The sequence below is a fragment of the Lolium perenne genome, chromosome 4, assembly GCF_019359855.2.
Source record: "Lolium perenne isolate Kyuss_39 chromosome 4, Kyuss_2.0, whole genome shotgun sequence".
Classification (NCBI taxonomy): Eukaryota; Viridiplantae; Streptophyta; class Magnoliopsida; order Poales; family Poaceae; genus Lolium; species Lolium perenne.
In genome coordinates, this window is record NC_067247.2 from 78,040,925 (window position 1) to 78,112,741 (window position 71,817).

General features: G+C 44.3%; 4 protein-coding genes and 1 pseudogene across 5 annotated transcripts; 2 read left to right on the top strand and 3 right to left on the bottom strand.

Annotated features, from left to right (window-relative positions):
* Nucleotides 1-21,323: 21,323 nt before the first annotated feature.
* Nucleotides 21,324-22,577, top strand: LOC139839001 (uncharacterized; annotated as a pseudogene).
* A 3,645-nt stretch (nt 22,578-26,222) lies between these two features.
* Nucleotides 26,223-29,225, bottom strand: LOC127293052 (putative pentatricopeptide repeat-containing protein At5g65820). Its single transcript, XM_051322603.2, has 2 exons — nt 26,978-29,225; nt 26,223-26,647 (listed from the first exon to the last, which is right to left on the bottom strand). Exon 1 carries the CDS (start codon nt 29,189-29,191, stop codon nt 27,401-27,403), a length of 1,791 nt encoding a protein of 596 aa, XP_051178563.1. The 5' UTR covers nt 29,192-29,225; the 3' UTR covers nt 26,223-26,647; nt 26,978-27,400.
* A 497-nt stretch (nt 29,226-29,722) lies between these two features.
* Nucleotides 29,723-35,089, bottom strand: LOC127293053 (uncharacterized). Its single transcript, XM_051322604.2, has 7 exons — nt 34,710-35,089; nt 34,287-34,328; nt 33,329-33,460; nt 32,818-33,053; nt 31,172-31,208; nt 30,313-30,370; nt 29,723-30,210 (listed from the first exon to the last, which is right to left on the bottom strand). The coding sequence occupies exons 1-7, from the start codon at nt 34,830-34,832 to the stop codon at nt 30,131-30,133; spliced, it is 708 nt and encodes a 235-aa protein (XP_051178564.1). The 5' UTR covers nt 34,833-35,089; the 3' UTR covers nt 29,723-30,130.
* Nucleotides 35,090-36,487: 1,398 nt separating this feature from the next.
* LOC127293056 (GTP-binding protein At3g49725, chloroplastic) lies at nt 36,488-44,344 on the top strand. Of its 2 annotated transcripts, none has more exons than XM_051322608.2 (14): nt 36,488-37,077; nt 37,975-38,039; nt 38,283-38,345; nt 38,455-38,544; nt 38,699-38,811; nt 39,784-39,852; nt 39,929-40,073; nt 40,236-40,291; nt 40,368-40,418; nt 40,519-40,573; nt 41,253-41,309; nt 41,408-41,527; nt 41,637-42,137; nt 43,946-44,344. In XM_051322608.2, exons 1-13 carry the CDS (start codon nt 36,696-36,698, stop codon nt 42,135-42,137), a joined length of 1,767 nt encoding a protein of 588 aa, XP_051178568.1. In that variant the 5' UTR covers nt 36,488-36,695; the 3' UTR covers nt 43,946-44,344. The 2 variants fall into 2 exon arrangements, with proteins under 2 accessions (XP_051178568.1, XP_051178567.1); XM_051322607.2 differs by having other exon boundaries at nt 36,491-37,077; nt 43,891-44,344.
* Nucleotides 44,345-44,754: 410 nt separating this feature from the next.
* Nucleotides 44,755-46,444, bottom strand: LOC127293057 (uncharacterized). Its single transcript, XM_051322609.2, has one exon. The coding sequence runs from the start codon at nt 46,191-46,193 to the stop codon at nt 44,940-44,942; it is 1,254 nt and encodes a 417-aa protein (XP_051178569.1). The 5' UTR covers nt 46,194-46,444; the 3' UTR covers nt 44,755-44,939.
* Nucleotides 46,445-71,817: the final 25,373 nt, after the last annotated feature.

A 71,817-nucleotide genomic window follows, 5' to 3' on the forward strand; every position in this document is an offset into this window, starting at 1 on the left:
TTACCATCTTCTCTTGGTCATATTCACATTCAAAAATCATTCAATGGAATGCTTCATCATTCCAAGGTTTCAAATTCATTTTAATTCACATTGTTCCCATCTAGAGTAGTCAAGTTTTAATTCATTAGCACTAGCTCTAAATCATGAGGGGTGCTATCTTGCTTGCTTGAGTGAGACTACTTCACTACTCTAGTAACCACCTTTACTTTGACCAACGTTAACTATAAAAGTAACTCTTGGGAAAACAACAAGTAAAACTTGTAAAGTAAAAACTTGGGATAGGCTTATGTAAGAAAATGTAAGATTCATGGTGCCTTGCCCCAAGGGCTTTGCACTTTGCAAGAATATTAGCTTGCCTTGGTAGTTCTTAAACTGTTCCTCCTCCTCCTCTTGGTAGCAACCTTCTTCTTCGGTGTACTCTCCGGTGCTAGCGTCTAAATTTGAATACGAGTATAATTACTCACTAATTCAATGGCGATTCCATGTATCACATATAAACACACAAACTATTCTATGCACACAAATAATTTAACTAGGGTGCATGGGTTGTGTTATTTAAATAGAATTCACTTCTTTGTATTTAATATGTAAATGATAGTTTCCATAGGGTTCTTGAGAAATAATTTCCTCTCATTGAAATCTTCTTAAGATTTAATTTCTCAAACAATCATAGATGAACTTATCTTGACCTAAGTCAAATGTTCATCTTCATCATTTGAGAAAATGATTTAATTGAGGTAGATCACCTTATATCATTTAATAATACTACATATGATTTAAATCTCAAATAATTCATATAAGAGAATTTGGACCAGGGGTACAAACATCCCATGAATTCATGTGAGACAAGTTTAAATAAAGTATAAGACTCCACATAATTTACTTTAATAGTTTTGGACAATATCAACTAGTTAAACCAGCCATATTATCCATTAATTAAACTAAGGCATGATCATGCAAAGTGACCACACCATTTTATTGCATAAACAATTAGTGTAAGTCAAATGTGAGCTATTAGAGTTGGAATTAACTTAATATCTATTTTGGTTGATTTTTAATAATTATTTGAATAGGGAAAAGTCCCTGCCTTGTTATTTTTATCAAATTAATTCTACAAGGAATCTGGTCATGGGACCACTGGCATTTGATAGATATTTTTATTAGCTTTCCAACAACATAAAGTTCATTAAATTTGGTTGAGCCAATTTGAATCTATTGAATTTCAAATTGGAGGCAGTATTGAAATTATTTAAGATTGTTTAAATCCAGTTTGAAATAAAAAGGCCGGCGGGAAAACTAAACGGGCCAGATTCAAATTAAACGGCCCAAGGCCAGCCCAGCCACGGTCCAGTGACGCGCGGGCTGCCTGACAGCGGGTCCCGCATGTCAGCGGCTCTTAAACGCCGAAGCGGTAAGTTTCAATGTGAGGCGTTGGATTAGATGGCAGATCAACGGCGCAGGTTCATCGTCGTCTCCGACGAGAACCCGACGCTCTGGCGGCGGTGGTAGGGGGTCGGAGGGCTAACCAGAGCTCCAGCGAGGGATGGCAGTGTGCTTGGGGTAGATGTGGACGACGGCGAAGCTCCAGGTATAGGTGGCGTCGCCTGAGGTGGACTGGTTCGCCGGCGATTGCTGCAGAGCTTCCGTGGCGGCGAGCTCTCGATTGGCCTTGCTCCGGCGTGAATCAGGTGGGTGGTGAGGTGGTTGAGAAGCTGTGAGAGGTGGGGAGTGCGGTGTGTGCTTGGATCATCCAGGGGAGGTCTCCTTTTATAGCAGCGCATGGGTGCTGCGGGGCAGGGTGGTGGTCGACCGTGGCACGGCGATTCCGGCGAGTGGTCGAGCTAGGCGAGGTGGCGGCAGTGCTCTACGTGTCCAGGCGAGTCTAATGGCAGCGACAGCTTGGTCGGGGGAGGCTTGGTTGGGTCGCGTTGCTTCCAGGCAGGTCGCGGCAGTGGCGGGATCTTCTTCTCCGTCCACGGCGGCGGCGGTCCAGGGTTTGGTCATGGCCATGTCTGGCGGCGTCCAGGTGGCGAGGTGATGCTCAACGGCTCTCGAGCGGGGCCAGGGCGAGTGCGAGGTGGTGGCGCGAGAGGTGGCCAGAGCGCGTCCATGCACGTGCAGGCGCGACGTCATCGGCATGGTGAGCGCGTTCTGGGCGCGCGTCGTCCGGCCAGTGTCGTCGTCCTCCTCGACAACGGCGGTGCTAGGCGGTGTTAGGCGATGCGTTGGCGTGCTGTGGCGCAGTGGCCAGGGCAGAGAAGCAAGGGGAGAGAGGGGAGAGTGTCGGGTTGGGCGACATGGCCGGCATGGCCATGTCTAGCCTTGCTCTCTCTCTCCCTAGTGTTCTATTTGGCATTGAATGGTATTAAGGGGACCAGGGGACCATTTGGTATAGGTTTGAGGTAGATTAGGTGGAGTAGAATCACTATTTGCAATAGTGTGTAATAGTGCCATATTTGGAAATTGATGAATTTGTCCAAATTTGATTTTATTCAAATGGTTGAACAATTTGAAATGTGTGTGTTTAGATAAGTTGTAATTGACCAGAGATGATTAGAAGTGGTGGTGGAATTGTTGAATTCGAAAATTTGCAAATTTGGGCTAAGTGGAGATTGTTGAATATGTTAAAAAGTTGAATCTTTGGATGAGCATAGCTCTTGATCAAGAATGATTTTGGCATGGTGATCTTTACAGAAGTTGTTCACCTTGATGTTGACTTTGAAATGGTGCAAAGAGTTAGCAAGATTTGGTTTGAGAAAATTGAATGGCAATGGCTCAAAGTAGTGATCAGGCTATAAATTTCAGTTTTGACCATTATCATATGTGAGCTAGTTTTGGTATTTGAAAATTATTTGAATTGTGAACCTTTGATTCCAAAAGTGGTAATAAGTGTTTAAATACATTATTCAACTAATGGTGAAGACCAAATTGGTCTAGGGTCAAAATTTATAAAAAATGCCATAGGGCATATGTTAGGGTTTTTAGGGTTTTTCAATTATTGGATTTTCTTCCTCTTTGATTTATTTGGTTGGTGATCTTCATATGATCACATTAGGGTTTTAGGGTATAGCACAAACAAATAATAACACTCATCATGGCATAACACTCAAATGCACAAGTCCTATGCAGGGTACTATATGCAATTTAAAAAGTTTTTGTTTGTTTGAAATTTTGCTCTCTGGAATTCTCTAACTTTCTTTTTATTGAAATTTGGGATGTTACAAACCCTTCCCCCTTACAAAAGATCTCGTCCCGAGATCGAAAAGAAAGTTAGGTACTAAAGAGATCTGGGTACTCCTTCTTCATGAATTCTTCGCGTTCCCATGTGGCTTCATCCTCGGTATGATTGCTCCATTGGATCTTCAGAAACTTGATGCTTCGGGTGCGGGTGGTTCGGTAAGCTTCCTCCAGGATGCTAATCGGCACTTCGCGGTAAGTCAGATCCTTGTTGATATCCACCGATCGGTGATCGATGTTCTTGAACACTTCGGTCTTCTCCGGGACTTCAAGGCACTTCCGGAGGAGTGAGATGTGAAACACGTCGTGTACAGCCGACATCTCTTCGGGCAACTCCAATTGATAAGATACTTCGCCTCGGCGGCTGAGGACTTTGAAAGGTCCGACATATCGGGGTGCGAGCTTTCCTTTCAGTTGGAATCTCTGCATTCCTTTCAAGGGAGATACTTTGAGATAGACGAAGTCTCCGATCTCGAAGGTCATCTCCCGACGTCTTTTGTCGGCGTAGCTCTTCTGTCAGGATTGCGCAGTCTTGAGATACTCTCGAATCTTGTGGACTTTCTCTTCGGCTTCACGAAGAACATCTGGGCCAAAAACTTGGCTCTCTCCGACTTCCGACCAGTTCAGGGGGGTACGGCATTTCCTTCCGTACAAGGCTTCAAAGGAGGCCATCTGTAGGCTGGCTTGATAGCTATTGTTGTAAGAGAATTCTGCGTAAGGTAAGCAGTCTTCCCACTTGGATCCGTATTCCAGTACGCATGCTCTCATCATGTCTTCCAGTATCTGGTTGACTCTCTCAGTCTGTCTGTCGGTCTGAGGGTGATAGGCGGTGCTGAAATTCAGACGGGTGCCTAGTCCTTCGTGCACTTTCTGCCAGAATCTTGAGGTGAACTGTGATCCTCTATCTGACACTATTGATTTGGGGGTTCCGTGCAGGGCGATTATTCTGGAGATGTATAGTTCAGCTAACTTTGGGCCTTGGTAAGTGGTTTTGACGGCGATGAAATGGGCGACTTTGGTCAATCTATCGACAACTACCCATATTGAATCATTGCCTTTGCTGGATTTGGGCAGTCCGGTGATAAAGTCCATTCCTACGGAGTCCCATTTCCATTCTGGAATCTGGAGGGGTTGTAACAGTCCGGCGGGTCGTTGATGTTCTGCCTTGACTCTCTGACAGATGTCACACTTGGCGATGTAGCTACCGATTTCTCTCTTCATTCCGTGCCACCAGAATTGTTCTTTCAGGTCTTGGTACATCTTGGTACCTCCGGGGTGGATTGAATAAAGGGTGTCATGGGCTTCTTGCAGGATGACTTGTTTCAAGTCTGAGTCCGATGGTACGCAGAGACGTTCTTTGTACCAAAGAACTCCGGCTTCGTCTACGGTGAATCCGGGGGCTTTTCCTACGGCTATCTGTTTCTTGATTCCGTCAATGCTAGCGTTGTCTTTCTGGGCTTCCTTGATCTGGCTAACCAAGGTGGGTTGCAGTTCTATGCTGGCTAGGAATCCTTCACTAACAAGTTCAAGTCTGAACTGTTCAAACTCTTGATGCAAGCTGGGCTGTTCAGTTGCGAGCATGGAGTTCAACTGACATGGCAGTCGACTCAAAGCATCCGCTACCACATTGGCCTTGCCGGGATGGTAGTGAATCTCCATGTCGTAATCCTTGATCAATTCGATCCATCGGCGTTGTCTCATGTTCAGCTCCTTCTGGGTGAATATGTATTTGAGGCTTTTGTGGTCGGAGTAGATTTCGCATCGATTACCCATGAGGTAATGACGCCAAACTTTCAAGGCTAAGACCACGGCTGCAAGCTCGAGGTCATGGGTTGGGTAGTTCTGTTCATGTTGCTTTAGCTGTCTTGAAAGGTAGGATACAACCTTGCCTTCTTGCATAAGCACGCATCCAAGTCCAGTCTTGGAGGCGTCGCAATATACGTCAAAGGGCTTTGCGATATCTCGCATGATCAGGATTGGGGCTGTTGTCAGTCTACTCTTGAGCTGTTGAAAGCTCTCTTCGCATTTGTCGGTCCACTCAAACTTCCTGTCCTTCTTCAGTAATTGGGTCATTGGTCGAGCGATGCTCGAAAAACCTTCTACAAATCTGCGGTAGTATCTGGCTAATCCAAGAAAAGCGCGGACCTCGGTTTGTGTGGTTGGGGCTTGCCATTCCATAACAGTTTTGATCTTGGCGGGATCTACGGCAATTCCTCCTGCAGACAAGATGTGTCCCAGGAATCCAACTTCTTCCAGCCAAAACTCACACTTGCTGAACTTGGCATACAACTTGTGCTGTCTAAGGGTTTCTAGGACAGTCTCCAGATGCTGTTCATGTTCCTCTTCGGACTTGGAGTAGACGAGAATGTCGTCGATGAAGACAACGACAAACTTGTCCAAAAAGTTCATGAAGATCTTATTCATGAGATTCATGAAATAAGCGGGGGCATTGGTCAGTCCAAATGACATGACGTTGTACTCATACAACCCATATCTGGTGGTAAAGGCAGTTTTTGGAATGTCGGTGGCTCGGATCTTCAGTTGATGGTATCCAGTTCTAAGATCGATCTTGGAGAAAACTTTGGCTCCGGTGAGTTGATCAAACAAGTCTTCTATCTTGGGTAGGGGGTATTTGTTTTTGATGGTGACATCGTTAAGCTTACGATAGTCCATACATAAACGATTTGCACCATCCTTCTTGTCCACAAACAAGACGGGTGATCTCCAGGGGGATGCACTCGGTCTAATCAGACCTTTAGCCAACATATCATCTATTTGCTTCTTCAGCTCCACAAGCTCGGTTGCGTTCATGCTGTAGGCTCTCTGGGCTATGGGTCCAGTTCCGGTGATTAACTCGATGATAAACTCGATATCCCTATCCGGGGGCATACCGGGTAGATCATTCGGAAACACATCAGGGTAGCGACAAACGACCCTGATTTGATCCAGAGTTGGCTTGGATACACTTTGGTTGCAGGTGAACTTTCTGGGTAATTTTTCAGAGACGTGCTCTACTACGATACCGGTGCTGCTAGTCATGGTTATGGCTTTCTTGGCACAGTCTATCAATCCATTGTGTTTTGACATCCAGTCCATTCCTAGGACAACTTCCAAACCTTTGGTTCCAAGTATGATTAGATTGGCATAGAAATCTACATCATGGATTTTGATTGGTACATTTTTGCAAAATTTTCTGGCTTTGGTGGTTGATCCGGGGATTTGAACTATCATAACATGCTTCAAACTGAGGGGTTGAATTTTACTTGTTGATGCAAAGTCTTCGGTGACAAAAGAATGAGATGCTCCGGAATCAAACAACACTCTGGCAGGGATGTGGTTGACAGAAAACATACCCAGTACAACATCTGGTGCGTCCTGGGCTTCTTCGGCATTCATGTGGTAGAGGCGGCCGTTGCGGTTATTGGGGTTGTTGGGGGCGAACTTCTTGCCGGTGGAGACACGGCGTTGCTGCTGAGCAGGTGCAGCGGTGTTGCCGGCGAGCTTGGCAAGACGCTTGGGACACTCGTTGGAGTAGTGCCCCACTACACCACACTCATAACAAGTGATGGTGGTCTTGTCCTGCTTGTTCGCAACGGGGACGGCGTTGCTTCCGGTTCGGGGAGCGGTGTTGGTGTTGTTGTTATTGTTGTTGGGGGCTCGGGGCGGAGCGCGGTTGTAGTTGTTGTTGTTGTTGTAGCCTCCTGGCTTGGAGTTTCCTCCACCCCGGTTCTGATAACCGGGGCGCGAGTTCTGCATCGGTGGCTTGTTGTTTCTCGGAGTGAAACCTCTGCTTGAGCTAGGGCGATACTTTTGGGGGTGGCTTGATCCACTCTGATTCGCCATGCGGCGCTTGCGGTTCTCATTGGCTTGGTTCAACTTGCCCTCCATCTGGATGGCGGAGTCGACAAGGGCTTCAAGGTCGGCGAAGGGGATGTTGACGAGGACAGTCTGCATCTCATCATGCAGTCCGTTCAGGAATCTCTCCTTCCTCTTCTCAACGGTGTCGGTCTCATCAGGGGCATACCTCGACAGTGTGAGAAACTTGTCGCGGTATTCAACCACCGTCATGCGACCTTGTTTCAGTTCACGGAACGCATCCCTCATCTTTTTGATAAGACCCGGGGGTACATGGTACTTGCTGAACTTTAGCTTGAAATCCTCCCAAGTCATGAACTGACCTCCGTTCATGGCACGGGTGCTTGTCCACCAAGCGCGGGCTGGTCCAGCGAGATAGTGGGTTGCAAACAAGACTTTCTCGTTGGCTTCCACTCCGGCTACCTCCAGATTGTTCTCCATAGTCTGGAGCCAATCGTCGGCGTCGAGGGGCTCCTCGGTCTTGCTAAACACCGGGGGATTGGTGTTTTGGAAGTTCTTGAGCTTGGATCCTGGGTGATCATGATTTCCATGGCCTTGGTTGGCAATGTTCTGCAAGGCGATGAGGTTGGCTTGGCGTTCGGCTCTTTCTGTTTCCCTGTCGGCAAGCATGGTTTGCAGCAGTTGCAACATCGCGTCATTGGTGTGATTGGGAGGGGCCATCTGAAGATATAGAAGATCATGAGATAAGAGGGAACATTCTATGGTTCATTTTGGTTAAGTTTGAAAAACATTTGAAAACTTGTAATCTTTTCATGACAAACATAACATTCATTCATTCATTCAACACATAGTACAAACTACACACACATACTCCAATGGTTTTAAGAACCATTCTCATGCTACGATACAAGGGACGGGATACAACTCACACCTACATAAGTGAACTAGTGCAACTACTCCTCATCCTCGACATCGATCGGGACGTAGTCATCGGGTCCTGCCTCCAGGAACTCGTAGTCCTCCTCCTCGGTGTTCTCGTCCTCCTCAAAGTCGTTGTCGTCGCTCAGGAAGGCGTCTCCTCCCTGAATGTCGATGCCTCCGTCGTCATCCTCCAGCTCACGAATCTGATCCTCCTGGGCCTTGACAGTGGCCTCGAGTGATGCTATCTTGGCGCGAAGGCGCCGAATCGTAGCGTCCTTCTTGGCACGCTGCTGGCGAAGGCTCTTGCGGTCATTGTTGAGTAGCTTGATCGCCTCACCCTGCTCGGTGATGTGAGCATGGGTCTGGTTCGCGTAAGCGCGAGTGGCGTCAAGGTCCCTCTGAGTCTGATAGAGCATGAAGTCCAGGTGCTCAGCATGGTGCCTCAACTCCGGGTGCGGCTGCAGCTCCATGGGCACTCCCGCAGCATCACGCCTCACAAGGTGTGCGTAGCGTGACGCAAGGATGCGCACCACGTTCTGTCCACAGAGGCGCGCAAGTGCCTCCTGAAGGCCACGTGCGAGTCCGTCGAGCCAGTTGCTCTCGCGGAAGGAGAAGAGGATCCTCTCCGAGGTGGGAGGCTCCATCTTGCCCCTCAAGTCGGCAGTGATCACCCACTGCAACTCTCCTCTGGGCGTGTCGTCCAGCTGAACCCCGTGGAACTCGGGGTGTGGGCGCCCAAGGAAGTCAGAGACGGCGTTGAGGTCGTGCTCGAAGATCAAGCTCCCTCCGTTCCCAAGCTGGTAAAACTTGGTGTTGATGGGTTCATTCGGCTCCATCTGAAAGAGAATTGGATGAGTAAGTTAGAGAGTGCAAAGTGTGGCAAAATTTTAAGTTGATTCAAATAAGATAGAACATGATTCATCAAATTTTGGCAAAGTCTCAAAGACAAGAGTGTAGTAAATTTTCACAAATATTTTCTTTCATTTGATTTCAAAGTTAAGTTTTTTTCAGAACGCCCATTCTAACTAAGGTCTTCTAAGGTCAAACAATGGCTCTGATACCAACTTGTCAACACCCGGATTTTTAAGTCCGGATGCCTATTATGTCATACATCGCAATCCCAGGAATATTGTTGTTGCGAGGCATAATAGTTAAGTATCACAGTCATCATTCATTACAAACCATAAGTCTTACAAATTGGAATCACATGATCCATATTACATGAATAGTTGATCTATTGATCAACGAACAAACACAAGTTCATAGTTCATAGCGGAAGCGTAAGATACAAGGACTCTCTAGTCCACAGGCCAACGCTTGACGTCGGAAGACTCCTAGTTGTCGTAGGCGTCCTGCTGGTCATCTCCTTGTTCATCTTCATACTCTGGCCATTTGAATAGCCAGGGACAAAGCCGTGAGTACTTTAAGTACTCGCAAACTAATACTCATCTAAGTGCTAGACATTTCTAGTATGGTGTGCTAAGCTCTAGTTTATTTGCAGAAAGCCAGTTTTAGTTCACAAGTATTTGAGAAAAGCTTTATTCAAGTGCTAACTAACTCAAGTGGGAACATTAGTGTCATTCCCACCATTCAAGTGGTGATTTCAATTCACCACAAGTCATTTCACCATCACCTTTCAACATCATTTTCAAAGATATGACATCGGAAACTGTATGGCCTTTCCAACCGTCCGTAACCGTGGACGCGGCTATTCGAATAGGTTTACACTCTGCAGAGGTTGCACACTTGTGCCACAACATTTGATTTCATCCGTCGGGATTACCCCGAATCATCGTAACACAGTACGCGGATCATCAACCATAACCTTTCACTTACAAATCCTAGTATGAGCACCTCTCCCCATGAGCTTGGCCTCCCAGTGAAGACCAACTGTCAACCTGGGAACTGCACAGGGCTTGGCCGTACAATTCACCTCAATTTCACATCATTTCTCAACAACGGAGGCAGCCTCAAGCGTAACCCCTATGATGTGTGTTCAGAGGGAACCCATACTAAGATGTATAAACTTCCAGTTAAGCCCTACCCATAATCAGGTATTGTGGGGGTACTTAATAATTGGAAAGGTATCGCATTCAAACCAACATCATGTTTTATCAAAAATCACCATCTTCTCTTGGTCATATTCACCTTCAAAAATCATTCAATGGAATGTGATACGTCTCCGACGTATCGATAATTTCTTATGTTCCATGCCACATTATTGATGATATCTACATGTTTTATGCATACTTTATGTCATAATTATGCGTTTTCCGGAACTAACCTATTGACGAGATGCCGAAGGGCCAGTTGTTGTTTTCTGCTGTTTTTGGTTTCAGAAATCCTAGTAAGGAAATATTCTCGGAATCGGACGAAATCAACGCCCAGCATCTTAGAATCCCCGGAAGCATCCAGAACACCCGAGAGCCGCCAGAGAGGGGACACAGGCCCCCCAGATGATAGGCCGGCGCGGCCCAGGGGTGGCCCGCGCCGCCTTATGGTGTCACCGCCTCTTCGACCCTCTGACGCCGCCTCTTCACCTATTTAAGCCCCCTCGACCTAAAACCTCGATACGGAAAAACCACGGAACGAGAAACCTTCCAGAGCCGCCGCCATCACGAAGCCAAGATCTGGGGGACAGGAGTCTCTGTTCCGGCACGCCGCCGGGACGGGGAAGTGCCCCCGGAAGGCTTCTCCATCGACATCACCGCCATCCCCATCAACGCTGTTGTCTCCCATGAGGAGGGAGTAGTTCTCCATCGAGGCTCGGGGCTGTACCGGTAGCTATGTGGTTCATCTCTCTCCTATGTACTTCAATACAATAATCTCATGAGCTGCCTTACATGATTGAGATTCATATGATGATGCTTGTAATCTAGATGTCATTATGCTAGTCAAGTGAATTTTACTTATGTGATCTCCGGAGACTCCTTGTCCCACGTGTGTAAAGGTGACAGTGTGTGCACCGTGTGGGTCTCTTAGGCTATATTTCACAGAATACTTATTCACTATTATGAATGGCATAGTGAAGTGCTTATTTATATCTCTTTATGATTGCAATGTGTTTTGTATCACAATTTATCTGTGTGCTACTCTAGTGATGTTATTAAAGTAGTTTATTCCTCCTGCACGGTGTAATGGTGACAGTGTGTGCATCGTGTTAGTACTTGGCGTAGGCTATCATTGTGATCTCTTGTAGATTATGAAGTTAACTATTGCTATGATGGTATTGAAGTGATCTATGCCTCCTTTCGTAGCGTGAAGGTGACAGTGTGCATGCTATGTTAGTACTTGGTTTGGTTATGTTGATCTGTCATGCACTCTAAGGTTATTTAAATATGAACATCGAATATTGTGGAGCTTGTTAACTCCGGCATTGAGGGTTCGTGTAATCCTACGATTAGTGGTGTTCATCATCCAACAAGAGAGTGTAGAGTCTAGCATCTATCTATTTATTCTGTTATGTGATCAATGTTGAGAGTGTCCACTAGTGAAAGTATGATCCCTAGGCCTTGTTCCTAAATACTGCTATCGCTGCTTGTTTACTGTTTTACTGCATCTGTATTGTCCGCAATATTACCACCATCAACTACACACCAGCAAGCACTTTTCCGGTGCCGTTACTACTGCTCATATTTATTCATACCACCTGTATTTCACTATCTCTTCGCCGAACTAGTGCACCTATTAGGTGTGTTGGGGACACAAGAGACTTCTTGCTTTGTGGTTGCAGGGTTGCATGAGAGGGATATCTTTGACCTCTTCCTCCCTTAGATCGATAAACCTTGGGTGATCCACTTAAGGGAAACTTGCTGCTGTTCTACAAACCTCTGCTCTTGGAGGCCCAACACTGTCTACAAGAATAGAAGCTCCCGTAGACATCAAGTACTTTTCTGGCGCCGTTGCCGGGGAGGAAAGGTAAAAGGCACTCATACTTCGGTTCCGTGTAACAGTACTTTTCTGGCGCCATTGTGTGTGTGCTCGAAGCTATTTCCTTTAGATCCTGCAATTGCATCTTTTTGTTTCTTGTTTACACTAGTAAGGCATAATGGAAAACAACAAAAATATGAGAGATCTTTATGAACTTTATCTTGAATTAGGACATGATGTGTTTGAAGAGAGAATTAAAAAACCCATGGAACTATATATGCATGCTAATGGGAATGTTATTAATATGAATGCTTTGAACACTATTGTTGCTAATGCTATGGAAAATTCTAAGCTTGGGGAAGCTGGTTTTGATGAGCATGACATTTTTAGTCCCCCAAGCATTGAGGAGAAAATTTACTTTGATGATACTTTACCTCCTATTTATGATGATTATAATGATAGTGGTCTTTTGGTGCCGCCTGTTATGGAGGATAAATTTGATTATGATTACAATATGCCTCCTATATTTGATGATGAGAATAATAATGATAGCTACTTTGTTGAATTTGCTCCCACTACAACTACTAAAATTGATTATGATTATGTGGAGAGTAATAATTTTATGCATGAGACTCATGATAAGAATGCTTTATGTGATAGTTATATTGTTGAGTTTGTTCATGTTGCTACTGAAAGTTATTATGAGAGAGGAAAATATGGTTGTAGAAATTTTCATGTTACTAAAACACCTCTCTATGTGCTGAAATTTTTGAAGCTACACTTGTTTTATCTTCCTATGCTTGTCGCTTTACTCTTCATGAACTTGTTTATTTACAAGATTCCTATGCATAGGAAGCATGTTAGGCTTAAATTTGTTTTGAATTTGCCTCTTGATGCTCTCTTTTGCTTCAAATACTATTTCTTGCGAGTGCATCATTAAAACTGCTGAGCCCATCTTAATGGCTATAAAGAAAGAACTTCTTGGGAGATAACCCATGTGTTATTTTGCTACAGTACTTTGTTTTATATTTGTGTCTTGGAAGTTGTTACTACTGTAGCAACCTCTTCTTATCTTATTTTATTGCATTGTTGTGCCAAGTAAAGTCTTTGATAGCAAGGTTGATACTAGATTTGGATTACTGCGCAGAAACAGATTTCTTTGCTGTCACGAATCTGGGCAAAATTCTCTGTAGGTAACTCAGAAAATTATGCCAATTTACGTGAGTGATCCTCAGATATGTATGCAACTTTCACTAAATTTAAGCATTTTCATTTGAGCAAGTCTGGTGCCTCGATAAAATTCGTCTTTACGGACTGTTCTGTTTTGACAGATTCTGCCTTTTATTTCGCATTGCTTCTTTTGCTATGTGGGATGGATTTCTTTGTTCCATTGACTTCCAGTAGCTTTGAGCAATGTCCAGAAGTGTTAAGAATGATTGTGTCACCTCTGAACATGTGGGTTTTTGATTATGCACTAACCCTCTAATGAGTTTGTTTCGAGTTTAGTGTGGAGGAAGTTTTCAAGGGTCAACAGAGGAGGATGATATACTATGATCAAGGAGAGTGAAAGCTCTAAGCTTGGGGATGCCCCGGTGGTTCATCCCTGCATATTTCAAGAAGACTCAAGCATCTAAGCTTGGGGATGCCCAAGGCATCCCCTTCTTCATCGACAAATTATCAGGTTCCTTCTCTTGAAACTATATTTTTATTCGGCCACATCTTATGTACTTTACTTGGAGCGTCTGTGTGCTTTTGTTTTTGTTTTTGTTTGAATAAATGCTTGTGTGGGAGAGAGACACGCTCCGCTGGTTCGTATGAACACATGTGTTCTTAGCTTTTAATGTTCATGGCGAAGGTTGAAACTGCTTCGTTAATTGTTATATGGTTGGAAACGGGAAATGCTACATGTAGTAATTGGTAAAATGTCTTGGATAATGTGATACTTGGCAATTGTTGTGCTCATGTTTAAGCTCTTGCATCATATACTTTGCACCTATTAATGAAGAAATGCATAGAGCTTGCTAAAATTTGGTTTGCATAATTGGTCTCTCTAAGGTCTAGATAATTTCTAGTATTGGGTTGAACAACAAGGAAGACGGTGTAGAGTCTTATAATGTTTACAATATGTCTTTTATGTGAGTTTTTCTGCACCGCTTCATCCTTGTGTTTGTTTCAAATAAACCTTGCTAGCCTAAACCTTGTATCGAGAGGGAATACTTCTCATGCATCCAAATACTTGAGCCAACCACTATGCCATTTGTGTCCACCATACCTACCTACTACATGGTATTTCTTCGCCATTCCAAAGTAAATTGCTTGAGTGCTACCTTTAAACAATTCAAAATATATCACCTCTGATTTGTGTCAATGTTTTATAGCTCATGAGGAAGTATGTGGTGTTTATATTTCAATCTTGTTGGGCAACTTTCACCAATGGACTAGTGGCTTCATCCGCTTATCCAATAATTTTGCAAAAAGAGCTGGCAATGGGATTCCTAGTCCCAAATTAATTAACAAAAATAGACACTCCTCCATGGTATGTGATTGTTGGACGGCACCCGAAGGATTCGGTTAGCCATGGCTTGAGAAAGCAAAGGTGGGGAGGAGTGTCATCATAATAAAACTAAAATAAAAAGGCACTCCTTCATGGTATGAGATTGTTGGCAGGCACCCGAGGATTCGGTTAGCCATGGTTTGTGAAAGAAAGGTTGGAAGGAGTGCCACACAAAAATAAAAAATGGGAGCCGCTCTTTGAAGGTTTGTCTGGCAAGGGGGTTAGAGTGCCCACTACCATTCGTTGACAACAACAAACACCTCTCAAAACTTTACTTTTATTGCTCTCTTGATGTTTTCAAAATCAAAGCTCTAGCACAAATATAGCAATCGATGCTTCCCTCTGCGAAGGGCCATTCTTTTACTTTTATTGTTGAGTCAGTCCACCTATCTCTCTCCACCTCAAGAAGCAAACACTTGTGTGAACTGTGCATTAATTCCTACATACTTGCATATTGCACTTGTTATATTACTTTACATTGACAAATATCCATGAGATGTACATGTTACAAGTTGAAAGCAACCGCTGAAACTTAATCTTCCATTGTGTTGCTTCAATGCCTTTACTATGAATTTATTGCTTTATGAGTTAACTCTTATGCAAGACTTATTGATGCTTGTCTTGAAAGTACTATTCATGAAAAGTCTTTGCTTTATGATTCAGTTGTTTACTCATGTCATTACCATTGTCTTGGATCGCTGCATTCATTACATATGCTTACAATAGTATGATCAAGGTTATGATGGCATGTCACTTCAGAAATTATCTTTGTTATCATTTACCTGCTCGGGACGAGCAGAAACTAAGCTTGGGGATGCTGATACGTCTCCGACGTATCGATAATTTCTTATGTTCCATGCCACATTATTGATGATATCTACATGTTTTATGCACACTTTATGTCATAATTATGCGTTTTCCGGAACTAACCTATTGATGAGATGCCGAAGGGCCAGTTGTTGTTTTCTGCTGTTTTTGGTTTCAGAAATCCTAGTAAGGAAATATTCTCGGAATCGGACGAAATCAACGCCCAGCATCTTAGAATCCCCGGAAGCATCCAGAACACCCGAGAGCCGCCAGAGAGGGGACACAGGCCCCCCAGATGATAGGCCGGCGTGGCCCAGGGGTGGCCCGCGCCGCCTTATGGTGTCACCGCCTCTTCGACCCTCTGACGCCGCCTCTTCGCCTATTTAAGCCCCCTCGACCTAAAACCTCGATACGGAAAAACCACGGTACGAGAAACCTTCCAGAGCCGCCGCCATCGCGAAGCCAAGATCTGGGGGACAGGAGTCTATGTTCTGGCACGCCGCCGGGACGGGGAAGTGCCCCCGGAAGGCTTCTCCATCGACATCACCGCCATCTCCATCAACGCTGCTGTCTCCCATGAGGAGGGAGTAGTTCTCCATCGAGGCTCGGGGCTGTACCGGTAGCTATGTGGTTCATCTCTCTCCTATGTACTTCAATACAATAATCTCATGAGCTGCCTTACATGATTGAGATTCATATGATGATGCTTGTAATCTAGATGTCATTACGCTAGTCAAGTGAATTTTACTTATGTGATCTCCGGAGACTCCTTGTCCCACGTGTGTAAAGGTGACAGTGTGTGCACCGTGTGGGTCTCTTAGGCTATATTTCACAGAATACTTATTCACTGTTATGAATGGCATAGTGAAGTGCTTATTTATATCTCTTTATGATTGCAGTGTGTTTTGTATCACAATTTATCTGTGTGCTACTCTAGTGATGTTATTAAATTAGTTTATTCCTCCTGCACGGTGTAATGGTGACAGTGTGTGCATCGTGTTAGTACTTGGCGTAGGCTATGATTGTGATCTCTTGTAGATTATGAAGTTAACTATTGCTATGATGGTATTGAAGTGATCTATGCCTCCTTTCGTAGCGTGAAGGTGACAGTGTGCATGCTATGTTAGTACTTCGTTTGGTTATGTTGATCTGTCATGCACTCTAAGGTTATTTAAATATGAACATCGAATATTGTGGAGCTTGTTAACTCCGGCATTGAGGGTTCGTGTAATCCTACACAGTTAGTGGTGTTCATCATCCAACAAGAGAGTGTAGAGTCTAGCATCTATCTATTTATTCTGTTATGTGATCAATGTTGAGAGTGTCCACTAGTATAAGTATGATCCCTAGGCCTTGTTCCTAAATACTGCTATCGCTGCTTGTTTACTGTTTTACTGCATCTGTACTGTCCGCAATATTACCACCATCAACTACACGCCAGCAAGCACTTTTCTGGTGCCGTTACTACTGCTCATATTTATTCATACCACATGTATTTCACTATCTCTTCGCCGAACTAGTGCACCTATTAGGTGTGTTGGGGACACAAGAGACTTCTTGCTTTGTGGTTGCAGGGTTGCATGAGAGGGATATCTTTGACCTCTTCCTCCCTGAGATCGATAAACCTTGGGTGATCCACTTAAGGAAAACTTGCTGCTGTTTTACAAACCTCTGCTCTTGGAGGCCCAACACTGTCTACAAGAATAGAAGCTCCCGTAGACATCAGAATGCTTCATCATTCCAAGGTTTCAAATTCATTTCAATTCACATTGTTCCCATCTAGAGTAGTCAAGTTTTAATTCATTAGCACTAGCTCTAAATCATGAGGGGTGCTATCTTGCTTGCTTGAGTGAGACTACTTCACTACTCTAGTAACCACCTTTACTTTGACCAACGTTAACTATAAAAGTAACTCTTGGGAAAACAACAAGTAAAACTTGTAAAGTAAAAAACTTGGGATAGGCTTATGTAAGAAAAGGTAAGATTCATGGTGCCTTGCCCCAAGGGCTTTGCACTTTGCAAGAATATTAGCTTGCCTTGGTAGTTCTCAAACTGTTCCTCCTCCTCCTCTTGGTAGCAACCTTCTTCTTCGGTGTACTCTCCGGTGCTAGCGTCTAAATTTGAATACGAGTATAATTACTCACTAATTCAATGGCGATTCCATGTATCACATATAAACACACAAACTATTCTATGCACACAAATAATTTAACTAGGGTGCATGGGTTGTGTTATTTAAATAGAATTCACTTCTTTGTATTTAATATGTAAATGATAGTTTCCATAGGGTTCTTGAGAAATAATTTCCTCTCATTGAAATCTTCTTAAGATTTAATTTCTCAAACAATCATAGATGAACTTATCTTGACCTAAGTCAAATGTTCATCTTCATCATTTGAGAAAATGATTTAATTGAGGTAGATCACCTCATATCATTTAATAATACTACATATGATTTAAATCTCAAATAATTCATATAAGAGAGTTTGGACCAGGGGTACAAACATCCCATGAATTCATGTGAGACAAGTTTAAATGAAGTATAAGACTCCACATAATTTACTTTAATAGTTTTGGACAATATCAACTAGTTAAACTAGCCATATTATCCATTAATTAAACTAAGGCATGATCATGCAAAGTGACCACACCATTTTATTGCATAAACAATTAGTGTAAGTCAAATGTGAGCTATTAGAGTTGGAATTAACTTAATATCTATTTTGGTTGATTTTTAATAATTATTTGAATAGGGAAAAGTCCCTGCCTTGTTATTTTTATCAAATTAATTCTACAAGGAATCTGGTCATGGGACCACTGGCATTTGATAGATATTTTTATTAGCTTTCCAACAACATAAAGTTCATTAAATTTGGTTGAGCCAATTTGAATCTATTGAATTTCAAATTGGAGGCAGTATTGAAATTATTTAAGATTGTTTAAATCCAGTTTGAAATAAAAAGGCCGGCGGGAAAACTAAACGGGCCAGATTCAAATTAAACGGCCCAAGGCCAGCCCAGCCACGGTCCAGTGACGCGCGGGCTGCCTGACAGCGGGTCCCGCATGTCAGCGGCTCTTAAACGCCGAAGCGGTATGTTTCAATGTGAGGCGTTGGATTAGATGGCAGATCAACGGCGCAGGTTCATCGTCGTCTTTGACGAGAACCCGACGCTCTGATGGTGGCGGTAGGGGGTCGGAGGGCTAACCAGAGCTCCAGCGAGGGATGGCAGTGTGCTTGGGGTAGATGTGGACGACGGCGAAGCTCCAGGTACAGGTGGCGTCGCCTGAGGTGGACTGGTTCGCCGGCGATTGCTGCAGAGCTTCCGCGGCGGCGAGCTCTCGATTGGCCTTGCTCCGGCGTGAATCAGGTGGGTGGTGAGGTGGTTGAGAAGCTGTGAGAGGTGGGGAGTGCGGTGTGTGCTTGGATCATCCAGGGGAGGTCTCCTTTTATAGCAGCGCATGGGTGCTGCGGGGCAGGGTGGTGGTCGACCGTGGCACGGCGATTCCGGCGAGTGGTCGAGCTAGGCGAGGTGGCGGCAGTGCTCTACGTGTCCAGGCGAGTCTAATGGCAGCGACAGCTTGGTCGGGGGAGGCTTGGTTGGGTCGCGTTGCTTCCAGGCAGGTCGCGGCAGTGGCGGGATCTTCTTCTCCGTCCACGGCGGCGGCGGTCCAGGGTCTGGTCGTGGCCATGTCTGGCGGCGTCCAGGTGGCGAGGTGATGCTCAACGGCTCTCGAGCGGGGCCAGGGCGAGTGCGAGGTGGTGGCGCGAGAGGTGGCCAGAGCGCGTCCATGCACGTGCAGGCGCGACGTCATCGGCATGGTGAGCGCGTTCTGGGCGCGCGTCGTCCGGCCAGTGTCGTCGTCCTCCTCGACAACGGCGGTGCTAGGCGGTGTTAGGCGATGCGTTGGCGTGCTGTGGCGCAGTGGCCAGGGCAGAGAAGCAAGGGGAGAGAGGGGAGAGTGTCGGGTTGGGCGACATGGCCGGCATGGCCATGTCTAGCCTTGCTCTCTCTCTCCCTAGTGTTCTATTTGGCATTGAATGGTATTAAGGGGACCAGGGGACCATTTGGTTTAGGTTTGAGGTAGATTAGGTGGAGTAGAATCACTATTTGCAATAGTGTGTAATAGTGCCATATTTGGAAATTGATGAATTTGTCCAAATTTGATTTTATTCAAATGGTTGAACAATTTGAAATGTGTGTGTTTAGATAAGTTGTAATTGACCCGAGATGATTAAAAGTGGTGGTGGAATTGTTGAATTCGAAAATTTGCAAATTTGGGCTAAGTGGAGATTGTTGAATATGTTAAAAAGTTGAATCTTTGGATGAGCATAGCTCTTGATCAAGAATGATTTTGGCATGGTGATCTTTACAGAAGTTGTTCACCTTGATGTTGACTTTGAAATGGTGCAAAGAGTTAGCAAGATTTGGTTTGATAAAATTGAATGGCAATGGCTCAAAGTAGTGATCAGGCTATAAATTTCAGTTTTGACCATTATCATATGTGAGCTAGTTTTGGTATTTGAAAATTATTTGAATTGTGAACCTTTGATTCCAAAAGTTGTAATAAGTGTTTAAATACATTATTCAACTAATGGTGAAGACCAAATTGGTTTAGGGTCAAAATTTATAAAAAATGCCATAGGGCATATGTTAGGGTTTTTAGGGTTTTTCAATTATTGGATTTTCTTCCTCTTTGATTTATTTGGTTGATGATCTTCATATGATCACATTAGGGTTTTAGGGTATAGCACAAACAAATAATAACACTCATCATGGCATAACACTCAAATGCATAAGTCCTATGCAGGGTACTATATGCAATTTAAAAAGTTTTTGTTTGTTTGAAATTTTGCTCTCTGGAATTCTCTAACTTTTTTTTATTAAAATTTGGGATGTTACATGGAGATAACAGGACATCGAGCTGTACAACTTCCGTCCTTGAAAACTGGAGTGAAACGAAGCATTTCAATCAAACTGGAGCCGCCCGTTCAAGTCCCAACGCCTTTTAATTCCTACGCTGCCATTCCAAACGACGCACCTACAGTCACCGCCCTGTTCTTTCGCCTACCAGAATTTAAAAGGCATCCTGTTCTTTCGCCTGCCAGATTATAAACAGATCCAGGTTCTCAACTCAAGGCAGCTCAACCCTCCCAAACCTGAACCATTCCATCTCCTTCACCATGGCAGCAGCCCCAGACTGGTCCTTGCTCCCGTCCGACCTTGTCCACAGCATCGCCGACTGCTTCCTCGCCACCAACGACATCGACTACTACATGGACTTGCGCGCCGTCTGCAGCAACTGGCGCTCCGCCACCGACGACCCCAAGCGCAACCCAGACCACCCTCGCTTCCGTCCCCTGCAGTGGATCGTGCTTGACGACTACGACTACAGGAAAATCAGCACGCTCATCTTGGTGAACACCGGCACCGGCCGCTTCCTCCGCAAGGAGCTCCCGCTGCTCGACAACTACTATGTCATCGCCACCACGGTCGGCGGATTCTTCGTGCTGGCGGACGGCTATCACACCCCTCATGCCGCTCACGTCCTCAACCCTTTCACGGGCCACATGATCCACTTCAAGGCGGCCATGCCCTCCGACTTGGTACATGCTGCCGCTGTCTTCGGATCCTCGCCCACCCTTGTCCTGCTCTGTGACTCAGAGCATAAGCAGTACGTGGCTGATCCTGACAGCAAGTGTTTCATTGAGTACAAGGATGAGCACACTTAGGCTGGTGCCAATGGGGGCGGGAGGCGGGGCGCTATCACCCAGGGCGGGGCGGGAGGCGGGCGGGACGAGAGCGAGGGGCGACGGCGGGGGCGCCTGGCGGTATCGCCCGCTCCCGCCTGGCTACAGCCCGCGTTGGGGGCGAGAGCGAGGCGGGAGCGAGGCGAGAGGCGGGGCGGCGCGCTGGCAGAGGGGGGCGAGAGGGGGGCGAGAGGGAAGGGCTGAGGTGGCGCGTTCTGATTGGTCGTTGGGTAGCCGTTGCTGGTTCAAAAAATCCGAAAAAAACCCCAAAAATTCATCCCCACCCCCTATAAATACCCCCATATGGTTTCACTTATTCCACACCTCACTTCATCTCCTCCACTCTCCATTTCCACTCCTCTCAACGCCATGTCTTCGTCTAGCAGCAGTTCGAGCGAGGGAATGGAGGGTGATATGATCGAGCAGTTCCAGGAGGAGTATGAGGAGGAGATGCTCAACGAGGAGGTGGTGCCAAGACGTCGACGCTGCCGAGAGTTCATCAGGCGTGATCGTCTGGGTGCCCACGATCGGCTCTTCGAGGACTACTTCGTCGACGACTGCAACTATCCTCCGAGCTACTTTCGACGAAGGTATCGGATGAGGCGCTCCCTTTTTCTGAGCATTGTGGATAGATTGGGTGAATACTCTCCGTATTTCACCCAAAGAGTTGATGCTCTCAACCGTGCTGGTTTTTCTCCCCTACAAAAGTGTACTGCGGCTTTGCGTCTGTTAGCTTATGGAGCCGCTGCAGATACGATAGATGAGTGGCTTAAGTTAGCTAGACAAACTTCATCAGATTGTCTAGATAGATTCTGTGAAGGCATCATTGAGTGTTACGGGGAGACGTTTTGCCGTCGCCCAACTGTGGAGGATACTCAGCGGCTGTTAGCGAAAGCCGAGGAGCGTGGCTTTCCGGGCATGTTAGGGAACATCGATTGCATGCATTGGCAGTGGAGGAACTGCCCAGTGGCTCATGCTGGTCAATTCACAAGGGGAGACATCAAACACCCTACCATAATCTTAGAAGCCGTGGCGTCGTATGATCGTTGGATCTGGCATGCCTTTTTTGGAGTGGCCGGGTCCAACAACGACATCAATGTACTCAACCAGTCGCCGTTGTTCACTGATGTGCTTAGGGGAGAAGCACCCGTAGTGAACTTCACGGTGAATGGACACGAGTACCATTATGGTTACTACCTTGCCGACGGCATCTACCCCTCCTGGCCGGTGTTCATGAAAGGTGTTACTTTTCCATAAAGTGAAAAGCATCGAGTGTTCACTTCTGCTCAATCAGCACATCGCAAAGATGTCGAGTGTGCCTTTGGAGTGTTGAAGGCTAGATTCAACATTCTAGCAGTTCCGGGACGCTCCTACTCGAGGCGTACTCTTGGATTGATCATGCGTGCATGTGTCATTCTGCACAACATGATCATCGACGATGAGCGTGGTACAAATTTGGACAACATCTATGAGACAGTTGCTTCAAATGTCGGCCCTGCAATACACCACCATGCACCACCAAGCCTAGCAGCCAGGATTCAGATAGACACCGAAATGAGGGAGTCACCGATGTATACACAGCTCCAGCATGATTTGATTGAGCATGTGTGGGCTCATTCCTAGATTATGTAATTTTTTAAATTTTTTATGTAATCTTTTCAAATTTTTATGTAATTTTTTTATGATGTAATCGGTAACAATTTTAGTTCAATAAAATAATTTCGTTGCATTATTTATATTGTTGTAATGTAAAAAAGAAATGCTGATGTTGAAGAGAGAGAAAAACTGACGTGGAGGAGAGAGAAGTAAAGCTGGCACTATAGCCTGTGCATTGGTACCGTGGGATGAGAGTGGGGTGAGAGTGAGGAAAAAAACTGACGTGGCGGGTGAGAGTGTAGTGGTGCATTGGCACCAGCCTTATCCCCTGATCCGGCTGGCCGTCGTAGGTGGCATGTACGCTGACGGCGAGCAGAGACCGGTGCCACCACTCCCAGCCGCTGCGACAGACAAGATCTTTGATCTGATGAGGCAGTTCTCCATCGATCCTTCTCAGATGTTCACGGATGACATTATCGATCATTTTGCGGTTGATGATGCTCCGGAGATCGGGAGCCGCTGTTTCCTAGTGCAATCTGAGGGAGAAATGTTTATCATCATCAAGCTGTGGCAGCAGCAGCAGGGTATGAAGGTTTTCAAGATGGACGCCAGCAGAGCTGTGCTCGAGCCTGTGAAGGGCATAGGCAGCCGTGCGATCTTCATCGGTTACCGTAGGTGCCTGGCTGTTGTCAATGCTGATAAGTTCCCATCTGTTGAGGCCAACTGCATTTACCACATTAGAGGTATGAATCCCGCCTCTGGCGTCTACATGTATGACGTCTACAAGTATGCCCTCAGGGACAAGGAAGAGGAGATGATCTCTGATGCCATATGTTGGTCACATCACGTTCCCGGCATATGGGATCACGACCGTACTCCCTTCACAGCCGTTCAACTCCTCTCCAGTTACACCAGCAACGTCCGGGAATCTCAACTTGCGCTTGCACAGACGTGGGTAATGGATGTTGATTTCTGTGATTGAGTCGTCCTCCATACTAGTAGGGTTTTCATGAACTAGCAGGATTACGTTTCCTCTGCAGTTATATGGATTTCACTATGCCAGTGTTCTGGGCAAGAGGCAAGTCTAGTTACTCTAGGGAGGTATTGCATACCGTGCAGCAGGTATCCAATGTTTATATCTGGTTTTCAATGCATTCTGGCGTTAAACTCCCTAAGCAATGAAATGTACTTTTGGTTCAAATTTGTTTCCACTTCTTGATTCGAAAATGCTTCACACACGACAATCTTTGTCCGATCTGCGTACGATACTTCTTTATGTGCTAATTATTTCTGTCCCCAGTGCACAAGTCTAACTCAGACCCGAACCGCAGTAAGGCCATCTCCAAGGTGGCTACTCATCCCGCGTCAGCGCGTTCGGATGGGTCGTGGCGGACAAAAACACGGTCCAATGACACATCCCAAATGCGGACGTGGATGACCCAAACCTGGCCCAAATCTGAGCTAGGTTTGCGTGGGCGCGGATGACACGCGGCGTTCTCGCGCGTTCGCCTGGTCCGTGTGTCCGGTCCACCTGTCGGTGCACGCGAGTCCTATTAAATGTGGACTGGGAGGGGGATTGTCCCTATCCAGTCTCCACTCCCCACTCCACTCCACACGCACGAGCTCGAGCTTCCGCGCCGCCATGGCCCCAAAGCGCGAGTTCTCACCATCGGCGAACGACCACGAGGCCGGCAGCAGCCGGCAAGCCGCGCCGGCGGCCTTCGACATGGGGCCGTCGGCGGCCATCCGCGATCGGATTTACGTCACCGTCGTGGTGCCGCAGATCTTCTGGGAGGCCGGCACCCCAATGCCGTGGGGTGACGTGCACCTCCCCTACAGTGACACGAGTCCTTACTGGACTTGTGGTTCGAGGAGGTGGCGCGGCTGGCACCCTTGCGCAGGCCGGCGAGCCCTCCGGAACCGCACTTCGCCAACGCATCCGTTTGAGTCATAGCGTTCGAGGTCACGCTAGGTCTGGACTAGCCGCCTCCGTCGCTGCCTCTGCCCTCGTGGGCACCAGCGGCCGCTCCACCTCCACCACCGGTCGCAGCGACATATGCTCCGCGTCCACGGCCGATGCAAACGGACACGCGCGGCTATACGACGCCCTTGAGCGCCAAATCTCCGAAGCAATCGACGCCACCACGGTCCCAACCCGCCACAAGATTTAGGGGAGGTCACCTTATCCCATGCCACCAAGCAGTGGCCGCCACTCACATCCGCCCTCCCCTTCCACATGAATCCCCGACAGATCTTCTTGAGGGCCTGCAACGACTTAGCGGGAATATCCAAAGACATCATCGCGTGAATCGGAATGGCGCTGAGTGTAGTCTAGACCAAAATCGTCCGCCCCCCGCGGTTAAGTAACCGGGCACTCCACAGAGGCAGCCTGCTAGCTGCACTCTCCAGCACGGGCTTAAGCTGGGCCGCAGATACCTTGCGCAACCCCAAGGGGAGGCCCAAATACTTGCAAGGCCACCCCTCCACTGTCGTCTGCGCCAGCTCCACCCCTCCACTTGATCCACGGTACAACGGATGGGATGGATGGAGCACTTGGTTCGGTTGGTGCGAAGGCCCGAGGCCTCCGCGAAGTCCTCCACCACTGCAGCACAAGCTAACAGGTCCACCTTCTCCGGCTTGATGAGTCCCTAAGCTCTTGCAGGAAGAGCACCTTGTCGGGGTCGCCTTGGGGGCCATACACCCCTGTGAACCACCGGCCACTATCGCCCGCGCCGCCCACTCACGCCGTAATGGCGTTTGGAGAGTAGTGGGGGTTTGAGAGGGTGACGAGTGCAGATTTCCACTCAAGGAGAATACCACCACGGGTGCCATCCACCGGGAGGAAAGCGCCGCACGCGCATCAGGAGCTCGAGGTCACGCTAGGTCTGGACTAGCCGCCTCCATCGCTGCCTCTGCCCTTGTGGGCACCAGCGGCCGCTCCACCTCCACCACCGGTCCACGGCCGATGCAAACGGACACGCGCGGCCCCTTTTGCATCCGAAATGCGTCGGGCCGCTAAAGATGTCTTTATAGTGTCGTTTACATATTTTGTCAGTTTTACATAAGTCAAATACAATCGTATGTTTTCTGGGGAATTGGCACGTGTAAGTATGAAGTTAATATGTACACGCAAATATTTATTTCAAAAAATTTAAGAACTTTTAAATAACATTTTTTTTCAAATTTTAAATAAACAGATAAGTCTACACCTATTTTTTTCTACTTCCGGATAGCCTAGGGCTATTTGAGATATGTTTATACACGCAGTGGAGGGGGTCTACCTTGCCGATCCCAAGTCACAGTTCCAGCCCAAAACCAAACCGGTCGAGCCCTGCGTGTGATAAATTCGATCGTACAGAGATCGGACGAATTTTGTCGTGTGTATAGCAGCGCTCTTCTTGATTTGCAGTTCAATAACTGAGCATAATCTATAGAGATGACACTGACCTCGCTTAGTCGCCATCAACTGTAATCAGCTAGAATTCTTTATCCTTTTGCACTTCAATCGCCACAAATAAGATTTCTAGGTTCACACTCCAACATGCTGATTTGTATGGGCTTGGAGTCTGAACATGTTCAAGTGGTTTCATGGTTTTTGGACTCCAGAAAAACAACACAACCGCTAGGGATATAAGCCAACAGAGAGAGATAAGTGGAAAACACAGTTGGAAATAATAGACCACAGAAACTAGGGATTTCCATGCATATAACGCAATAGCCGATTAAGATGGGAACTCTGGTTTGCAGGCTGGCATTTGTCTTGCACCCCTTTGGTAAATGCCAGTACAGAACGCCAGACAGCATGTCACAGCAATGGCAGACAGTAAAGAGTGCATCACCTCTAGTTTTACAGCTCCCAATGACACAAGATTTAATTTTAACGCAAAGCTTGATGTTATCTAATGATGATGAGTTGAACCTGACGGATTAGCACTTGGGATGGCATGACCATCTATCTAGGTAGCCCCTCTTAGCCTCGAGACGACCTCTTGAATCAAGTATTTTGGTTCGTTGGCAACCAAATACGCATCAAATAAGTAGCAGGGGCCATCACATATACCAGTCCAGCCCTCCAAATGTCAGATGTTAACCAATTGCTGGAGCGAAAAGATATATCTCAGAATGAAATTTATGAATTTATATGGTTTTGCATGTTTCAATAAAAAAAAGTGGAAGTAATATCTACTCAGATATAGGATATAATCAGGCACAGACTTCACAACCACAGTGCACATATTCTGCACCAACTACCAACATTAGACTTGCAAGTGTGTTTAGGTATATTCCTACAGCAAGCCACTAAGCCAGTAACTAACACCTCTTAGCATCTCAGAGAGAAGCATGAAGAGTAAAAAATAAAGTTCAACATGTGGTGTTCCACTACTAACTCTCGACGACATAATTGATGGGATGGAGGGGTTTGTTACTTGTGTAGTTGCGACCTGTTGCATTTATCCCTAGCATCTTCAATCTCAGCTCAAGCTTGTTTTGCGTCAATCTTCTGGTGGTAAACAAGCCTAGATCAGAAAAGCTGAACTCACTTCCAGGCTCCAGCCAGTCGTATTATAAATTGGCTATATTTTCTTTCGCCCTGGCACTGAAAGGTCCATTGGGCCCTGAAAGGTTTGAATACTGGAGTACATGCTGGCAAATGAACTTCAGATATGGAACACAGTGTCACTTTGCCCATGCCTCCAGATGAGGTGCCAGTGGCAAATACTGCAAATCGGCTCCATATTCAGCAAGACCAGTATTTCCTTATCGGTTGCTTCATAAACGAACTGGTCCCAAGAACAATTCAATCAAGTGAAGATCCAGTGGCACATTACCTCTTATGCTCCTATGTCAATTCAGCTGGAGAATTCTTCATCGTCAACAGAATCCGAAAGGTCGGCATGTTCTTTAGATTGATCTCGAACAGTCTGCCTCCCACTACTCCGCTTCTGCCCTCTCCTTTTCTTTTTCTTAGGCTTCTCTTCAAGATCCCTCACCCCACGCCTCTTATACATTTTAAAGCTGACATGTCTCTCCTCCGCCATCAACCTCACCTTCTCAGTAATTTCAGCAGCAATCTGTCTGTTGTACAGCTTCTTCAGTCCTTTCATTAGCTTTGCAAATGTGTCAGGCTGCGGCATCAGCCCTGCCTCAAGCATGTCCAAGCAATACAAGCATGCCTCCTTGACATGTTTCTTCGCGTACAGCGCATGGATCCAGATTGTCCATGCACTCACATTTAGTTCACAACCTTTGGTCAGGATGCAACCCCAAACATCCTTTGCAAGCTCAAGTTTCTCATCTCTGACCAACGCATTGAGGAGGTCCTTCAGCACTCCATACTGCGGTGCAACAAATAGGCCCCTCCCAACCATGTCTTTGAAGTAATTGCAGGCGTCGACCAGCGACCCCTGCCCAACAAGCCCATTCACCATGATGGCGAACGTGTCGACCCCAGGGCTGAGCCCGCTATTCTCCATCTCGTTCCACAACGCCACGGCTTGTTTCGTCTCTCCGAGCTTACAGGACATCCGGATCACCACATTGTAGATACTGAGGTCTGGGGGGCACTTGCACTCCCGCATCCTCTCCATCAGCTCCAAGCACTCCTCCAGCTGCTCCTTCCTCTCATGCGCCACAAAGAACCCAAGGTACACGGCAGGATCCACCCGCAGCGCGTCCCTCGACATTGCGTCCAGGAACTCGTACCCCTGGGCTACCCTGCCGGCCTTGCAGAACGCGCTGACCAGGGTGCCGAACGTGACGGAATCCGGCGCGCATCCCTTCCTGCGCATTTCAACAAACACCCGCATTACCTCATCAACCCTGCCCCTCGACCCGAGCCCCTGCATCAGGGTGGTGTAGGACACGGCGTTGGGAGGGCAGTCCTGTCGATCCATCTCCTTTGTCAGCTCGAACGCGTCCTCGAACCTGCCGTCGGCGACGAACCCCGCGAGGAGGGTGTTGAAGACGACGACGTCCGGGGCGACGTCCGCGGTCTTCATGCGGGCGAGCACGTGCTTGGCCTCGTCGAGCTTGCCCTGGCGGCACCACCCGTAGAGCAGGGCGGTGTAGTGGCGGATGGAGAGCGGGAGCCGGGTGTGGAGCTCCTCGACGAGGCGCTCGGCGGCGGCGACGTGGCCGGTCTTGGAGAGGGACTCGAGGAGGGAGAGGAAGAGGGAGGGGTGGTCGTGGCCGGGGCGGGAGGCGAGGAGCGAGAGCGCGAAGGGCAGGGCGCGCGGCGGCGGGAGGCGGCGGAGCACGGGCGAGAGGATGGAGGAGGAGAGGAGGTGGGAGGGGAGCGGCGCGAGGAGGGCGGGGCTGGGCGCGGCGGACGCGCGCGAGAAGTACTTGGCGAGGAGCGCGAGGGAGGAGGGGAGCGGCGCGGAGGGCAGCGACGGCGAGCACCAGTGGAAGTAGTCGAGCGCGAGGGAGGACGCGGCGCCGCAGCGGCGGAGCACGGCGTCGAGGAGGCGCGGGGAGGTGGCGTCGAGCCCCGACGCGGACAGCGCGGAGGCGAGCTTCTGCGGATCGGAGCTGTGGCGGCGGAGCAGGCGGTACGCGAGCTCCGCGGAGGAGGCGAGGGTGTGGTCGCTGGTGGCGCCGGTGGAGAGGCGGCGGCGGAGAGGGGCGGAGAGGCGCTGCATTTTGGTGGTTTCCCGGGGCAGCCTGACCTGACGCTGTAGGCTGTAGCACAGCACGCGGGAGTTCAGAGTCGAAACTGACTGAAGAAATTGCACAGGCCATCTGACAGTATTTTTTAAGAAATTTTGTAGGTTTCTATGGTATATACAGATTATAATACACTATTTTACGTACACTTTGATAATCTTTTCAAAACATCGATGTGTCTCAAACCAAGATTAGACCAGATGCTCTTGCTGCAGTACTTCGCTTGGAGCTTGGTGCTGCACCAAAGCTGATGAGTCTCGCAACCATTCTGAACTGTACAACTGGGACGTCTCACAGGAATTGACAAACAATTCTTTCCCCAATAATAAGAACCAAACAACTGCATTTCTGTAACGATCAGTGGAACCAATGTTACCAGCTTAGTTTTTTTTTTGACACTGCTGTTACCAGCTTAGTTAATCGAACTCCCTGGATTATATTTGTTTGAAGATGCATAGCAACTCAGTATATACAAGTTTACAACGCTGTTGAATGGCTCAGCCGAATAATAAAAAACCCGCTATGTACTGATACTTTTTATTTCGATCAGATCTTCAGTTTCCTCGCAATCAAATAATAACCATGAGGTGTACATCACTGGAACACATAGTCCCATCTCAGGTGGCAGCAAAATTGTTCGATCCTTGCCCAGCCTATGGTCAAGTCGCTAGCTATGCAAACAGAAACACGTCCTTTGTACCTTTGTCGACAACATCCTAGTCTATATCAGAGACGTGTGCTTTTCCAAGAACAAACTCACGGATAAAATTTGCCTACAGGCCCACAGGAGCCACAGAAGATTCTCTTGGCCATTCACCTGACGGCATGGCCTGCAAACCGCTTATACAGGGCTGTAACAACTGAGACGAAGCCAAGCTATTCCATGGAAGAGCCAATCAAGCTGGATATACGCATCAATTTGCGTTATTTTTCCTCTCAAGTTTTATTGCCTCGTAAGATTTGACAACCTCCTTGAACTCTTCTTCTGCGGTCTCTGCACCAGATAAAATCTTCATGGTATTAGTAACTATACAGCACAAAAAATTGCACATGGAGAAACAGTGTCCACGAAGAAATGAAGGAAAGCGTTAACCACCTCTATTATCTTGATTTTGATCAGGATGGACCTCCATTGCTTTTGTTCTAAAAGCACTCTGCAGATGATGACCCAAAGTCAGAAAACAAAACCACGTTGGTCAGACGTGACAAACATACAAAAAATCCAAGGTTCCCAGATCTTAGGGAGGCTTTTATTACCCTAAAAAATCATAACAATTTGATGAGTGGAGGTACAAGATTCCTTTCAGTTCTTGATTTTGGGAACAGGTCTTTTTTCTGTTGATTTAACAATCACCAATGCAGCCACCACTAATTCCAAATATTTCTCAACCCAACCTCTCACAAATTAACCATGAAACAGGCCATACAACTGCTTAAGAATTTCCAGTAAGGAAATGTGACGGTGAAAACAGAAAGCACCTAAATACATTGATATGTACTTCAAACAGGCTGTACAACAAGTCAGGAAATGCGAGGGAGATAACAGAATGGGCACACAAGTGTTTTTTTAGCAATCCAAATCGTAATAAGCTTCCCTTAAAAACCATCTAAATACATTGATATGTAACTGGAAATGATTTAATACATAACTGATTGCTTCACCCAAAGGAGGAGCAGTCCAAAAAATGGATTTGCAGTAAAGGTGCTAATTTTGATATCTTCACAATACACTTGTTTAGGGTTCTATCAAACATCAAAGTTAAAGGTATATCAATTCAGCATGACAACTTAAGGATTTTAAGGTTGTCTTAGATACTTTATCAGCAATATATGATCAACATAAAAAACAATCAATATCGGCACAATGTGGAAGATGATAATGTTAGTTGGGAGTTGGGACAAGTTCAAAGCATACTGAACAGAGGGCTAGAGGTACAATAGCATAATTGTGATACCTTCAATTCTGCATCTGTGTATGGTGTCCCTCGTGACCTATAAAGAAATAACATCACTTGTAAAAAATAGTATAGCTTCAGGTAACAACATCATCATGCTCATAATAATAAAGAACAATGTCAGGGTTATATATGCTTTTTCTCAAGCTATCTTCTTAATATAGTAACAATGTAGAAAACTCTTCGTTTGAGCAAGGAACACAACTATAGTAACAATGTAGAAACCTCTAAAGCTATCTTCTTAATATAGTAACAATGTAGAAACCTCTTCGTTTGAGCAAGGAACACAACTATTCTAGACTGTAATTGGTAAAGAATAAATGCAACTGATTCCAAAGCACATGTTTCATAGCAAAGGCAATCATCAGACGTACTGGGCAATTGTTACACACATGTTTATGTCCCATAATTCTAAACTACATAATAATTGTTCCAGGAAAAGATAGATGAGAACAGGAAAAGGACTGTTGCCGAAATTATAATGGCAAAATCAAACCTGGTCGAGAAGACGAAGAAGGATGTCCTCGATATCTCGGCGAAAGCACGTGCGTGAAAAACATTAAGTATCAGATATTATTTCCACTAGTTGTAACGCAAGGATGGGTTTGTGTCCGGAAGGTCTCATAGACCTGGAGAACTATTTTACTTTAACTATCAGATATTATTTCTACTAGTATCAGATACTTAATATATCTGATACTTAATATCCGATACTAGTGGAAATAATATCTGATACTTAACGTAAAAAAGTTCTAAAGGTCTTCTTCCAGACACAAACCGATCCTTGCGTTACAACTAGTGGAAATAATATATGATACTTAATGTTTTTCACGCACGTTCTTTCGCCGCGATATCGAGGACATCCTTCTTCGTCTTCTCGACCAGGTTTGATTTTGCCATTATAATTTCGGCAGCAGTCCTTTTCCTGTTGTCATCTATCTTTTTCCTGGAACAATTATTATGTAGTTTAGAATTATGGGTCATAAACATGTGTGTAACAATTGCCAGTATTCCAAAGCACATGTTTCATAGCAAAGGCAATCCTCAGACGAGTGCCGGATGGCTGCAAGATGCTTCATCATGTACCCTGTCTGCGTTCTACTACCACGTTCCCAGAGGCCCATTGAGGTATGTAGTCAAAGACTCATAAAAGTTGGCATTATTGAAGCAAAGTAGGTCTGCTTATTTTTTCTTCAAACAAGTGACCGACTAAATCCTTCTTCAAACAAGTGACCGACTAAATCCCAAACACACCATAAAGGTGAAACAAAAAAGATTCATTATCTGATTGACGTATCAACTAAAAAAAACACACATAATTGGTAATGTTGGGGTGCTTGGGTGAATTTTTTAAATCAATTTAATAGATGAGAAACATATGAAAATGCTATGTAGTAGAGCTTGCAAATCTAACCAAATGCCTCAGATCCCTTCTTTTGAAACTTGCAACATACAGTCTGAGGTTCTTAGCATTTTTTTACTTTGAGAAATTCAAGTGCATAACAAATCAATTGAATCAATAATCCTGTGGAAGAAACTAAAAAGTCTCTAGCGAAGGTATGACCATGAATAACCAATAGCCATGCCATAGGCAGATTAGATGAAACGGAATATACAGCTAGAGGTTTAAGAAAATATGGAAATACCTGTCAAGACCAAGAACTGAATAATGATGTGACATAAGATAACCCTTAGGTCCCGCTGGTGTATATGTCCGTTTATTTTTATTTTCCGAGTTAGATGTATCAGTCTGCCAATACCAGTCATCCCGTGGGATGTAATTATATCCACCTGGGGGGCCATTCTCCTTCCAACTTTCATAACTATTCCTGAATTTGTTCCTCTCTCGGTTGAAAACACTTTGCATGTGCCTTATTCTTTGCTGGTCAAATTGAAGCCAACAAGAAGTCAGTATACTGAAGGAGCAAACAGAAAGTGATCTCAATGCACTGTTTGAGAAACTAAAACTGAGGTCACTAATTTAGCACAATGGAATTTCTCATGGATATACAGTACATTTACTGCAGACAATGTTATGAAGCATAACAACATATAGACAGCGAGTGTAACTTCCAAAATTCTTAAGTTATACACTTTAAATGTCTATCTTAAATAAAAAAAGAGGGTTCAATAGTGTGAATAGTTCAATAAACTCACAACTCTCTCCTGTTCATCCTCAAATTCCTGCTGCATACGTTGATGATATCTTCTCCTAGCGTCCTCGCTGAAACTTCCACTAGAGCTTTTACTTGTCTTCCTCCAAGCTGATGTTGTCTGCACCTTATTCAGCTTTCGAAGGAAGAGCAGCACAAAAAAGATAGAGGATATAAGTAAGAAACTTGAAGTCAAAAGGCAATGAAAACTAAGTGTATAACAAAGGTTCTTGACTCGCTGATTAGTCGCTGTACAGTCACCAACTAATCGCCAAGTCATTTTCTCAAATTCATGGTGTCACACGACTAAACAGTGACTCATGGCGTCTATACAACGAATTTCGCCGACTAATCGTTGAGTCACAGGGTTGGCGATTTGGTTTGACTCGGTGACTCAAAAGCCTTGTGTATGACTGAGTGTAGGATGATCAATTCATCAACTGCTCTCGGTTCTTCATATGTTTTCAAAGTAGAAGTCACATTGAATAATCTGAACCAATGGGACTCAGGCAATACCAAGGTGAGCTTCACAGAAAATATGACAAATCTCAGACAAGTTTCATGGGTCGGAGGGAGTAGCTTTCTTCCTGTGGATGGTCTACCTTAATACAGGCCGACGGTAATGAAGAGAGGCTGGCCTTGGCACAACCTTAAACACCAAACTGTAATCAAACTGAGAGAGTGAACTACAATTCTCATCAGACCATTTGCATCCACCTAAGGATCCTTAGGCTATTTCCCATAGAAAAACGACCCGAGTGATATTGTTTTGCTCAAGACATGAACACAAATTCGGTGGGTTCCCTTAACTCTACTATTCCACTTTGAGTAAACAAGCTAACAACCCTCGTCGGATGATCGGGAATGCGCTTCCCGCTAGTTTAGGAGGGTCACATACTCACATAAAAAGAAAAACAGGCATTCTGGGCAACCAAGAAATGAATACTAACTTACAAAGGTACCTGAGTGTAGAACCAGCCGACGCCCCTACGAACTTGGGCAACCTGGCAAGTGGCAACAGAGGTGATAAGAAATAAAAATGTGAAACAAATGAAACTTAATATCAGTCTGTTTCGAATTATAAGATGCTCTATAGCTTTTTTCTGAATCGTATGTATCTAGACGCATTTCAGTGTGTCTATCCACTCATTTCTGTCCCTATGTAGTCCACATTGAAATATCCAAAACATCTTATAGTTCGAACTGGAGGGAGAAGCAGGTAGCCAAGAAGATACTACGTTATACTTTATCCTCAACAACACTAACTACTTTTGCAAGCGATCATCTGAAGCAGTTGATGAGGAATCGCGAATACAGCAGATTCAATTAAGCCAGTATACTACTGCATAAGGTAAACCATTGGAAGGTGGGTGGGCTGTGCTCACCGCGAGGGTCGCGCTGGCGGCCCCGACGAGGCCGAAGATGAGGATCCCCCAGGCCTTGGAAGGCCGCCCCTCCTGCTCCGTCCCAGCGCCGGGCTTGTCTTTGTCCCCCTCCGGCGAGGACATCTCCTCTGGTCCGCGGACTTTTCCTACCTCCCGATTCGAGCTCGACACCGAGTGCCGCGGGAGGCCAGGCTCATGCTTCCCGGATCAACCCCCTCTGCCGCCGCGGTTGAATTCTCCGCCGGCGTCTGCTGGATTGCGGCGACCGGGGGAGGAGGAGGAGGAAGAGGAGGAGGAAGATTCGGGGTTGGATTGGTGGGCGAGGGAGGAGACGGCCGGGGACGGGACGGGACGAACTGGTCGCGAAGCCGCAGCCGACTGATGGCGTAGGATGAGTGGAATCACGTTCGCTCGGGCTTTCGGGCGGCACACGGGTTCGATCGGGTTCGCGTTAATCCGTGTGCCGCACATGGAGCAGCACTCCTGTCCGTTGGATTGTTTTTTACAACGCTTTCCATCCATCAATTGGGTTGACATCAAACTCAATCTTATTCGACCCCGATTCTCATGGGAGTCGTTTAGTTAGAAGCGTTGATCCGATCTAATCCGCTTATCCAATCAGTACTTGTGGATTTTACGTCGCATTTTAAAAGATCTGGATAAGCTTTTCCGTTAAAAAAAAACTTATTCAAATCTTACAAATGCCAAGTAAGATGATTGCTGGGCGGAAGAGAGTAGTGAATGCTGAATAGTGTATAATTTCAATCCTCCAAATTTATCTGATTTTTCGGTTTGTTAAGTCTAAAGTATAAGATATTTCGGGTTGAGATTTCGCATGTTGATAGAGTACACCGTTTTTCTTATGTGAAAAAAGTGCAGCAATTTATTGATCATCGTCAATAATAGTGCAAAGAAACCAAAAACTAATGAAAATTATAATTTGGTGTTTAGACCATCTAGAAAGACTACATACGCTAGCACGAGCCGAAGACGCGCCATCAACCTTGCTCGGTGTTGCTAGAGCTGGGCAAAGCTTGTCGTTGTTGTAGTAGATAAACGAGAAGTCATCGTACAAAGACCTCAAAAACCCATTGTATCAGGGCAACAACACCATCTCCAAAGATGAGATATGTAGATCCAAAGAGTCATACCTGAAACTACACAAACGAATAAAATACTCACATAATCTCAAGAGATCCACGGGACGCACAACTCCACGCGCTCTTCCATCACGGTAAATGCACTACCGAAGTCAGAATAGAACGGGGGACCTTATTCTAACTTCAAGATGTAGTCTCAGTCTCACCATTTATGAAGAAGACACTACAAACTTAAACAAAAAACAGAAAAGCTCACGCCGATGAGTGGCCGTGGTCCGATACGCTTCTAAGGCCTCAATGCCACCGGAGACAAAGCGGATCGGCGACGTCGCTAGCGAGGAGGATAGAACCCTAAATGGGCTTTACTGCACCTCCCATGCCAGCTTGGTTTACTTTTAAAAAAAATCAAATTTGGAAGAAAAAAATTAGGCTTCGTGAATTTTTGGACAAATCGCAAAATACAGAGCCATAGTTTTTACTACAGCGATATAGTTTTTACTAATCCCTCCATATTGTAGTTTTTACTAACCGCAAAATTCAAATGTATCTACACCCAAATTTTGGTAAATCTCATATAAATTTGATGTGATGGAGGGAGTACTGCAGTTTTTACTGCGGCACCTTGCGTTTCATAGCAGGGCTTGATCAGTGATCACCGATCATCTGCCGCTCTTGCCGTCTCGAGTGCCGGCCACGGCGACACGCCGTCGGCGGGACTCCTCAGCCACTCGACGGCCGCCACGTACCATCGGATCCGATCCAGCTGAATCGAACTTGCTAAAACAGGCAAAAGCGGCGCACTCTCTCGTCACCCGCGCCCGACAGGTGGACCCAACCCCACATCCCCGGACCCCCGCCGCCGCCGCCGCTGCCGGCGCCGCCCGCGATGCTCCGCGCCGCCATCTCGCGCCTCGGCGCCCACCTGCGCCGCCAACCCTCCCCGCCCTCCCCTCCCCTCCGCGCCCTCTCCAGCGGCCGCGGCAAGCGCTCGTCCCCCACCGCGCCGCCCCCGGAGCCCGAGGACGAGGGCCTCATGCGCGGCCTCTTCGTGCTCTCCCGCGACCCCGCCCACCCGCCGCGGCTGCTGGTGGTGCAGCCGCGCCTCCGCCCCGGCGCCCTCCTCGACTCCAAGCTGGCCGAGGCGCTCAACCTCGCCAGCTCCCTCGAGGAGGCCCGCGACAGCTTCGACCGGGCCGGGTCCGCCGCCAAGTCCGCGCCGCCGCACCTCGTCGTCCAGAACCCCGCCTCCCGCGGCCGCAACCACTCTGGTATATCCAACTAACCTATGCTATGGGTGCTTTCTTCCTAGCTCAACTGGGTGCCCCTTTTGCCTTGGGATGCATTGGCAGCTGCATTGATTTTTCGCGCTCCATTCCATGTTTATGCGGCGTACTGTGGCTAGATTCTCAAGATTTGCAGTGTATCTATGAATTAATATGCTCTGTTAAGATATTAAAATTTAGCTTATTGGATGACAGGGGATTGTGTGTTGGGTGAGGGGAAGGACGTTTTATTGTACTGAATTGGAGGAAACACACTTTGCCTGTTTTCCCACCGTTGCTTAAGATGCACTACTCATTCCTGCATTTCTTTCCTTTAGTCATTCCAGTTTTGATCAAATTGGGATAAATGCTGGTTTGAGTGGCTCGTAGTTTATTCCTAATTGCTTGAGATTGGGGGATGCTTTCTGATAGAACACATTCTTTATAGCTGCTAGATCTCTGTGTGATACAATATGAAGGTGAGTGGAACTCCAGTGGTATAGCACAAAGTTTTGATGGTTGAGGTTGTGCGTTCATAGTTTCATTCTCACTGTAAGAGCAAGGATACACTGCGCTTCTTGCCTATGATCAATGTTTTTACATTAGGCTGTGACCGGAGATCCCTTCGAAATGTACAATGGTTACTGCAAAAGAGAAAAGGAAGTTTTGCCTTCTAGCTTAACATACATAGCCAAGTGTATTGTATATCCTGGGGTTTGATTGGCAAGCAAGAGGGCCATTGACTTGGGTTATAAATAAAGATCGATGTGTGCACTTAACTTTGTACCACTGCTTAGTTATATTTTTTGTACTCATGTTGAACCATTTTTGCTAGCATTTCTTATTCCGTGCGGCTTGTTTAGGGCTACTAGTGTTTATTTATCTCACAACTAATCATGCTAGGTACATATTTTGGACCTGGAACTGTGGACAATATCAAGTGCTACATGAGGGCATTGGACGAAAAGGTGCACATTTCTTTTGCCTCTTGTGCATAAGCAGCGTGCTATCTATTATTTTTTCTGTCTATGTTCTTTTATTTACTTGCTTATGGTTGTTTCTATACATGAAAAGATGCCATATATGGTAAAACATTATGTTCTGTGTCTTAAGTATAGTACCATTTGTTTTTCTTTATTTTTTCTTCAAATTTTAAAGGAGAAGACATATTTGTTCTTTCACTTACTTGGTATTTGCATTGATCCTATCAGGCAGAATTAGATGCAGTTTTTGTTAATACGCTCCTCTCTGGGGTCCAGCAGAGGAACTTGGAGGCAAGTCTTCTTGGTTGAATTTATTTGAAGCTACCAATACTTGTGTATTTTCACTTCATGATCGATATCTTGATGCTTTATTTGTTCATTTTGATATTTTGGTTGGTAGGTTGCCTGGGGAAAGCCAGTTTTGGATCGTGTTGGGCTTATAATTGAGATATTCAATGCTCATGCTGAAACGAAGGAAGCAAAGCTACAGGTGTGTTCTATCTAGATACTGACTGCATCTTAATCAGTCATATCATTTTAGTCAGTGGGTCTACACAGGGTCTCTTTATTTGTATTGTATTAATGAGAAGAATTGAATATTGATGTTTATCTAGTTATTTAACTCTGTCTTTTGCTTTGTACAGTCAGAGTTAGCAGCTCTCATGTATATGAAGACTAGGCTTGTCCGTGTCCGTGGCCCAGGTGGACGACTAGCTTTTGGTGCAAGTGGGGAGGCTGAAGTTGTCAGTGCTCGAGGGTATGCTTCCTTTTGATTACACCCAAGAGTGGCCAACTGTGGCTAATAATTATTTTGTGAAATGATCTTCTGAATATTTTTCTCATGTGTGGTGCTACTGCATCAAGTGATGTGCATGTTCACCAGTTGATTTTGAGCATTTGACTTGTCAAATTTTGGTCGCTTATATTGCACATAAGCATTTTATAGCGATCTGCATGTGACAAGGGGTAAACTGAGACTAATGGCATTTTATCCCCTTCAAATCTTGCTTTGAGGAACTCTTGACTACTGCAGAGTCAAATTTTCCCAATACCGATGAGAACGAGAAATTGCACAGAGTGATCCAAATTCGCATTGGGTTATGACAGTCCTTTTGTGCCAATAATCTAGCGTGATATAAAGGAATGCACTTCTCATTGCTAAAGTACTTTTTTTCTTTCTTTTTGCTCATGGTGCTAGTAGAAAATATATTTTTGCCCCCTTATCAACTAACGAATGTAATTGTTTGTATAGTGCCACGTGTCCTTCAGAGTAAAAATATAGCTATGTGAAAGGCTTGTTTGATAACATAAATATGCCAAGCTCTAGATCTGCATAGTTCAGTATGTCTATGGTTCATGGATCATTAGTTATTTAATTTTTTAAATGCGGATAGTCTTGTATCTTTTTTACGCACATGGAAAAATAGGACTATCATTGTATTAAATAAATGAGAGCAAATTCATTTTCCTTTCTGGTTATTGTGGTGGTCTAGTTAGTGCTATGCTCTGGTTATGGTGGTTATTGTGGTGGTCTAGTTAGTGGTTCATGGAGGTTGTCATCCTTCATTGTGTATAATGCTCTTTTTTCTTGTGTGGTAATCTTAACGTATTATCAATTCTTAAATTAAACGCTGTTAATCTGCCCTGGCTTGTTTTGTGATATGGTTGGTTCATCTCTCTTCATGCATCACTTGGAATGCCATGCTCATATCACTGTTGTGTTCTTTAGGAGAGCAAGTGGCGGACAGGGTTTCATGAGTGGTGCTGGTGAAACAGAACTTCAACTACAACGCAGGAGGTGCCTAACAGTAGATAGATAACATAGCCGCACTTGAATTCTTGCAACTTTTATCTCATTTTTTGGCATCTCACAGAATCCAAGAACGACGTCTAAGCTTGTTAGCTCAAATTGAAGACGTACGCCGTACTAGGGCGATACAACGCTCTAGTCGAAAGAGACATGGTGGCTCATTTGGCCAAGAGCTTGTAACTGTCGCAGTCGTGGGTTATACAAATGCTGTATGTGGATCTACTGTGACAGTTCTTCCATTTATTTGATCTTTGATATGCCTGTCACATGATACTCCAGAATAAAACTTGTAACTGTTATGTAAACTATATTTGAACTTTCTACAACCTATGCTTATCCCGAATCTGAGTTTTTTTAATTCTATTTAATAGGGAAAATCTACTCTAGTGAGTGCACTTTCTCAAGCAGACCTATACAGTGATGATAGGTATACTGAAACTAACTCCACCCTGTACTCAATTTACAGCTGATGCGGAGGCAAATTATATCCCTTTTCCATGCAGGTTATTTGCAACAGTAGATCCTCGATTGCGCAGTGTGATTCTTCCATCAGGGTAACATGGAAACTTTTCATTCTGTTATAATATGTTGGTACGATTGTGCAATGTGCGCATGTTCAGCATATAACCTTTTATTTGTCAAAACTCAATTCAGGAGAAAAACACTTCTCAGTGATACCGTTGGCTTCATATCAGATTTGCCTATACAGGTATTTTTTTTAGTGATTGCATTTTGGCTGGAGATTCAGTTCTGACTATCACATAAGATTTATCGTTTTCATATGTTACAGATTGTGGAGAATAGCTAAGTAGCTAATTGGTTTATTGTTAGATACTACCAAGTAATACACGCTTGTGCCTTTTATGGACGACTCTTACTTGATCCACAAGCAGGATTTTATTTCTTATCTAACTGACTTGGACTATCTTACTTTTATCAAATTAACAAACCAGATCTATTAAATTAAAATTCTAAGTTGGCAAAGAAGATGAGGCTCAGCATCAGTCACCGGCTGATTGACCATGTCGTCTATAATACTGCCTCCATATGACATTATCACCATAACTTCAGATGACATTATCACTAAAACTCGATTAGTTCCATACAGGAATCTGGTTTTAATTTATCTTAGGGCCTAGCTTTCAACAACAATTGGTTTTAGATATGTGCCACTACAATTATTGCATATTCGAGAAATGCCACTGCATTTTTTGTAAGATGAAAATTGCAATGGCATTTCTCAAATACGCAATAATTGCAATCGCATATATCTAAGTAACCTTATTTTTTAACGACACTCTCTGCATCAGTCAGTTTCTTCTCAATTAAAAGGGAAAAAAGGAAAAATATGTATCTTGTTATTAACCTCTTTACTTTTCACTGTGCAGCTAGTGGAAGCATTTCATGCTACCCTGGAAGAAGTTGCTGAGGCAGACATGTTAGTGGTAGGTGGAGTTAACTTGTTTCCAGTTCATTCCTGGAAGTGTTCGATTGAACATGTCTTATGGAGGCTTGAAATTACATTTATCTTTGTATGGTGCAGCATGTGTTGGATTCCAGCGCACCTGATCTTGCGGAGCATCGTTCTACTGTTCTGCAAGTACTGCAGCAGATTGGTGTTTCACAGGATAAGATCAACAATATGATTGAAGTCTGGAATAAGGTGCCTATCGAAATTTGAGTTGGTTTTAACACTTAATGTTAAACATGGTTCCCTGGTAACTTCTAGTTTATATGGATTGTGATATATTTTTTCAATGGGAAATTTTCAGATTGATCTTGTGGATAAAACTGCCTTAACTGATGGGGTTGAAGATAAGATCTTTCTCACTGAAGGTGAAGAGGAGGAAGACTTATTTTCTGAAAATGACGTGCCATCAGAACAATCCTCTTTTGATTCCTTGGATGATACAGTGGATTCAGAGTCTTTATCAGAAGAAAATTGTGAAAATGATGGTGACAAAATGACATCTGAAGAGCCATTTACTGAGCCTATTGAGGTGAAAGCAATGAACTCTGAACTAGTACCGAAAGAGTGTTTTAGAGAGCCTAATGGACCTGAAGCTATAAGTACTATTGGTAGCAGTTTGACACAGCCAGAATCCACTTGTCATGTGAAAACTTCAGCTGTGACTGGGACAGGATTGCAAGAGTTGCTGCAATTGATTGATAGGAAACTAAGCGGACAGGAAACGGTTGTGCAGAGAAGCGATGGGATTTTTGATAGAAAATGGAGACCTTCTATGGATAGTGAAAAGGCTGCAGAACAATAGGTATGTTGTGCTTTATTTTTCTGAAGCTGATGTTAGTAACATGTGAATTTTCAAGTTTGCATGCTGTAGATATGCAGATCATTGAATGCTTTTTGATATGCAATTATACATGATGTATATCGTTTAAACAGAAGAAACCTGTGTTCAATAAATAGGATGAGTGGCACTTGGATACTTTTCCAGTACAATATTCAACCATGTTTTTTTCAAAATTTAAGGATCTTTCTCTCTTTTACCCTGATTTATATTCCCGCTCTCATCAATATTCGTGAGCTATAAGACATTCACAACATGAATGGCATGGTTATTTTGATCTATTTGCGTTTTAATCTCTTTGTTCCTGTTCAAGTCCAGAATACAGCTCATAGAAATAAATGGGAGAATTTGTATATCTCTATTTACGTTGTAAGATAGTATGGTTTGACTTGCCTTGGTCTCAAACAATATGACGTTGATAACCAAGATCTCTTAAGATGTAATACTACTAATAACTTCAAATCGTGATCATATGAGAACAATTTCGAAGATGAATCTTATTATACCACCTTCATAAGGTTCACCCATATATAGTGTTACTCTAAAAGTATATATTGTTAAATAAGGTACAGTACTAAAAACAAATGTTTTGTTTCAAACTTAGAAGCAATCAATGAGGCATGATCTAGAGCAGTATCTTGCCTCCAGGACCATGTGCTCCACTTTTTTTTCCAAGTGCACAGGGTGCAAGAATTGCCCCCCCCCCCCCCCCCCCCCCAAAAAAAAAAAAAATCCTAAGTGTACAAAAGGACTTTTGGATGTTCCTTGTTTCTTTTTTTAACATGGAAAACATTCTTTTCACTCGGGAGCACACCTTTCATTTTCCAGCACAAGCCACCTTTACGATGTAACACACTTAGTTCCAAGTTTGACTTTTAACAGTGCAACCATCTTTAGATTATACATCCACATTTCTGGAAAAAAACATTTTCATATGGTGCCCTGACTGCATCCGGATTGAGGAGTTGATATGTTATCTGCTACTCAGTATACACGCATTCTGGGACTCCCTCCGTTCATAAAAAGATGTTGGAGATTTGTCTAAATTTGGACACTATCTATGAGAAACGCTATTTGATACCCAAGGTGCAGAACAATTATTTTGCACCCAACAATTATTGCGTTGTTACATTCATAAAATTATGTTTTGTTCACAAATAATTATGTTCATATTGACTCACAACAACAAAGATCGACATATAAACACACTCTATGAGTTATTACATTGTAAAAAACACCAAAAATATGAATTTTATGACATATTTTTGTACGTCACGTAAACAGAAAATTATGCCAAATGTAATTTTTCTTACGTTCTACTCAACTTCTAAAGTTAGACAAAATTTACGTGACGTAAAAATTATTAACGGTTGTAAAAATACAATGTGGGTGTAGAATAACTATTTTGGAGGTCAAATTGTAGCGCGCCTCCACTATCTATACAGTAAATAGTGTCATAAATTTAGTAAAACTAAATTAAGAATACATAATATTAAGTGCAAACATAGGCTCAGTAGTCTACATCTTGTTCATTTCTTAGGCTGTATAGTCGGATTGTGCTTCAGTGACTTTGTCAGCCCACAAAGTCACTGACTTTGTGTCACTTACAAGTGTGACCCACTTGTAAGTGACACAAAGTCAGTGACTTTGTGGGCTGACAAAGTCACTGAAGCACAATCCTGTATAGTCATGTCAGCTGTGTTTTTGACCCTTGTAGCGCGTGCTGGAAGCCTGGGACCAGGAGCAGTGAAATGTCCTTGTGCTTTCTGTAGAACTGAAGAGATTGAAGTACACATGGCTGTCCATTTCACATGAAGAAGTCAATGTGACTACACAAGTACAGTGTACTTTGACTGGTGACTGCAGTCTTGTCATTCATCGCCCAAGAAGCAACATACGTGTGTCCTCTAAGATCTTGCCTACGAGGCTATGGTCTGTTGCACAGCAGACTAGGGAAGACCGTTGAGGATGGAGAGGCTTGGGTCATGTAACATCACTGCCTGCTGCTCGACAAATAGCACATTATTTTACTGTTCTAAAAGATAAAATAGTTAGAAGTGTATCACTCGTGGGGATCCTGCTTCCCCCGATTTCTGTGTTACAAAAAATGCACAATTTTCATGTTGTATACTACCGCAGAAGAGGTGAAAATGATAAATCTTCATGCACAAGTCACTAGCACTATTTAAAAAATGCTGTGCGCAAGCGTACTTGATTAATTTCGGTTATGTAACATTCTAAGTAGACGTTACTTAGAAGGTTACAATCAATATACTTTTGATGATATGAATTACTGCGCTGCTAACTGAACCCAAAAATAATTTACTATCAAATTCATTTGATGATAGGTACTGCAGTGCTAACTGAAGCAAAATAATTGTACAAGCAATTATTTGATGATCTTTAACTGTACCATAATAAACGACAGTTTTTTTCAGTATTTCAGGCATGTCCAAAAGTACAAATCCAACCAATGAGAATTTATAAGAATCCATTTGATTATTGGTATTAGAGCACCCCTAACTGAGCCACACAAAAAAACGTCTACAAGCAATTCAGTTGATTATGAATACTAATCAGATGATATAAATCCATTTACTACTATTTGAAACATATCCAGAGTACAACTCAGTATTAGAACATTTGTTTGCTCTCACTATTTCAAGCCTAACCAAAAGTAAAACATCCAAAGGGCTACATTGCCATTTTCTTCTCACTGACACAACCAAAACACACTACAGTAATCAGCAACAAACAACCGAACACTTAATCGCTTATCGCCGGAGCCTTGACGAAATCCTTGAGCACCGGCGGCCAGGCCACCATCTGGAACGGGAACACATCGCCAAGGGGCCGGTACTCATCGTCGTTGAGCCACAGCCTCTCCATCTTCAGCGTGTTGAGGTCAAGCGAGACCACCGTGTCAGCCATGATGAAGAAGAGAGTACCGGTGCCCTGGCAGAACGCGGCGAAGCTGACAAGCTTGCAGCCGTGAAGCTGGTCGGCGATCTTGGCCGAGAGCTTCATGCCGTGGAGGTCCCCGACCGCGGCCGGGGTCATCAGCGGCCGCAGCGCCACCGGCTCCTGCGGCGTCCACTTGCCCGGCGCGTCCATCACCCATTTCGCCAGAATGAGCGGCTCCCGGATGACGAAGAAGCAGAGTCGCCCGTCGTCCGACTGGGCGATCCAGTTGTTGCCGGTGTAGAGGAGCATCCCGGCGTTGGGCAGCGGCAGCGCGGCGAGCGTCATCTTGGTGGTGTTGACGGCCATGATGTACTTGTCGTCGCACTGCAGGCGGTAGACGGTGTCGCCGACCACGACGGACGGGCCTTGGTGCGGGACGAGGAGCCGCTTGAGCGCGCCCGTGGCGGCCTCCCAGGCGGAGGAGGACGAGGAGTAGATGAGGACGTAGAAGTTGGGCGCGGTGACGCCGAAGAGCACGACGACGACGCGGAAGTGGGGGCCTTCGCCTGGGATGAGGGTGCAGCAGGACACCTTGTGGCCGACGGAGGGCAGCGGCGGCAGGCGCGCGAAGGTTTTGTGGAGCGGGTCGCAGACGAGGAGCTTGAGGCTGGTGGCGGACCCGGCGCCGAGCTCGCGCAGGAGGAGGCGGCGGCCGCGGGTGTCGACGAGGATGGCGCCGCAGGTGGGGGCGACCGGGAGGAAGCGGAGGTCGAGGGCGACGCCGGCCGTGGGGACGAATGGGGGCAGCGCGGACGGGCCGTGGTTGCGGAAGAAGCCGAAGTGGCGCGGCGGGGCCGGGAGGGCGGCGGCGCCCGCGCGGGAGGCCACGCGCCGCCAGCGCCGGCTCACCGCCGCGCAGCGGAGGATGCCTGTAGGCGGCGGCAGGCGGTTGAAGACCTCGAGCAGCATGTCGTCGGGGAGGGCGGACGATGTGTCCGCTTCCTTGTCGGTGCGCGGCGCAGCCTCATCCAGCCGCGGACGCGTGCGGCGCGTTGAGTCGAAGCGTCCCGGCGAGGAGCGGGAGCGCGCGCGCCGGACGACCACGGCGGAAGGCATGGCCGGAAAACAGCCGGTCGGATCGGCTGGGGGTGGTAGGCAATCTGGCAATGCCGAGTAGTGCTGGCGGCGGCGGTGGGGAAGAATGGGGCGGCGGGAGATGGGGAAGGGGCAGCAGGGATGTTTGATTTTTAAGGGAGGCGAGGAGGCGGCAGCGTGATTTTGGGGCGGCGTTTGAGTTTTTCGGCCGCGGGGGCGGGGAGCGAGGAGGCGCCTCGCCTTTTGGGGGTTTCCCTCCCTCCCGTGCGCCGCCGCGCGGTCGCGTCCTTTTGGCCAGTTTTTGGCAACTTGCCGCGCCGCTTCGACATTTGGGGGCGCCTGTTTCGCTGGCGGGCGCGGTGTCAGCATTTGGGAGGAACCAAATGTTTTCCCTTTTTGCGTCGCACAGGCGGGAGTTTTGTGCTGTTTTGAAACTGAACACTACTGGGCGGGCGTCCCCCGGGATTTAATTTGCCAGCCTCTCTTTCTCGTGCCGACACGTGTCATTTCGAGAGAAGTTCAATTTACTCCCTAAACTCACACCCCTCAACTTTACCTTGGCAATTTCTCTCACTTTTTTTTTTGAAACGTGTGTGCTGAATCAATACAAATTGTATCCTGAATGCACTCAGGAGGCACACCACGCCACACGGACATACAACTATCCTCGCTACAGCGAGCTAAACAGTGCGCGGCAACATTTTGCCCACGATACACATGATGGATAGAACAAGATTCAAAAGAAGGCATAAGAGACTTAATATCTTCCAACACAGGGCCACAGAAAGAGCGATTTCTCGTCGAGGATTTGGTACTCTGAACCACCGATAAAGCAGTCAGAGGCTATGATCAGATTGTTCAGTCCCTCATCTCGAGCAATTTCTCTCACTATGTTGACTAGCAAACTGTTGCCAAGAAACCCGTCCTCCGTCTACACAACCTTGTCTTAACAATCTTAAAAGTAGAAAATGCCCGTTCAACACTTGTTGTAGAAACCGGGAGAGTCACGAGCAATCGCAAGAATCTATCAATCAAATTGTAGATAGAATGTCTCCCATTCTCAACAAGACAGGGACATAGCTTTGTTAATGTTGACACTTTTTTCAGCTCTTTATCATTAGAAGCATCCACAACAAAGTGTTTAAGTTTTTGCTCTAGGCCATAAATTTCTTGTTGCGTGATTTACATGCCCTCGCTGATTCAACAAATCTTGACACACATTGGTTGCATTGTTGTGTTCAGAGCAAGGCTCGGAACCTATGTGGTTTAAAAATGCACATTTTCTTCCGTCATGGACTCTCTTCCATTTGAAAAACCCATGAATCGTGAACACATCAGAACCACCTATCTTGTTCTTGTTTTTGTTGGATAGGAAACAAAATAAGCAATATGCACGATCGCTGCTCTTTGAGTACTCCAACCATGAGGGGAAAAGATTGAACCAATACTCGAAGCGCCGTTGATGACCTTGTGTAGAAAACAAACAGTAAACAAGAATTTCATGAGCTATGTTGAACTTCCCCAATAATTTTATGAAAGGTGTATCTATGCAAAATTCAGAACCAGTATAGCAAAATTGAACACAAAATTACATTTGCAAACTAGGAGGAGATCAGTAGAGGAAGGCTTCGAGGGAAAGAATGAATTGGGAGGAATCGGGACAGTCCAGTGCTCCGTGCTCACCGCCAATCACAGGTACACCGTGTCTCCACATGGCGCTGGCTGTTGTTGTGTGATACGCGTACAGCACGCGTCCGTTGGGAACCCCAAGAGGAAGGTGTGATGCGTACAGCGGCAAGTTTTCCCTCAGTATGAAACCAAGGTTTATCGAACCAGTAGGAGCCAAGAAGCACGTTGAAGGTTGATGGCGGCGAGATGTAGAGCAACACCAGGGATTCCGGCGCCAACGTGGAACCTGCACAACACAAACCAAGTACTTTGCCCCAACGAAACAGCGAGATTGTCAATCTCACCGGCTTGCTGTAACAAAGGATTAGATGTATAGTGTGGAAGATGATTGTTTGCAGAAAACAGTAGAACAATTGCAGTAGATTGTATTTCAGTATAGAGAATTGGACCGGGGTCCACAGTTCACTAGAGGTGTCTCTCCCATAAGATAAACAGCATGTTGGGTGAACAAATTACAGTTGGGCAATTGACAAATAGAGAGGGCATGACCATGCACATACATATTATGATGAGTATAGTGAGATTTAATTGGGCATTACGACAAAGTACATAGACCGCTATCCAGCATGCATCTGTGCCTAAAAAGTCCACCTTCAGGTTATCATCCGAACCCCTTCCAGTATTAAGTTGCTAACAACAGACAATTGCATTAAGTATTGCGCGTAATGTAATCAATAACTACATCCTCGGACATAGCATCAATGTTTTACCCCTAGTGGCAACAGCACATCAATAACCTTAGAGGTTCTTGTCACTCCTCCAGATTCACGGAGACATGAACCCACTATCGAGCATAAATACCCCCTCTTGGAGTTACTAGCATCAACTTGGCCAGAGCATCTACTAATAACGGAGAGCATGCAAGATCATAAACAACACATAGATATAAATTGATAATCAACATAACATGGTATTCTCTATTCATCGGATCCCAACAAACACAACATATAGAATTACAGATAGATGATCTTGATCATGTTCGGCAGCTCACAAGACCCGATAATTAAGCACAATGGGGAGAAGACAACCATCTAGCTACTGCTATGGACCCATAGTCCAGGGGTAGACTACTCACACATCACTCCGGAGGCGACCATGGCGGTGTAGAGTCCTCCGGGAGATGATTCCCCTCTCGGCAGGGTGCCGGAGGCGATCTCCTGAATCCCCCGAGATGGGATTGGCGGCGGCGGCGTCTCTGGAAGGTTTTCCGTATCGTGGCTCTCGGTACTGGGGGTTTCGCGACGAAGGCTATTTGTAGGCGGAAGGGTAGGTCAAGGCGTCGCGAGGCCCGGGAGACAGGTCGGCGCGGCCAAGGGTGGGGCCGCGCCGCCCTACCTCTGGCCACCTCGTGGCCCCACTTCGTTGACTCTCCGGTCTTGGAAGCTTCGTGGCAAAATAGGCCCCCGGGCGTTGATTTCGTCCAATTCCGAGAATATTTCCTTACTAGGATTTACGAAACCAAAAAGCAATGACGACAAGCGGCTCTTCGGCATCTTGTTAATAGGTTAGTTCCAGAAAATGCATAAATATGACATAAAGTATGCATAAAACATGTAGATATCATCAATAATGTGGCATGGAACATAAGAAATTATCGATACGTCGGAGACGTATCAGCATCCCCAAGCTTAGTTTCTGCTCGTCCCGAGCAGGTAAACGATAAACAAAGATAATTTCTGGAGTGACATGCCATCATAACCTTGATCATACTATTGTAAAGCATATGAGCTGAGAACAAATCATTCAAAGCAAGTGTCTATATTGATATAAGAGATGATAATGCAAGAGTTAGACAAGCTAGAAGTTTTCATGAACTATTGCTTTAAAGACATGCAACCGTACAAAGTTCATTAAGGATGTATTAAGTATTCAGCATAGAAGTTCTATCCTTCATTCCAAGCATCAAGTAAATTTTCACAACATAAGAAGGATTCAGTCAAGTAAACATAAACATGAACGTCATGAATCAACTGTTTCGAAGTCTACTCAACCGGTGAGCGCAAGCATTTGGTATTAGCACCAGGATGTTATGGCATAAAGAACGTTAATGGGGGTTTGGAAGGCCAAATGGAAGAAAGGCTTGCAAAGCTGTAAATGACCATTAAACAAGAGGAAGCCTTATGATCGAAGCTATGCAAGGAGTAGTGATTGCCATGCAACGGATGCACATAGAGTTATATGTGTATGAAAGCTCTCCAGTGGAACTAGTGGGGGTGCATCCAACTTGGTTGCTCATGAAGACCTAGAGCACTTTTGAGGAGGCTCATCATTGGAATATACAACCCAAGTTCTATAGTGTAAATTCCCCACATAGTTATACTAGTAAAACATGAAAACTCTCTCATATGAATGTAGGTGCTAAACATGAACACAAATGATGACTATGAATAATGCGGGTGCTAAAACATGAGCACAAGTGTGGATAAAAGATAGTAATGCTGCCCCCTTTTTTCTTTATTCTCTTTTTTTTCTTTTTTCTTTTTTTTTCTTTTTTTCTTTCTTTTCATTTTTTTTCTTTCTTCCTTTTTTTTTCTTTTTGATGCCCTCCACGGCTCTTTTCATTTTTAGGGGCAACATCCTAATATGACAACACACTTTTTGGTACAAATAACTCATAATGAATGAAACATGATGTATGAAACTGTATGCCTCTGCCAGTGTAGCAGGATGTGCAATGATCTAGCGTAACATGGGTAAACCACACATCAGCTGTATATGATCATGCAAAGCAATATATAAATAATAAATGACAACATGGCATGTAATGTAAAAATGGATGTTGCATGGCAATATATCTCGGAACAGCTATGGAAATGCTGTGGTAGGTAGGTATGGTGGCTGTTTTGAGGAGATGTATGGGCTTATGTGTAGGAGAACAAGAGAAAGTTCTCCCACGGGTTTGGATGTACCGACGAAGTATGCACAATTCTCAATGTGAGCAAAAGGCAATGCACAGTACCGAAGAGGCTAGCAAATTTGGATGGTGGAAGTGCCAAAAACCGTAGCTTAACATTAGTCAAAAAGAACTCACAAGCTTATTGCAAACAACTAGCAGGTTCATCATTAAGAGCATGATTAAAATTTACTCCAAGGAGGGCCGTTCACGGTGGCACAAGTACCCCGCTAGCTCCCTCGACCTTCAGCACAACTTAGTTATTACGATGAACTCTCAGACATGGAAAGCTATCAAGTCCAACTACGCCTTCAACTATTTAAATAGAGTTTGTAGTACGACACAAGCTTAAAGACAACAATCCACTACTAATTTTAACTTATTTATCCAGCAAGCCTTACCATCTAAATACCTCAAAACATTTGCAAAGAATCAAGTTATCAAAGCTCAATGTTCTACAAGTATTTTATTATACACTACCACATGCAACATTTCCCGTTTCCAACCATACAACAATTTAACGAAGAAGAAACTTCGCCATGAATATTATGAGTAAAGCCTAAGGACATATTTGTCCATATGCAACAGCGGAGCGTGTCTCTCTCCCACACAAAGAATGCTAGGATCCATTTTATTCAAACAAAACAAAAACAAAAACAAACCGACGCTCCAAGCAAAGCACATAAGATGTGATGGAATAAAAATATAGTTTCAGGGGAGGAACCTGATAATGTTGTCGATGAAGAAGGGGATGCCCAAGTCTTCTTGATATATACAGGGGTGAACCAACGGGGCATCCCCAAGCTTAGAGCTTTCACTCTCCTTGATCATGTTGTATCATCTCCCTCTCTTGATCCTTGAAAACTTCCTCCACACCAAACTCAAAACAACTCATTAGAGGGTTAGTGCACAATCAAAATATACATGTTCAGAGGTAACATAATCATTCTTAACACTTCTGGACATTGCACAAAGCTACTGAAAGTCAATGGAATCGAAATATCCATCGAGCATATCAAAACAGGCAATGCGAAATAAAATGGCAGAATCTGTCAAAATAGAACAGTTCGTAAAGACGAATTTTATTGAGGCACCAGACTTGCTCAAATGAAAATGCTCAAATTGAATGAAAGTTGCGTACATATCTGAGGATCACTTACGTAAATTGGCATAATTTTCTGAGTTACCTACAGAGAATTGTGCCCAGGTTCGTGACAGCAAAGAAATCTATTTCTTCGCAGTAATCCAAATCTAGTATGAACCTTACTATCAACGACTTTACTTGGCACAACAAAACACTAAACTAAGATAAGGAGAGGTTGCTACAGTAGTAAAAAACTTCCAAGACACAAAATAAAAACAAAGTACTGTAGTAAAAACATGGGTTGTCTCCCATAAGCGCTTTTCTTTAACGCCTTTCAGCTAGGCGCAGAAAGTGTGTATCAAGTATTGTCAAGAGACGAAGCATCAACATCATAATTTTCACAATTTGTCCCATTGGGTATCTTAGATGCTCCCTTATCTATAGTGGTTTTAAGAGCTTTATCAATTTTAGGCCTATAATAGCTTTTTGGTTTAGACCCCTTAGAGACATACATGAACTTTTGCTCCTTACCCACATAAGCTTTCTCTCTAAACTTTATAGATGAAAAGGTCAAACCCAATGTTCCCATAGCCTCTTCAAGTTCACTAATCCTTTGGGTTTGATTATCATGAATAGCACAAGATTCTAAGATGGTGATTCTCTCATTAATTCCACCTAGAGATTTATCAAGTTTATCAGTGCTATCAAGTAATGCTCCCAAAGTAGTATCAATACTTGGAAGGTTTTGCTCTATGGTTTCCAACTTTTTCATGACATCTTCAAGAGAGGTTTCAATCTTAACTTCATTAACAGGTGGTATTCCAAATAAACTTTTGATAATGCAACTAGCTTCTAGGGCAGGAGTACCTAGGAAGTTACCTCCCGCGAGACAATCAAGAACATACCTATTCCAGCTAGAGATACCAACATAAAAATTTCTCAGTAGGATAGTGGTGGAGTGTTTCTTAGTGCACCTATTATGGGCATCGCTAATTCTATACCAAGCATCTTTTAAACATTCTCCCCCTTTTTGCTTAAACGCACGAACTTCAACTTCAGGATTACTCATTTTAGCAATAGTAAATAAAGCAAACTAGATAAAGTAAATGCAAGTAACTAATTTTTTTGTGTTTTTGATATAGCAAACAAGATAACAAGTAAAGTAAAACTAGCAACTAATTTTTTTGTGTTTTGATTTAGTGCAGCAAACAAAGTAGTAAATAAAATAAAGCAAGACAAAAACAAAGTAAAGAGATTGGATTGTGGAGACTCCCCTTGCAGCGTGTCTTGATCTCCCCGGCAACGGCGCCAGAAAATAGTCTTGATGACCCACAAGTATAGGGGGTGTATCGTAGTATCTTCGATAAGTAAGAATGTCGATCCCAACGAGGAGCAGAAGGTGTTGACAAGCAGTTTCGATGAAGGATTCACTGTAAATGCTCACAGACAAGTATTCAGGGGGTTTTGATGTAGCAGTTGAATAAAGTACGAGTAAGTAAAGTGCGAGAGTAACAATTGCAGCGAGTGGCCCAATCCTTTTTAGCACAAAGGACAAGCCGGTTTGTTTACTTATAATGACCAAACGTTCTCGAGGACACACGGGATTTTAGTCTAGTGCTTTCGCTACATACGGCTAATTAATCTTCATTGTTTTGATAAGTGTTGTGTGGGTGAACCTGTGCTAATGTACCGCCCTTCCTAGGACTAATACATACTTGTGATTATACCCCTTGCAAGCATCCGCAACTACAAGAAAGTAATTAAGATAAATCTAACCACAGCCTTAAACTCTGAGATCCTGCTATCCCTCCTGCATCGATATACCAACGGGGGCTTAGGTTTCTGTCACTCCGGCAACCCCGCAATTGGCAAACGAGTACAAGATGCATTCCCCTAGGCCCATAAAGGTGAAGTGTCGTGTAGTCGACGTTCACACGACACCACTAGAAGAATAACACCACAACTTAAATATCATAACATTGAATATTACTCAACCATACTTCACTACTAACATTTAGACTTCACCCATGTCCTCAAGAACTAAACGAACTACTCACGAGACATCATATGGAACATGATCAGAGGTGATATAATGATGAATAGCAATCTGAACATAAACCTTGGTTCAACGGTTTCACTCAATAGCATCAATAACAAGTAGAAATCAATACCGGGAGAGTTTCCCCTATCAAACAATCAAGATCAAACCCAAATTGCTATGGCGGTGATGATGTCCAGCGGTGGAGACGGCGGTGATGATGGTGAAGATGATGATGATGGTGATGGAGATGATGTCCAGCTCGATGACGGTGACGATGGCGTCGATTTCCCCCTCCCGAAGGGAATTTCCCCGGCGGATCTCAGCCCGCCGGAGAGCTCTTTTCTCTCTGGTGTTCTCCGCCCCGCAGAGGCGGCTGTAACTCTTCGTGAGGTATCCTCTGGGGCTTAGGTTTTCGGGACGAAGGCGTTCGCGAAGAAAAGGAGGCGAGAGGGGGCTGTGGGCCCCCTCCTCACAGGGCGGCGCGGCCAAGCCTTGGGCCGTGCCGGCCTATGGGGTGGGCCCACCTCGGGTCCCCTCAGCTCCCCCTTCTGGCTCACTTCGTCATCTGGAAAAATAGGATTTTTGATATAATTGCCATCAACTGCTGATCTTCCGAAATATTGCATTCTGACGGTGCTTTTTCCAGCAGAATCCTGGCTCCGGTGCTCGATCCTCCAATAATCATGAAACATGCAAAATAGATGAAATAACATAAGTATTATGCCCAAATATGAAATATATCAATGAATAACAGCAAATTATGATATAAAATAGTGATGCAAATAGGACGTATCATTGTGTAACATCCCAAAAATTTCAAAACAAAACAAATGAATTTCCCTATTTCCAAATTTTGGAACCAACAAAAACTTTTATTAAATTAAGTTTGATACATAGTGATCTTGCTTAATTCTTGTGCTATTGCCATGATTGCTTGTTAAAGTATTTTGAGATGATCTTAAACCCTAAACCTCACCTCTCTTTTCACCACCCAAGTTAAAATAAAAGGAAACTAAATAAGAAAAAGGCATATGTGCCTATGGCTATATTTATAAATCTTTACCCTAAGCTCTTCTACTTTGTTTAGAGGTTTGGAAAACCTTCATACACCTTACCTAGTACTTGTCAAACCAAATCCAAAGTGAAACAAAAGAAAATAAAAAGAAACAAAAAATGCCATAGAGGCATATGAGAGTAAAATAGCAAATTTGTGGATTTGAGGATCTTGACCCCAAGACATGTTGTGAATGGTTGGATCATTCCTCTATACCATTTCAACACTCAACAACACCAATTGGGTCAAGCCAAGTCAAATTAAAAATCAAATACAACATATGCATAGAGGCATATGTGACACATAGCCATAGTACTCAATTCTTGCCCTATGCCTTTAAACCTTGACCAAATGGTGTGAAACCATCTCTAAACCTAATCTAACACTAAATTTACCCTCAACCTTGCCCAAGTAAAGCAAGGGGAACAAATTGCAAGAATAAAGAAATTTAACACATCACCTCTTATGTGTTATGGCCAATTTTGCAAATCTTTGAGCTAGACCTTTTGGAATGGTTTCAATGGTTTGGAAATGTTCCTCAACTAATAATAATCACTTTGGAGTCAAGAAAAATCAAATCAAAAGGAGAGAAATCAAATAGGGAGAAAATCCCATTTTCACTCACATACACACTTAGCCAATTTTGCAAATCTTCAACCAAGACCACATTTGCTTGTGCCATTGTTTGTAAAACACTTATATATCAATAACACACCCTTTTGAATCAAAGAAACCCAATTCAAATCAAAGATGAATTCAAATGCAACTTACGTATGATAATGGTCATATGGCCACTTTATAAAATCTTCACCACTTTACCCCCCTGGTTTTGACTTTTCTTAAACCAACCTTGACCAACTCTTGCCATTTCATCCAAGACCATGTCAAGATGAACAACTTTGCTGTTGACCACTACTGCTGACTTTGACCAGGTTGACCAGAATAGAGTTGACAAGATGTGACATTGAAACAAAGAGAAGATAACCCTCATTTTGAAATCTCACAAATCTTCACCAAATTGACCACCACCAACACCAATCTACTTCTTTATTTATATGATTGAAGTGCACCAAAAAGAATTTCCAATTTTGACCAAAAGCTTCATGCGGCCATATTGTCAAACATTTGGCAGGCAACATTTTGCAATTGACAGACACCCTTTTATCCATCAGATTTTAGCCTCCACCCCTTTCCCTATGTGATCATCAGCTTCCTGCACCCCCTCTGCATCAAGCCCTACCCTTTCTCACTGATTAAAGTGGTGCTATGATCAAAATCTCCAGATTCTCCACCATGCCGAGCTCAAGGACACCACCATGCCACTCATGGTTTTTCTTTCTCTCTGGTCCCTTGTACCATGTCAACAGAACTCACCACACTTTGCTGCACCTGCCCGACACGATGCTCATCCAAACCCTGCACGACAACACTCGGGCCAGGCGTGATCACCGCGTCCAGTGCACGCCAGAGCGTGCACTGGCATGCCACGGTACCCGCCAGAGCTCTGCCTCGCCTGGACGCTCCCGTCCTCCTCTCCCTCTCTCACTTTGCACGCGTGATCACCACACCCCCAGCTACATCCTAGACATCTTCGCTAGCTCGCGCATGCCCCATCGCCGCCGCCATGATCGACGTTCTGCCGCCAGTACCCGCTGCAGACACGGAAGCTATCTGAGCCGTCCCCTCCTCTCTTTCTCACGACAGCACACTCCCTAGCTTCGCCATGATCGCAGCTACCTAGCGCGCCCCCTACCTTGCCCCTTCATGCCCTCGAACGCCGTCGCCACCGTCGACCTCCACGGACACCCACAACACACAAGCGCAACTATAAATAGAGGCACCCCCTTGAGGCATTCTCCACACCAGTCGCCTCCCCTCTTCTCACTCGCTCTCCTCGACCCCTTCTCCACCTCAATTACGCTCACCACCGTCGGAATTTGGACGGAGTCCGCCGCCACAGAAGCTCAGCGACGCCGTTGATTTCCTCCATCCCAAGCCTTGCCGCGACCACCCTCTGCTTCCTCATCCTCGACAACGCCACCGCGAACCCTCGCTGTGCCTCGCCGGAGCTCCGGTAAGACGCCAGCACCAAACCCTCGCCGTGCCTGTACCGCCGCTCGTCGACCTGGACGACGACTCTTCGTCGTTAGATCCTCTTTTGATCCTACGGTCCACAACAGCGCATACCGCTTCGGCGTGTAAAGCTCACTGACCACTAGGCCCCACCATGTCAGGCGGCCCGTGGCGTGTGAAATGTTACTGGGCTGGCCCCTTTTCTTTTTAAACGTTTCGGCCCAATTGCTTTCCTGCCTAGCCCATCTAGCTTAATTCAAATTAATTTGATTCAGCAAATATTTCAATACTGGTCTGTGCTAAAAAATTAAATAGTTTCAAATCTACAAGTCCAAATTTAGCAAATCCAAATGTTCCAGAAAGCTTATGAAATTATATAGCTAACCCCACTGGATTCAACCCCATAAATTGTGAAGATTTTGAATAGCAAAAATAACAAAACAAAGACTTTTTAGTATTAAAATAAATATAGAAAATCAACCAATTTGAATTTTGAAGTGAATCCAATTGCTATAATTCACATTTCACAAACTCTAATTTACTATGTAAAAATATATTATAGGTTCTGTACATGATCATGGGCTAGAAGCAAAATATTGGCTATGTAGTCAATACTAGTCCATTTAAACCATTTCAAATTTTAGGAATTTAAATCTATGAGGTGTAGCACCTCATTTAAATCATTTTCTCAAGTGTTATGAAGAATGTGATGACCTCTATTGCATAGGCTCATACTTGCTCACTTGTGGAATTTAAATCAATATAGTATTTGAATCACCATGGTTATTTAAATCACATGAGATGATGAATCTCATTTAAATCATTTTTCTCAAATGATAAGTGTGAAGTGTTGACCTTGGTCAACACCAAAGCACTACATAGAAACCCTAATTCCAATTTCAATGAGAGGAAATTATTTTCCTAATACTAAGTAAGAAACCCTAGCATAATTTGTGAATAAATGTTAAATAGTGATGCTAGATCATTTGTGTGAGCCAATAAGGCTAACTAAGATTACTTAATTGTTGTTTGGTGATTGTATCCTTGTATTCGTTTATAGACGCTAGTACCGGAGGCTATCAAGAGGAAGAGGTCTTCTACCAAGAGGAAGAGCCAGAAAACTTTGATCACCTCACCAATCAAGGCAAGCTAGACTAATGCAAGCTATTTTGTTTGCAAGCTATTACCAATGCAAGCTAGACTAATGCAAGCTAGACTAATGCAAGCTATTTTGTTTGCAAGCTATTATCAATGCAAGATAGATTTGTGCAAAGCTCTACAGGAGCAAGGCACCATTACATTTTACTTTATGATCCTATCCCAAGTTTTTACCTTACAAGCTTTACTGGATTTTATTTATCAAAGTTACTTTTTGATTTATGATTCACTTGGTTTAGTTATGGAGTAGTACAAGAGCATCACACTTAGCCTAGAAGCAAGGCAAACTACTTAGCACCCCTCATAACTAGTTGCTAGTGCTCAATATTAAAAGTGACTACTCTAGTTGGGAACTTGTGAATTGAAGTGATTTTGAAAACCTTGGAATGATGAGTCATTCTATTGAGAGATTTTGAAGGTGAATATGACTGGTGAATGACTTGGTGAATTTTACCAAAACTGATGGTTGGGTTCGGATGCGATACCACTCCAATTATACAAGTACCCCCACAATACCTGAATCTGGGTAAGGCTTAGCTGGAAACTTATGTATTTTAGTAGGGGTTCCCTCTGAACAAGCGTCATAGGGGTTATGCCGAGGCTGCCTCCACTGAATGTGAAATGACGTGAAATGAGGTGAATGTCCTACCCAAGCCTGTGCGATTCCCGGAGTTGACGGTTTGTTTTCACCGGGAGGCCAAGCTCATGGGGAGAGGTGCCTATACTAGAGTATGTAAATGAAAGGTTAGGATTGGTAGTTCGCGTACTGCGTACGATAAATCAGGGCCAGTTACCTCTGACGAACTATTGCAATTGTTGTGGCACAAGTGTACAACCTCTGCAGAGTTTAACCTATTCGAATAGCCGCGTCCGCGGTTATGGACAGTTGGAAAGGCCATACTGTTCCGTCATCAGAACTTTTCTAAAAATATGAATGGTGACTTGTGATTTGAATTGAAAGGTGACTTTGACTTTGAATCACAACTGAGTTGTGGGAATGACACTAATGTTCCCACTTGAGTTAGTTAAATGAAGAGGCTTTGATTATTAAAGTGCTTATGAAATAAAACTGGCTTTATGCAAATAAAACTAGAGCTTAGAACCCACTTACTATAGTTGATAGTGTTTACCTTAGTATTAGTTTGCGAGTACTTTAAAGTACTCATGGCTGTGTCCCTGGCTATTAAAATGGCCAGACTATGAAGACGAGTACCAAAACCCGGAAGAAGGACAACAGGACGTCTACGACAACTAGGATCACTCCTGACGTCAACAGTTGCCTGTGGAATAGATGGATTACCACTACGCTATTTCGCTTCCGCTATGTGTTATGTAATTGATCAATAGAACTTCTATTATTGTAATGAGACTGGATCATGTGATCCTTTATTTGTAAGGCGATTATGGTATGTAATGAATGATGTGTTGTGATATCAATCTATTATGTCTCGCAAAAACAATATTCCTGGGATTGCGATGAATGGCATAATAGGCATCTGGACTTAAAAATCCGGGTGTTGACAAGTTGGTATCAGAGCCATTGTTGACCTTAGGAGACCCTAGTTAGAATGGACGTATGAAAATTTTAGTTTCAAAACAAATGAAGTGACTATTTATGAAAACCTATTCTCACTCTTATCCTTGAAATCTTCTTCAAAATAAGAAAGTTATGCTCTATTCTTCTTATACTACTACATAAAATTTTGGCACACTACTCACTTCTCTAACTTACTCATCATAATTCTTCACAGATGGAGTACACCTGCAAGTCTTATCAGCTTGGCCACGGAGGAAACCACATGTTCGAGAAGGATTTGAAACAACTGGTTGATTATTTAGTATGCTCGTATCCCGAGTTCTTCGGAATACCCCTCAACAATCCATCAGGAGGACAAACTCGGTGGGAAGTTACTACAGATCTGAGAGGAAAGCTTGGAGCCCCAATATGGGAAACCATCTGGTTTTCTGTAACGGGAAGCACTTGGAAGGAAGGACTAGTCAGAGCAATGCAAGAAGCAATTGCCCGTCTATGTGGACAGAATATCAACAAGCTCCAGAATACCCGCTTCATTTACTACCCAAGACATGACCCCATGGGAAGACCAATAATCATGCCCTCGCACCCGGAGATGAACCACTATGTTGCCTACCTCGACTACATGTTGTACAAGACCCGCAAGGAGTTGGACAACGCCCTCGCCTTTCGCTAAGCACATTACCCGTGAAGATGAAGAATCCCCCTGAAGAGTAGTTTCATTTAAAGCACTGTCGTATGTGTGAGTTGTATCAGGATCCCCTTGTATCATAGAACGAATGAATGGTTCTTCAAACCAACGGTGTGTTAGTTTGTAATGTGTGATGCTTGGTATGAATGAAAAAGTGTTGTTGGTTTTTACCCCCGCAACACTACTCAAATTTTCAAGTTATGAACTTTTTAAAATTTAACAAAACAAACCATAGAAAATTCCCTCTTATCTTATCATCTACCTCAATGTTCAGATGGCCCCACCAACCCGCAGCACCACCCAGGATGCCATGATGCAGCTGCTGCAGACGATGATGGCAGACCGAGAAGTCGAAAGAGCTGAACGCCAAGCCAACATTGTTGCACTGCAACAGATAGCTCAGAACAATCAAGGCCATGGAAACCACGATCACCCTGGATCGAAGCTGAAGAACTTTCAGAACACCAACCCACCGATATTCAACAAGACTGAAGAGCCCCTTGATGCTGATGACTGGCTCCAGACCATGGAGAACAACCTCGAAGTTGCGGGAGTTGAAGTCGCAGAAAAAGTACTGTTCGCCACCCACTACCTATCAGGACCTGCCAGAGCCTGGTGGACAAGTGCCCGTGCAATGAATGCGGGGCAGATGATGACATGGGAAGACTTCAAGCTGAAGTTCAGCAAATATCATGTGCCCCAAGGACTGATCAAGAAAATGAGAGACGAGTTCCGTGAACTCAAACAGGGAAGGATGTCCGTGGTGGAATACCGCGATAGGTTTCTCACTCTGTCAAGGTACGCCCCGGATGAGACCGACACCAACGAGAAGAGAAAGGAAAGATTTCTGAATGGACTGCATGATGAGATGCAAACGGTGTTAGTGAACATTCCGTTCGCTGACTTGGAAGCCCTCGTGGACTCATCCATACAGATGGAAGGAAACCTGCATGAGGCCAATGAGAACCGCAAGCGCAGAATGATGAACCAGAATGGACCCCACTATACCCAGAAGTACCGCAACAACTCCTCTGGAGGATTCACCCCAAGACACAACAAGCCCCCTGCTCAGAGTTATCGCCCCAACTACACCAACAACAACGGAGGACCCCCGAAGCCCGGAGGCAACAACAACAACAGCCACAACAACAACAACCACAACAACAACAACAACAACAACAACAACAACAACAACAACAACAACAACAACAACAACAACAATGGGAACAACAACCACACCAATACTGCCCCAAGGACTGGGAGCAATGCCACCCCCATCACCCCAAGGACAAGGCAACAATCAACTGCTATGAATGTGGAGTTGTGGGTCACTACTCCAACGAGTGCCCCAAGAAGCTTGCCAAGATTGCCGCCAATACCGCAGCACCGGCTCAGCAACAGCGCCGCTTTGCAGGAAGAAGGAACCAGAACAACAACAATGACCGCCTCTACCACATGAATGCCACTGAAGCTCAAGAAGCACCCCAGACCATGCCAAGTATGTCTTCCTGTGAATCAAAATACTCAATCTCTCTTAGGAACCTAACTTTTCTTAAAATCTCGGGACGAGATTTGTTTAAGGGGGAAGGGTTTGTAACATCCCAAAAATTTCAAAACAAAACAAATGAATTTATCTATTTCCAAATTTTGGAACCAACAAAAACTTTTATTAAATCAAGTTTGATACATAGCGATCTTGATTAATTCTTGTGCTATTGCCATGATTGCTTGTTAAAGTATTTTGAGATGATCTTAAACCCTAAACCTCACCTCTCTTTTCACCACCCAAGTTAAAATAAAAGGAAACTAAATAAGAAAAAGGCATATGTGCCTATGGCTATATTTATAAATCTTTACCCTAAGCTCTTCTACTTTGTTTAGAGGTTTGGAAAACCTTCATACACCTTACCTAGTACTTATCAAACCAAATCCAAAGTGAAACAAAAGAAAATAAAAAGAAACTAAAAATGCCATAGAGGCATATGAGAGTAAAATAGCAAATTTGTGGATTTGAGGATCTTGACCCTAAGACATGTTGTGAATGGTTGGATCACTCCTCTATACCATTTCAACACTCAACAACACCAATTGGGTCAAGCCAAGTCAAATTAAAAATCAAATACAACATATGCATAGAGGCATATGTGACACATAGCCATAGTACTCAATTCTTGCCCTATGCCTTTAAACCTTGACCAAATGGTGTGAAACCATCTCTAAACCTAATCTAACACTAAATTGACCCTCAACCTTGCCCAAGTAAAGCAAGGGGAACAAATTGCAAGAATAAAGAAATTTAACACATCACCTCTTATGTGTTATGGCCAATTTTGCAAATCTTTGAGCTAGACCTTTTGGAATGGTTTCAATGGTTTGGAAATATTCCTAAACTAATAAGAATCACTTTGGAGTCAAGAAAAATCAAATCAAAAGGAGAGAAATCAAATAGGGAGAAAATCCCATTTTCACTCACATACACACTTAGCCAATTTTGCAAATCTTCAACCAAGGCCACATTTGCTTGTGCCATTGTTTGTAAAACACTTATATATCAATAACACACCCTTTTGAATCAAAGAAACCCAATTCAAATCAAAGATGAATTCAAATGCAACTTACATATGATAATGGTCATATGACCACTTTATAAAATCTTCACCACTTTACCCCCCTGGTTTTGACTTTTCTTAAACCAACCTTTACCAACTCTTGCCATGTCATCCAAGACCATGTCAAGATGAACAACTTTGCTGTTGACCACTAGTGCTGACTTTGACCAGGTTGACCAGAATAGAGTTGACAAGATGTGACATTGAAACAAAGAGAAGATAACCCTCATTTTGAAATCTCACAAATCTTCACCAAATTGACCACCACCAACAACAATCTACTTCTTTATTTATATGATTGAAGTGCACCAAAAAGAATTTCCAATTTTGACCAAAAGCTTCATGCGGCCATATTGTCAAACACTTGGCAGGCAACATTTTGCAATTGATAGACACCCTTTTATCCATCAGATTTTAGCCTCCACCCCTTTCCCTATGTGATCATCAGCTTCCTGCACCCCCTCTGCATCAAGCCCTACCCTTTCTCACTGATTAAAGTGGTGCTATGATCAAAATCTCCAGATTCTCCACCATGCCGAGCTCAAGGACACCACCATGCCACTCATGGTTTTCTTTCTCTCTGGTCCCTTGTACCATGTCAACAGAACTCACCACACTTTGCTGCACCTGCCCGACACGATGCTCATCCAAACCCTGCACGACAACACTCGGGCCAGGCGTGATCACCGTGTCCAGTGCACGCCAGAGCGTGCACTGGCATGCCACGGTACCCGCCAGAGCTCTGCCAGTATTCAAATAAATATAGAAAATCAACCAATTTGAATTTTGAAGTGAATCCAATTGCTATAATTCACATTTCACAAACTCTAATTTACTATGTAAAAATATAGTATAGGTTCTGTACATGATCATGGGCTAGAAGCTAAATATTGGCTATGTAGTCAATACTAGTCCATTTAAACCATTTCAAATTTTAGGAATTTAAATCTATGAGGTGTAGCACCTCATTTAAATTATTTTCTCAAGTGTTATGAAGTAATGTGATGACCTCTATTGCATAGGCTCATACTTGCTCACTTGTGGAATTTAAATCAATATAGTATTTGAATCACCATGGTTATTTAAATCACATGAGATGATGAATCTCATTTAAATCATTTTTCTCAAATGATAAGTGTGAAGTGTTGACCTTGGTCAACATGTGATCATACATGGTTATTTGAGAAGATTAAATCTTAAGAAGATTCAATGAGAGGAAATTGTTTCTCCAAAGCACTACATAGAAACCCTAATTCCAATTTCAATGAGAGGAAATTATTTTCCTAATACTAAGTAAGAAACCCTAGCATAATTTGTGAATAAATGTTAAATAGTGATGCTAGATCATTTGTGTGAGCCAATAAGGCTAACTAAGATTACTTAAGTGTTGTTTGGTGATTGTATCCTCGTATTCGTTTATAGACGCTAGTACCGGAGGCTATTAAGAGGGAGAGGTCTTCTACCAAGAGGAAGAGCGAGAAAACTTTGATCACCTCACCAATCAAGGCAAGCTAGACTAATGCAAGCTATTTTGTTTGCAAGCTATTACCAATGCAAGCTAGACTAATGCAAGCTATTTTGTTTGCAAGCTATTATCAATGCAAGATAGATTTGTGCAAAGCTCTACAGGAGCAAGGCACCATTACATTTTACTTTATGATCCTATCCCAAGTTTTTACCTTACAAGCTTTACTGGATTTTATTTATCAAAGTTACTTTTTGATTTATGATTCACTTGGTTTAGTTATGGAGTAGTACAAGAGCATCACACTTAGCCTAGAAGCAAGGCAAACTACTTAGCACCCCTCATAACTAGTTGCTAGTGCTCAATATTAAAAGTGACTACTCTAGTTGGGAACTTGTGAATTGAAGTGATTTTGAAAACCTTGGAATGATGAGTCATTCTATTGAGAGATTTTGAAGGTGAATATGACTGGTGAATGACTTGGTGAATTTTACCAAAACTGATGGTTGGGTTCGGATGCGATACCTCTCCAATTATACAAGTACCCCCACAATACCTGAATCTGGGTAAGGCTTAGCTGGAAACTTATGTATTTTAGTATGGGTTCCCTCTGAACAAGCGTCATAGGGGTTATGCCGAGGCTGCCTCCACTGAATGTGAAATGACGTGAAATGAGGTGAATGTCCTACCCAAGCCCTGTGCAGTTCCCAGGTTGACGGTTTGTTTTCACCGGGAGGCCAAGCTCATGGGGAGAGGTGCCTATACTAGAGTATGTAAATGAAAGGTTAGGATTGGTAGTTCGCGTATTGCGTACGATAAATCAGGGCCAGTTACCCCTGACGAACTATTGCAATTGATGTGGCACAAGTGTACAACCTCTGCAGAGTTTAACCTACTCGAATAGCCGCGTCCGCGGTTATGGACAGTTGGAAAGGCCATACTGTTCTGTCATCAGAACTTTTCTAAAAATATGAATGGTGACTTGTGATTTGAATTGAAAGGTGACTTTGACTTTGAATCACAACTGAGTTGTGGGAATGACACTAATGTTCCCACTTGAGTTAGTTAAATGAAGAGGCTTTGATTATTAAAGTGCTTATGAAATAAAACTGGCTTTATGCAAATAAAACTAGAGCTTAGAACCCACTTACTATAGTTGATAGTGTTTACCTTAGTATTAGTTTGCGAGTACTTTAAAGTACCCATGGCTGTGTCCCTGGCTATTCAAATGGCCAGACTATGAAGACGAGTACCAAAACCCGGAAGAAGGACAGCAGGACGTCTACGACAACTAGGATCACTCCTGACGTCAACAGTTGCCTGTGGAATAGATGGACTACCACTACGCTATTTCGCTTCCGCTATGTGTTATGTAATTGATCAATAGAACTTCTATTATTGTAATGAGACTGGATCATGTGATCCTTTATTTGTAAGACGATTATGGTATGTGATGAATGATGTGATGTGATATCAATCTATTATGTCTCGCAAAAACAATATTCCTTGGATTGCGATGAATGGCATAATAGGCATGTAGACTTAAAAATCCGGGTGTTGACATGTTGCTACTCACCACACGGGAGGACGGGGCTCGGGAGTCGGGAGGAGCCCCACATACAACCGCTGGTCCAGGGACGGAGCCAGGAATTTGACATAGGGGGGGCGAGGTCGAGGTATAAGGTCGAAAACTTAAAATTTTGCATAGCATGTTCCACATAGAAATAGACCTAGTAGAGCAACTTTTAGTGATTTTCTCCAGCTGAAAGTAAATTACCACTCGCCGTTATAATATTTTGGGAATACCAAATGACTCATATTTTTGGACCACCAATTCATTTCTTTTGTCTATCTTAATTGTTGAAGAAAAGTTATTTCCATGAACACTTCAATCGAATCAACAACAAATAAATACAGGAAATGTAAGGCTAGCTGTTCATTTGTTTCTCAATGAGAGATATATGATTAGTAAATTGATCATTTGGTGCACGCTTGTGTACTAATAGAAAATAGACTGCCAGGGCCTAATTAGTCCCGTCAAATAAGAGCTGTGTGGCGTGCCTTTTAGAAAACCAAGGGCTTAAGACCTTGAGTTGATCCGAATCGACGAAATTTGCGACACCACAGCTCCGCAACATGATCAACAGATCAAGCGCTCGTGTCCTAATGATCTGATTCGACTGACTTCCTAGCTCGGTGGCCGGCGTGGGAACACCGTCCCAACGAGCGGCGGCGGGCGTTGGAACACCGTCCCAGCGAGCGGCGGCAGGCGCCCTAGCTACTCTGTATTGAGATCATCTTATTCAGGGGTCAAACTAACCTATGGATTTATGGAAAGAAAACTTCTAGGCACCGGAAATTGCTCCCTGCTTAGAAGATGGGCTGTTAATTACGTACTGGGCTTTGGCTGTGTAGACAAAACATATCAGTATTAACGCTGGGCTCAAATACTAACCAAGTAATCTCTACTACTTAAAAAGAATCTCGGTGTTCCGTCGTCAACCATCTCAGGCGGTACGTCGTTGCTTTTCGTTGCGCTTCATCGCGCTTCGCCTGCGCCCAAATGGGCCAAGCCCAGCAAATCGTTGTCGCTACGCCGTCCTTCCTCGGTCGGTGCCGTATCCGTCAATGTGGAGGTCTCGTGGACGACTGATTGAATCGAGCGAGCACACGACACACCCAAATCCCTACCTCTCACAAGCTCGTGCGCCGCCAGGCACCCTGGCCGCCGTCCCTCGTGTGTGCTCTTCCTCAGCTGACTCCACCCGCTCTCTTCCCAGCCATGGAGATCCATCTCCCGCTACCGCAACATGCTACCACCAACGATTTGCAAAGAGGAGACGGAGCAAGGAGGCAGGAGCTGCAGGGCGCCAGGGCGTCGTCACCGCTCCCATCCTCCCTCTACCACCGCCTGGCCCGCGTCCTCCACCGATCTCGTCCTCCCTCGAGCGCCGCCTGTACGACGGCCAAAGGCTGTTGAACTCCAACAGGATCAAATCAGTTATTGATCTATTTTCTTGGAGCCTCCTGATCTATAGTCGCATATTCATTTAGTTCTCCTCCTGATCCACAGGTTTCTTCATATCCTTGGACTTCATCAGTTTCCTGACATGCAACACTTCCCCATTTTTCATCATTTGCATAGATAATTGACATACTAATATAGTTCCGATGTCCCCAACCTCCATGGAGAACAAGTGATCAGCTGCAAGCTGGCCGATTTGACCTCTCCTTGGACCTTGCTGGTTCCTAGCAGAGAGCCTCATGCATTGGGATTGACCATGTGATGGGGCATATCCAGCATAAAACTGGATGCATCTTGGTTCTTGGAGACATCTGCCACGAGAAAGAAGGTCAACAATGCATGTGCTAACCTCACGTTTCAAGCAAAATCTGTATAGTACATTCGGCAGCAACGGTGGAAGGGCGCCGGAGTACCTACAACTTCAAGGGGGGGGGGGGGGGGGGCACCTTAGCATCACAGAGGACGTGCTGCTGTCACTAATCCGCTTCATTTAGTTGTCTCAGGAGGTAGTAGTGATTTGTTGCGCAATGATTAAGTAGTTTAACTCTGATAATCCATTTGATGTTTGACTTCGACATAAAATGATCTTAATTGTGGAGCTTTTTTACTTGAATAGAGATATGAGATTTGAGACATGGGAATAGAGATATATATGAGATTTGTCTCTCGAGAAAAAAAGATATGATGGTAACTAAAAAATGGATATAGAGCCACATTAGTCTTTACATATGCATCTAGGGCCACATTTTCTATGTTGTCAACAATATTCTCTTACTTATATGGTCCTGATCTTTCAAATAATTTTGTGGTCGATTGGGTTGTTTATTTTCAATCACTGAGTACCTAGAAATATTAGTGAGCGCTCACTTCAGATGTTTGGTCCTTTGAGTTATAAGATACCCGGTAAGATTGCAGTAGGAGCCTAGGAGGTTTGATCCTTTCAGTTACAAGATAACCTAAGTATATTTTATATAGGATGATTCATGACTATATTAGGGTGCTGGTTTGTGCATTTGGCAAGCAGGGAAAGACATTCAAAATGGATTTGCTTTCATAATTAAGATGATCATCTAGAGTACTATTCGAATTGTAGACAAACATATCTGACAGAGTAGCCTAGATGCTGAATAGGAGCTACAGGATAACTCATCTTATTTTGGATGGTTTGCTGTATGGATTGTTCATAATTATAATATCTGTATAGAGGAGGGACTCAATAGCGCTAGCATATTTTTGCAAAATAATAGTTAACCAAGGTTGTTGAAAGAAAGAAAAACGGAACATCAAGTTTGTTGATTGCACTTTCATTCCAAGGATTGCCTTTAAAATTGTTTTTCTAATTGATTATGTTAAGTGTGTCACCAGCCCACCAAGTACCTATTAATAAACCTACTTCTAAACTGAAGCAGCAGATTACTACCAGCAAAGACATCAATTCTTTTGGCAGATATCATGTTTTTACTTGGTTCATGAAGATCAACTTAAGTGATAGATATTATATATCTACGTGTGTCCAAGGGGGAGAAAGCTACAGGAAACTGTACATCTTGAGAGTTTCAACCTTGAAGACAATGGTGCGTGCTACATACTGATGTACTTGTTCTAACTCTTTTCAATGTTGACAAAGGTGTGTGCTACTGTGTGGCACTGGTACCTGATGCCAAGCATGTTCTTAAAATAAGCCTCTAAAACCTTCAGTATACATTTGTGGAAATTCAATTTTTGGATACAATGGCTGTGATGAGTCTGTAATTCAACTTATGAAAATTCTAAAATGGAGGAAGCTACATCAACGTGAGCTTACAGCCAGTTCCATAGGAGATAAGGCCTAGCTAGCTGTTGAACAGATCTGAAGTTTCTCATGCCCCTAGCACATCTATTTGCCGGAAGAAACGACTAACCATTATGTTTGTTGTCTCTGATGATTTGTAGTTGTTTTTGTACTCAGCTTGTTCTGCGACTAGAGTTTGGTCTACACCGGAGCCTGTTGTTGCATTCAAAGGAGCCCCTGGTGTTTGAGGTTCAGCTGCTTGAAGGTCATACAATCTGTCATTTGGGATCCAATGTAGATAGAAGATCTCCTATATCTACAAAGAACTGCACATTATTTTTTTATATGTTTTGGTTCTAATTCCTTTCTGAACTTAATTATATTTATTCCTCTGAAAATTCATTCAGCAGGTTAAGTGAAAAGGAGTAGACATGGAGTAGCATTTCCAGATAGTTACTGATTCATCTCTCGCTCGATTATGCAATGGGTTGTGCAGTACATGCAGTAGGAAGGGGAGACTAAAAATATGTTGAATTTGTTTCTTATGTGACATGGTTTGTAAATAAATTCTTTTAGCGTTTTCTATCACACAAACGCCCAATCAGGCGAGCTAAAGTAAATAGTTTTAATAACACTATATGCATGTCTAGCTCCCTTGAGTGCAGTAATCAGTTTGAAAGAGTATTCATTAGGTAATTGGTGAAGTTGAAGCTCAAATTGTAAAGATCTATTTTTGTTAGCATAATACTTCTTGATTGAGTATGGGCATATTTGAAGTGCCCATATCCTGGTAAGATCTGAATCCAAGAACTGTGTGTTGTCTAATTGTCACGCATATTTTTGTAGAATCCCCATATTTTACCAGACACATTTCCATGGGTGATGTTTTTATTTGTTAAACATATAGCCTTCATTTTGACATAAATGGAAGGCTCATTTTGCGGGTACATCTTACATTCTTACTTGGTTTAGTTTTTATATCAGGAAATTTATAGCCATTTTATTTAGAAGTGTGTGGTCAGCTTATTCCACTGAGATGCATGTGCTTTCAGTTTTATTGTGCAAGAACCATTTTATGAAGTCACCGTGTTGTGATTCCCAAAAGAATGAAATCACCTTTCTTCATATTTTTTAAATTTCCGTAGCAACGCACGGGCATTTAACTAGTTAGTACTCCAAACCAAATCCCTTAATACTGCACCTGCCACCGTACCGTTTCGTCCGAGCGTCGCCTCCTCTGCTCAGACGGTCGACCTCCCGATCCAGTTCTCCTCGCCCTCCATGGTCCGCTTCAACTCCTCTCCCGGACCCCATCTACTTCCTCTATCGGCGGTCGTGTGTAGATGGAGGAGGAGGAGCTCGTCCACGCGCGTCCAGCCGTCCAGGTGGTGGTGGAAGAGCTTCGTCAGCCTGTGCCTTGCATGCGGAACTGCTCGACTGGACATCGTGTTAGTGCTACAGATCTCGGTGATTGCTCGCCTTCTTCCTGCTCAGGTGAAGCTAGCCACATGCTGGTGTGGCAAGAGCTCGCCACATCCGATAGGTATTTGCCCCGACCGATGCAGCAGAAGCTGCTGAAGTCCGCCAAGCCGATTCGTGTGTTCGTGGCTGTCGGCAAGGCGGCGACCGTATTGCTGCGCGATGGTATGCCGGCAAACAATCACAGTCTCCATGATTTTTCCCTTTTTTCTCTCATCGTGATTTTTCCACTTATTCTCCACGGTGATTTTTTCCCTTCAATTTCATTCTCATGCTACAGATCTATAAAATACATGGTGGTCTTCCCCTTTGTTATCTGATCCGAATAGTTTCGTGATGATGGATGATTGTTCATTAAATTTATCCATGATTAATTTGGTTACTAAGTTATTGCCAAAGAAAAATTGGTTACTGAATTTTGTCAAGAAGATTTTGTGTGATTCCATGGTCCATGCCCGGCCCATGGACCCCTGCGCCTCCACCACAGTCACACCACGCAGGTAGGGAGGGGAGGAGAGAAGGAAGCCGAGAGGAGGGGGTTGAGATGGTTTGCCTCAAGCTGCCGAAGCGTGAAGCGTCTCACCTGGAGCGTGCTCAACTGCGGCAGGGGCAAATGTCTGGCTCGACCCCAATGAGGTCAACGAGATCTCCATGGCTACTTGGCTAGGCTAGGCTTCCAACCAAGATTATGTAAATGTCAGGCTCTGCCAACGCCAACATACTACGAACACAACAGGATGTCGATGATGCCCCTTTGCTGATTCGCTCGCGCTCCCTTTGCTGATTCGCTCGCGCTCAATCCTGTGATTGCGAGTACGCCCGTTCTAGAGCAGTGCAGCGTGCATTGATGCTTGCTTGTATACAGAAATCATAGGTATTCTACAAGGTTGAGCGCGATGTCGGTAGAGATTGGGGGACTTGGACGACCAGAGGTGATTCTGAATGCTACCAGTGAGTTTGTTCACGAATGTGCAGCTCCACAACAACAAAAATCTATCGTACTCCGTAGTAATAATGGATCTGCCATTTTAACCGTACTTTTTTGGTAATTATTTGTTGAATTGCCAAAAAGAGTTAGG

Coding starts and splice junctions, on each gene's coding strand:
- LOC127293052 (XM_051322603.2), bottom strand. CDS start 29,191: ATGCAGCGCCTCTCCGCCCCTCTCCGCCGCCGCCTCTCCACCGGCGCC.
- LOC127293053 (XM_051322604.2), bottom strand. CDS start 34,832: ATGTCCTCGCCGGAGGGGGACAAAGACAAGCCCGGCGCTGGGACGGAG. Junction 33,054..33,328: donor AGGATGAACAGGAGAGAGTT/GTGAGTTTATTG, acceptor CAATTTGACCAG/CAAAGAATAAGGCACATGCA. Junction 30,371..31,171: donor ACACAGATGCAGAATTGAAG/GTATCACAATTA, acceptor CATCATCTGCAG/AGTGCTTTTAGAACAAAAGC.
- LOC127293056 (XM_051322608.2), top strand. CDS start 36,696: ATGCTCCGCGCCGCCATCTCGCGCCTCGGCGCCCACCTGCGCCGCCAA. Junction 38,040..38,282: donor TGAGGGCATTGGACGAAAAG/GTGCACATTTCT, acceptor TGATCCTATCAG/GCAGAATTAGATGCAGTTTT. Junction 38,812..39,783: donor GAAGTTGTCAGTGCTCGAGG/GTATGCTTCCTT, acceptor TGTGTTCTTTAG/GAGAGCAAGTGGCGGACAGG.
- LOC127293057 (XM_051322609.2), bottom strand. CDS start 46,193: ATGCCTTCCGCCGTGGTCGTCCGGCGCGCGCGCTCCCGCTCCTCGCCG.